The following is a 61,276-nucleotide window of genomic DNA, read 5'->3' on the forward strand; positions in this document are numbered from 1 at the left end:
TCACTACTCTGGCATCTTGCCCCTTCGAATGTCCTTAATTTTGTTAAACAATTGGCATTAGATCCCAAGAAAGAAATTGGGTTGCCCTCTTCTTCTTCTTAATCGCCTGAAATCCAATCCTAGGGGACGGAAGTCAATTTGCCCTTAGTATGTTGGTTATTTACTTTACAAATTGGCACGCCCATCCGTTCAACACACATCACACACCAACTCACACATATCATTCACTTAATTACAGACCTGGTAATCAACACAAAACAGAACTAGTCAGATTAGTTGCATGGGACTTATGTGAGGGGGCCTTCCAAATAGGCTATAGTTAGAGGAAAATGATATATTCACCCCTTTTTCTTAATCGGGACAGCCTCCTCTAATGTAAAAATGGTAGTTGTAAATACACCTAAGGGCTGTCCCAAGTAAGAAAAGGGTCGAATATATCACCTACCTAGTTAAATATGTCGATTGTTTCAATAAGATGTGTTGATTATAAGTTAGCACTATGTGATTGGTACATTTATGATTATAAGTTAGCTCCTGCTCTTGACACGTCTGTGCTCATCTATCATGGCCCACCGAGAGATGTAAAGTGACTTTGTTCATTGTCACTATCTTCATTGTTACATTACCTAACCTTTTCAAACCTTGCTTAGTTGCTTTTATGCAAAGGAAAAAAATAAAGGTTGCATATACCCAAAACCGAACCGAACTGAACCGATCAAGTTCGGTTTGGTACCAAAGTATTTGGTTTGGTTTTGGTTCCAAATTCTGAAAACCGATTGCACATGGTTCGGTTATGAGTATACCCCGGAATCGAACCGAACCATGTCCACCCTTACATCCATTTGTGTGCATCACAAAATGTACATATCTTCTAAACCGTTCATTTGTTGGGCCCAATGTAGATATGCATTGCTCCAAAATCATCTTCATCTTACTATTCTAACCCTCTAATATGTAGATAAACTACACCCATTAGAAAAGTAAAATAAATCTTTGCCAATAAAAATAAACAAACTACACCGTATAGAAAACTCTACCGAATGATAGGAAGGTTAGGATCATCCTACATAGAAAAGTTTTGGGGTACGTGCTACTTAGGTTGGGCTGTATTTTGATGAGGGCACTCCTCACTTTATTAAAAGTGCGGCATGCCCGGACCATAGGATGATCTAGACCATCCATTAGATGCGCCACAGCCTAAATAGGTTGTGCCTGAAAAATCATTTCCATAGGTTGACCCTAACCCTCCGATCTGATTGTTAGATGGTTGATCCTAACCCTCTATAGTTTTCACACTTAAAATCACTTTAGCGCAACAGCTCATCCACAACACTTAAAATAAGTTCTTACATTACCACACGGTCACAACACATTTACACGTGCATTATCAAGAAAAAGTCCGGTGGGCAGCCTCCATCATATCGGACATCCGCCAGGCTATATGCTGAAAGAGCGGGCCATGTAACAAAGGAGGGACTGAGGTGGACCCTCCCTCCTCTAGCAAGGGCTTAATTTTGGAGTTTTAATGGGATCCAGTGCATTTGTGCGGGTGTGATTGCACCTACTTCTTCCTTGGGTTTAAACCATAGGAGATGGAACACTCACAGCCGAACGAATCACCCAAGCAAGAATCACCCAAGCAAGAGAACAAACCCCCTCCTCCCTCCATGTTCCTCCGCCCGTGCCGATTCGCCAACTGGAAACTCCCGAACCCCTCATCATTTATCGGCCCATCATTCATCGGCGGAAGGTCAATCTGCCACCTCTCAAGATTCGTTTTCAGATCCTCCGTCGCAATTCTCCGCTCCTCCAAAACCGAACCATCCTCCTCTGTCGCTAAATCCAACTCATCCACACCCTTCTTCCCAGATCCCACCATTGGTGGAGGACCCACGCCGACGGAGTCGGACCACACCGACCTAACTTTCGCCATGACTTCCGACCTGTCCCCTGTGGGCCCAACAATGAGGAGAGAGGAAGAGAACGGAGAGAGAGGTGGAGGGAGTAAAGGTGGTTTTAGTGGAGGGGGGTTATGGTTTTAACCGTGGTTAGGTTTTGAATGACAGGTGGGGTTTGTCTAATTTGGTGGCTGTATTACAGCTAGCTTTGTAAGAACATTAAACTAACTAGCCGTTAATAAATTACAAGAAAACATAAAAAAATACGTGCTAAATAGCCTTCCAACTGTGACATTGGCTCAAGCTTAAGACTCTAATTATCTGTTTCTCATCAAGTTCAATACTTTTTTATTTACATTGAAAGAAAACTAGTCTTTATGGGTAAAAAGTAATAGAGCCCACATGTATACTAATCTCTAATCAAATAGTTGGGATAAGATGAATGGTCCAATAACCAAAAACCAATTGAGCCCATCTATAGTAACAAGTCGAGTGCTACTATTGGCTCCACATAAAGTGCATAACGACCACTAAATAATTGCTCCACATACATACTAATCAATAATCTACTAGTAGTAATTAGAATGGCATAACAAAATCAACCCTAATATACTGGTTTCATGTGACTTGTGAACTGCGAACCTGAACCGGGTCTTAGCAAACTGATCAACCAGGTAGCATAGTTCCTTTTTTTTGGTTAAGATACATTTTGTTTCTGAGACAAACCTCACATTTTTTATTCCATACAAGAACAGAAAATCTAAGGACCAAAAGCACTCTTATGGTGATATACTTCTGTTCATTACCAAGAACGAAGTCAAAAACTTCCTTGGCACCAAGACTATATGCAAGGACACTAATAAACAACAAAATAGATGAGAAAAAATAAGAATAAAAAACCAAAAACAAGGATTCACATCCCAAAAAACAGGGGTGCTACCTGTCTAAACCAGCTTGTTAGGAATTAACAACGCAGTAGAATGAATAACGATGCAAAACAAACGAAAGATTCATACACAGAACACACAGATTTACGTGGTTCACCCAACCTGTTTGGTTTGGGCTACGTCCACGGCAGAGCGACAAGCCAACGAATCCACTATTCTGAAGAAGAGATTACAAACCCTCACACCTCTGTAGGGCGTCTCCTGATATCACATCCTTTTTATATGGCGTTCTGAGACGCGTTACAATAAAGAGAAAAAATCGTAATTCATGAAAGTACGAAACTACCCCTAGTATAAAATATCCTAAAAATTTGAGTCGGGGGCTACCACCCCCGAACCCCCGCCTTCAAGCAGGGGGCTCCCAGCCCCTTGCAACCCCTTGGCCCGCTCAACGCCGAACGAGACCGCCGCAGTCGGGGGTAGAGTGTACAATACTTTCCAGATTAGACTGGGATCAGGCTTCACCAATAACAATCTCCCACTTGAAGACTGATATCTGCACTTCCACTGAATCGCTTCACTCCTCATGACTTATCACTCTGACATTCATCAATTATACATGAAGATCAATCAAAGTTGAGCAAAGGCCCAACTTTTCCCTGTCAATCTCTTTTGTCAACATATCTGCAGGATTTTTGCTGCCATCAATCTTGTCAAGCTTCAGCTGTTCATCCTCCAAAACTGACCGAATGAAGTGGTACCTCAACTGAATATGCTTAGTCCTCTAATGAAATGCTGAGTTCGTCGCTAGTTGAATAGCACTTTGACTGTCACTCCACAGTATGTTGTTCTCTTGCTTTCTACCCTACTCTTTCATAAATCTCTGAAGCCAAATCATCTCTTTGCTAGCCTCAGTAATAGCAACATATTCAGCTTCTGTTGATGAGAAAGCAACCTCTGCAGTCGGGGTAGAGTGTACAGTACTTTCCAGATTAGACTAAGATCAGGCTTCACCAATAAAACAGCTAATCAGCCAAATGAGACTCCGCAAAATTATGAATAAATATTTCCTGAAAACAATAAAAATGTACTAAATGAGAAAGTACTGCACCTCAAAACTAGAGCTCTCCCTCAAGATATCAACTAAGAATCTAAGGCTTCGGATGGGTTCAGACCATTCCATGAAAATTGGTTCCCCAAGACACACCTCTCTTGACGCAGACCCCACTGGTGGAAACCATTTCCCCTTGGCTTGTTACTGTAGTCCCTGTCGTTGCCGTCTTGTCCGCTTCCCCGTTCAAAAGTTCGGGCACCAAAGCGGCCCCTAGGAGCCTCTGTCTGATAACCACCCCTGCCTCGGGCCCTTCCTCCTGTCCAAACATTTTGAGTGCGGCAGATTTATGGAATCAGAGATGGGCAATGTGTCTCAAATAGTACATTTGTGAAAAATAAAGAGCACTTTTAGTAATTTCCCAGTGGCCAGAGGAACAAAAACAGACCATGTTAGAAAAAACTAGTGCTACTCCAATCATGTTAAACCATGAAAATTGATTGCTAAGTATTTTGCCATTTTGTCGACATTTCCAGAGCGCATCAGTAATGACAAAAAAACAAACCAAGTGCCCAGCTAGCTAGGAAATTGCTCATTCCATGTGCCCAGCAATGTATATTATAATACATTCCAAAAAGGACTTTTTAAATGCCCAAGCCCAGGAAGGTATATAATAAATTCCAGAAAGGAGTTGGTATTACCTTGAACTAATTATCTAGCACATGTGGAGTGTCGCATAAATTTCATAGGTCATGCACATACTTGAGAATGATTTTCATGTGGGAAAAAAATAACAAATCTATTGCCCGACCTAGGAAGATGCCCTCATTTCAAATATCCGCCCATGTAAGATTTGTTGTATGACTATAAGCTCCTAAAATAGTCCGTAATCAGCTAGATGAGAAAATGACTTCAAAGAGTGCTACGGTTAGCTGATACAGGATTAGTACGAATACAGAAAAACTACTTGCACAGTTGAAATTTGACATGGGTTTGTGTTGTATTTTTGAAATAGAAAGAACAAAACTTGGAAAATCCATGGCTAAGCTAAGAAAAGTTACCTGAACCAAGGTAAAATGTATCAAGAAAAGTATCCATTCAGGACGATTAAACCAAAAAAGCTTATTTCTAGGTTCTACAGCTGGAACCTCTGTAATTACAGTGCACGTACTTGAGAATGATTTTCACAAGACATATGTCGTGTTATTTTCCACAAGTTTGTTGTTGGATATACAGTATGCATCACTAGAAAGATCTAATTCAGTATGTGGTCAACGATGGGAATAACATAATTAATTACAGAAGTAAAAAAAGGGAATGAACAGTTTCAAGACCAGGTATGAAAACTTTCTACGTACCTGGTATAGCTTAGGCATATATTGAAGTTTTGGACAAATCTCATATTTTGAAACAAGTGGACCACGAATTATATTTTCTAACAAAAAGGGGATCTAAAACATGTTGGAAATTTGTTTCCATTTAGGTGGCCCATAATTGATGCACCTAAGATTTGGGAAATCTTAGACTTTTGTAAAGTGGGTTTTTGGCTACTAAAGATAACTCTCATTAAGAATCCTAAATTAGAAAGCGTGTTAGTGTACTTGGGAAACCAAATCATTCCCTCAAGCATATATACGTGTGTGTAGACACCCCATTTTGACCGAACCCTAAAAAAAAAAATCCTTTAAATAGGTGAATTTCATGTCCCAAAATCAGTCTTAACATAGGTCAAGGTCCCATTTAGGTTCCTCTAAAATTTCAGAAAAATCCGTCGCGGTTTGCATAGCAAATGAGAGGGGTAGGTAGTGTTGTGTGAATTTAGAGTTGCAGAAGGGGTGTGCATTATCCTGACCAGGAGGTGGCCTTGTGGGAATAAAGCGTGTGTATTTTGCAGTAGATGGGTGTCCCAGGGCAATTAAAAGAGCACGAATTTATTCTCTTAATTTTTATTTAACTCTTTTCCACGGGCCACCCAACCCATTTAAAACCAGGTTAAAATGTATTTAGAGGAGGGTTGTCCAGGACAACTTAAAGGGGCGCGAATTTATCTTTATTTTTACTAAGATTTTTCTTGTGGACCGCCTTTATCCATTCTAAATTAAGTTGAAATACTCATGAGAAGGGTGTACCCAGGATGAAAAGGGGGCAAAAATTATGGAAAAGTCTATAAATAGCAAGCAAGGCCTCTCATTTGGGATTTTTTAAGGGCACCCTAGCAGAGAGGAGAGGAAAGAAAATCGTGTGAAACCCTAACCCTCGATCCGTACTTCTTCTTCTCCGATCCATTCTTTCCGATGAATCTACCGGACTCCGGCTAGTTTTCCGCTGGATTTTTCTTCCTTACTTTGTTGCTTCAGTTCTCCTCTTCCTATTATCAATGTGAAGCTTTAGAATCTCATATCTGTTTCCATCTCAAACCTAAGCTTCTTCCTTTTCTTCTCCGATCATGTTTTTCCGATTAGAATTGGAGCATATGTTCCTTTATTGAAAGAGTTCTGCGTCAACATCTCGAAGCTCAGTCGCTTACAAGAGAACAAGAGAAGCTCAAAGGAGATTAGGCAAGCATCTTTAAAATTTTGATCAAAATCAAGAGCTCAATCCGCTTTTTCATTAGGTATTTTGATATTTCTGCTTCAAGATCTGTTTGCTTACATGAAAATTACATAGAAATATTTTGATCTAATTGTTTTGAAATTGAAAAGAATATTAGCTTATAGTGATATAGAACCCTGCTATGTGAGTTATTATTTAAGTCTATGATTTTATTTTATAATATTTAGGGAATAATAGTTGTATTTCTTTAAATCATTAGATAAAAGATGAGTCAAATGAAGAATGTTTCAAGAACTCCCTCAGTTTTTAGAGCAAGAAAGTTTGTGATTTTTGTGCTACTCTGATTTGAAAAGAATTCATGATAAAGTTCAGCTCATATATGTACAAGTCAGCCCTAGCTTCATCACAATTCTGTCCATCGTTTGGCCCCTGTTTGAGGCGCAAATCTGTCCCAAAGTTTAGCCCCGGTTTTATGCACATTACCCCATAACAGCCCCTGTTTTACCCCATAACAGCCCCTGTTATTACCCCAATTCAGTCCCATTTTTAAGCCACGAATCGGCCCCCGTTTTGTGCAGATTCTATCCACCAAATTTGTCCCATTTTCTGCATAAGTTTAACCCGCAACTTTGCCCTATTTTTGGCACAGTTCAGCTCAATGATTCAGCTTTGTTTTGGCATGATTTAGTTCATTAATGCATCCCTTGTCTTACATAGTTTAGTCCACAGCGTAGCTTTGTTTTGGCATAGTTCAGCTCAATGATTCTGTTTTTTTTTTTTTTTAGCACATTTTTGTTCATCAGTTCAGTTCTTACCTTGCTTTGTTATGTGCAGCCCCCGCTTCATTTGATAGTAGCAGCCCTTCATCTCATTTGATAGCAACAGCCCTTATACCCTTGATTTTGAAAGTCTAAACCTTGATAATGGCGATGCCCATAGCAGCCCCACCCTGTTTTCTTTCAATTCTTGCTTATGAGTTGGTGATGTTTCTATTAATTCTAGATGAATTTTGTGAGAATCTTTTTTTAGGAGTGGTAAGGACCTTTGATTATTAATGTTGGCAGTGTTTCTTATAATGGCACAAGCTTAGCTTATCTAATCGTTTGTCCCTAACAATTTTTAACCAAACTTCGTTTGAACATTGGGTTAAAATGCATGCCTCAACATGTGGCTATGATATTAGCATCATCCATGTTTCCATGTTTGCTTGAGTGTCATTTTGTTCATACAATGAAAGTGAATGTTTCTTTTATTTTACACTTTGTATGCTTAGAAAATATCCTTAAATGCTTGCTGTCCAGCCCGTTGTTTTTTTATTTTTAGATTTCTTAAGCTCAAAATTATCAAAAATAAAAACATCAAGATTGTATATCTAGTCGAGCCGGTCAGTTCGACATATGGCGGCCCAAATTTGGCCAACAGACGAGAGAGTTATGCCCGTTTAAAATTTTCAGTCCACAATGCTGTTTTTGTTCAAGTTTTTTTTAGAAATTATCGTGTCGAATAACTTTTGGGCTGCTTTTGATCGGAATTGTTCGAAACTGTCAACTGGAAAAATGTTTGTTATAATATCTCCTAAAACTGTCTTATTGAGCAAATTTTTCCATAAATGCTTTTTAATATGTCAAAAATGACTTGCAAGCTTCAGTTTTTCTGAAAAAACTGTCATTTCTGCAACAGCAGCTTGTTGGCCATTTTTAGGCCATTCCAGGTCTGTTTCGTCCGAAGGCATACAAAGAAAAAATGTTCTTCACAAGATTTTCTAATACTTTGTCCTTGAGTGAATTTTTCCAGAAGCGATGTTTTAAGTATCAAAACTGAGCCCGAACTTTCAGTTAAAACACTAATATGTCTTTTAATGGCGATGGATCGGAATAGGCTATTTTTCGGCTACTTCTGGCCAGATCCAAACGAACTGGTCAACTGAGAGAATGTCATTCATGCTGAGATCTACAATTTTGATTAGTAGAGTTTTTGATGGTTTTGATGTTTGAGGGGTCTAAAAGTCAGTGCAAAGTTACATTTTTCACATTATATGACATAACTGTTCCATTTCTTGAAAATCATGGACAATATGAGCTCTATTCAATTTTAATGATTGTTTGGGATGTTTTGAGCTTGGTAGCAAGTTTTAAATCATATATTGAATCATTCTCATGATTTATTTGGCATTTTTTACCATTTTTGGTGAAAATTACATGTTGGGTGGAAATTTCACCTTTTTTTTTTATAGATTGTTTCTAGCCTATATTGATTCTAATGCTTGTACTGGGATATGATGAGCATGCTAGCAAGTCACAAATCATATATTGATCAATTTTCAAGATTTACTTTATATTTTATAGCCTTATTAGCGAAAATTGCATGTTGTGCAGAGTGCTTTCAATGTTTTTTTTTTATCCTAAATGAGTGGAACCCGTGCTATATGTCAACCTAGACATCTAAACTTCTAGGATCGCTTCCAAATCATGTCTAGACCTTCCAAGTTCCATGAATCCCCTGCTACGAGACATGCTTAGTCTCATTAAGGTGTTTCTCCCTTGGAGACAAGCCTTGTCTCATTTAGAGAGTTTTCCCTTTATGAGGCTTACCTAGCCACATGTTAGAGTGGCCCCATCTTCTAGCGAGTCTTTGAGTCGTTTTTGCCCCTATTTCGGTAGTGTTAATAGCAAGTCTTTGGCTTATTTGCCTTCGTTGGTTCATTGGAACCATATAAACCCATACCTGGAACTCCCATTAAGAGAAAAATGGAACCCCCCGCAGTGTACAAAATGAACTTTCTCTTTTGGTAGTGCTATTAGAGAGTCCCTAACTCATTTGCACCCCTTCCTTTAGTGTTTTAGTTAGAAGTTTATCCTTTAGAGTTGTTATCATTCATCTTGGTTAGAGTCTAACTCAGTCTTATTAGAGCTTTGCTTATTTGGGATCTTAGATCATTTTCAGTGTTCTTGAGACGTTTGTTTACTTGTTTGTGGATTGTTACATCTTGTTTTGAGATGCTAGTTTGTTGGTTTGGGGTTTCCCCTTTACCCTAAGGGTTTTACCCTAGGGTGTTGCATTGTGTGTTCCCTTTGGCCTTTGACCAAAAGGGTGAAAACATTTAAAATTTTAAAATCCATAAACCATTGAAATCTTAAAATCACAAGAACATTGAAATTATTTAAAATCACAAAAACATTAGAAATTTGAAACCCAAAAACAATTGAATATTTTAAAATTCAAAAACATTGAAATATCTTAAAATTAAAAAACAGTTGAAAAATATAAAAAATCTTAAGTCATTTTGAAATGCTTTTGAGCTTTAGGAGCGTAGTAGGAGAGTTCGTTTCGAACTACGTTGGCTTGATCCTCTTCCACGAGGTACGTAGCGCAACTCGGGATCCATGTCCCAAGTCCAGCCAAACTTTGTAAATAAATATACTTTAACCCTTTTTCTTTAAAACCGTGTTTTCAAAAAGCTCTTCCTTTAGAGTTAGGAGTTTCTCCTAGATAGAGAGTTTCTTTTAGAGTTAGGGGATTTGTCCTTGATTTGTTGTGATTATTGTGTGCTTGTTTTAGAGTTAGGGGTTTGTCGTAGAGTTATAGGAGCGCCTCCGTCCAGTCAGTTGGCGATTAACATCGCCAATTGATGACTAGAATATGATACGTTAGTCAACCCTTTGTTTTCCTTAAGAAATACAGCCTAGTTACACATAGGTTGTAAGAACCACCTGCATTAGCTTAGGGCTAATCTGCATTTAGTTAGGGCATATAGGGTGTCTTTAAATCTACAATTCACTGGAATTTAAATAATCGTTCAAGTAGCTTTAATAACTAGTCCGGTCTTTTAGATCGAGTCTAAGATAGAGGTCTAGGTGTCTTAGGCATCATAGCTTAGAATAGGCGCGAAGAACTACGTTGCTCTGATTCTCGTGGAGGCGGGGATACGTAGGCTTCTTTGGGTGAACATCAGATCATCTAAAGACTCAGGCTTAAACATTAGAGTCTTAGGGTCTGTTGTTAGTACTTAGGGCTTGTGTTTGTATATCGATTTTTACATAGGATCATGATAGCGTGTGTTCATTTCCTTACTTACCTACTTGCTTAGTTGTAGCTCTTACCTGCTTAGCTGTAGTTCTCACATGCTTAGCTGTAATTCTCTATCTTTATTAGGTTACTGATTATTACCCTTTATTATCATCAACTGATGTTTGCTCATTGCGCAGGTTTACCTTCTTAACTATAGCGTTTTACTGCTTTTACTGCAATTGTTATCTGTCATTTACTGCTTTCTAGATGAGATGTGTTAGGATTTTATATTAGGCGCTATGTATTCGCCCCATTGTAGATAGGCGCTATGTGCACGCCGTAGGTTTTTATTACTGCAATTGTTATCTATCATTTACTGCTTTCTAGATGAGATGTGTTAGGATTTTATATTAGGCGCTATGTATTCGCCCCATTGTAGATAGGCGCTATGTGCACGCCATAGGTTTTTATTATTGCAATTGCTATCTATCATTTACTGCTTTCTAGATGAGATGTGTTAGGATTTTATATTAAGCGCTATGTATTCGCCCCAATGTAGATAGGCGCTATGTGTACGCCATAGGTTTTATTTCATTCTTCTATTATTTGCCTGGCATTTTTATTTGTTCCTTATTTCATTTACTATTCATGATCAACTGCTAATTTTAGATTTCCCTTCCTGTACAGACTTATACTTTAGCGGTAGCATGCATGTGTTCGTCCACCAGAACTTAGACATTTATTAGGCATGTCACTCATAACCTAGCTGTGCTTAGGCGACATATCTTTCATTTATTTTGTGCGTGATTACTATTTCATCCCCGAGTCATGCATGATTAGGTAGACGTTCACTCGGGAATATTTGTTCCCATTTCATATGATTTTCGCCCGAAACTCTTCGAGGTTACTAATAAATGGCATAAGAGACCAAGTGCTTGCACTCGGACGAATTGGGGGTGCTCTTCGGACCTTCTCCATTTGTAATCAGGCACGGACCTTTTGTATCTCTGGTTATCCGTTGCAGACAGAGCATTTATTTTAGCTCCATGGCGTATCCATGGATGGCGACTCTGAGTTATTTTTAGGTATATCTTGGTTTGGAGCCCTGGATCCCGATCAGGATGTATCTCATTCGTTTTGTATTGCCACTCATGCTATGCTGTGAGAGTGGCACCTGTTTCGAGAGTTCTTTGGTAGAGCGCTCTTTCATGTGGAGATCCAGAGGATGTAGGGACTCGTTTCCTCATCGTTCTCAGGATCGGGGTCCACAGTGTGTTGCTTAATGGGAGCAACCATTCTATTCATTCAAAAATTTGGGTTTAAGGTTTTCTCTGTCTGGTCCCGGATCTACCAAGGAACGGCCCATGATTCCATTGATCTGAGCATAAGGCTTGGATAGATCTGAAGACTACGTCAGAACCGAGTCTGTCGTGTTCGTTGTAGAGCGTCTTCAACCGTTAGATCTCGTGCATCATCAATCGCTTCTATCTGATCATCATGGCCGGAGGTAATGATCCTTTTCCACATAAGGTTAATTAAATTTCTAACAAAACCAGCTCATACAATGCATTATTTTTCTTAAAAATTGAAGTCACCTATGCTCCATATGTAGGTTATACAGAAATGTAGAATGATCTACTATAAGAGATTGAGAAGAAACACAATTCCAACCCCACCAAAGTGCAGCTTTCCTGTATTCCGTGACATATAAGAAAGCTAATGAGTTTCAAATTAAAATTATCAAATCATACTTTTTACTCAAAGTATGCCGAAAATCAATAAACATAAAAGTAGGTGATTTGCTAGGGACCATTGCAGAAGGCATTTCACAGATGGTCTGTCGCATGTCAGACCAGCCACCTCGTGAATGATGACAAAATCTGCTGAAAAGTGAGCCTATGTGGCTAGTCTGACATGCGACAAACCTTCTGTGAAATGCCTTTTGCGATGGTCCCTGGCAAATCCCTAAAAGTAAACATAACAACATGGTCGAAATTTTCTGTATCGCTCTGTTTTTGGGACTGTTGGAATTTTTATCACAAGATTCATAGGCAAATCATTGATATGCCAATCAATATTGATATTTTCGACATTGGCTATTTCATGAGATTGTAAAAAACTCAATCGGACAAGAGGTTATTTAATATGACACAACAATGATTTGTGTAGATATCCCAAGAATGGTTGAAATCTACTTAGAAAATGACCGAACAACAAACAAAAAACCAAAATCAAATGGAGACTATCAAAAATTATAACAAGGATGCAACTCAGGAGAGGTTCAATCAGTGTGTAGAGGATGAAGATCAAGGTTTTCATAATCATGAGTACAATATGCCTCTCATAGTAGAGAAGGAATCAGAAGATCTAACTAATAGAGTGGAAGCATACGAAAGGGATAATATAGATGAAAATGAAGTCAACTAAGATCTTGTAGACATCTTTTTCTTGATGGTCAATCAAATTAATAAAATCTGGCTGAAGATTTAACAAGCACAATCATAATGATGACCTTAAAAGATCTAAAAATAAAAAGGAAGCTTGCTATGATGATCATGTAATAAAAGATAATGGATATAGGTTTTGAGTTGGATCTTACTGACATTTCTAAAATCTCTAGACATAGGAATCCAGGGTGCTTAAAAGTTAAAATAATAGGTACATCATAGGTTGTGAAAGCAATATTTTATGACAGCATAGGTTGTGACAGAACAAAGTCGAGATCAAGTTTCCTCCAAGCATGAGGGTTTGTTGCGGGAGAATCATCATCCATGTGCAATATTGAAAGTGTGCTTATAATTTTGACGAAGTGTATCTCAATTTTTAGGTAGGAGATTTTATAAATAGTTTTAAGCAAGTGTAATTTGGCTTTGTATTAAACTTCTCTTAAGTGAACGAAAGTGGGGGTCTATCGCTTTAGTTTTGTGAAGGGTTAAAAACTTAAAATAACTGAAAAACGGCAAGGCCTCTTTATTGATAACTGGTACAATATGAGTTAGTGAGTTGGGAGTAATTTATTCATTTTTCTAATAGGGTAAAGAAGATTATAAGAATCTCACGAATTTTACAAGGACTTTGGGTTGGTTATACATGAAAGTTCAAAATATAGTCATTTAAAAAGAAATCAAAAGAGGGTTGCTAGCAAGACGGGATTCCGTGCTGAAAAAAAGCACAAGATCTTCTATCGTGACACCTGTGCATAAAACTAAAAAAGTGGGGCGCGTATCTTGACTCCACACTTGGCCATATTTACCCCGTTTCTGTTTTCGGGAAGGGATCCCGTTTTTAAAGTGTTTTCCAATTCAAAATATAGGCTCTACATTTGTTTCAAGCCTCTTAATACTTGACAATATCAAGGGCTAGGGTTGGTTTCAGGATCAAAATAGTCTCCTCTTGTTCTCTCTCTTTTATTTTTCGTCAAACCCATTTTTGGGTCTGGATTTTCAGAAATCTCTCTTTCTTTTTCTGTAAAACTCTATTTTGGGTTTGTCACAACCCAAAATCCTAAAATCTCTCTCATACTCTCTGTCTCCAATCTCTCTCTTTATTCCTGATTTGCGTTTTGGGCAAATATGCCGTAAATCTCCTCATTTCTAACACCTCTCTTGAAAATCCCTCTCTTGTCCCTCAAATCCCTCTCATTTCTCCCTCCTCACTTGCGCACATCTTGCGCAACTTTTCTTTGTCAAAATCAAACAAAAGAAAAAGAAAAATCTATTCCATGCGCAAACCCTCTGTTTTGGGTTTGCCGTAAACCCATTTTTGCACCATCTATTCCTCCCTTTCTTTCTCTTTTAATCTTAAATCTCAACCCAACACTCTCACTCTTTCCTTTCTTTCCCTTTTGAATTCATTTGTTAAGAAATCTTCTTCCCAAATCCCTTTTTGTCTCTCCACTCAAAACTCCCAATCTCAACTCACAATCCCAAAACCCATGGACCATAATTTCTCACCACCATCCCGTTTGGGAAGGCCAAATGGATCCCAATACACCCAATCTCAACTCCAAATCTTTGTTTTTTTTCTCTCTTTTCTATATTGTTTGGCTTCTATGCCTTTGTAATTGTGTAGACCAAAAGAAAAAAAAAATTGTCTTATATTGTTCTCTTATTCTTGTCTTGATGTCTTCTCTTTGTTTTTCTCTTTTTCTTTCTTTGCTTTCATGGCCTTTGGGTTGTTCTTCAAGGTACACCCCAAGTCTTCGATGAAATGTCCAAGGGAGGTGTGGTACCTTGATTGTCTTTGTTTCTTTGTAAGTTGAAGGTATTCGAACTTCAACTTGAGGGGGAGTGTTCTCATGTAGTTCTTTGTTTCTTTTCTTTCGAGGGAGTATTGTTATTTCTCTTGATGTTGTTCTCTTTGTTGTCTTCTCTTGAGGAGAAGTGTTAGTGTTGTCTTCTCGAGGGAGTATTGTCTTGTTTACATGTCTAGTTTTCGTGTCTCTTCGGGTTGTCCGGCTTTATGCCATATCTCTTCGTTCTGCTTTGATATTGTCCTCCTTGTCTTTTCATCTCTGGGCGCATGTAGTTTCACCCGAGGAGGAGTGTTGTTGTGCTTCCTAATTAGTCTTTGTCTTCTCAGCTTTATGCTTTGTGCCCTCTTTTCCGAGCGATAGCTTCCATATCCATCGTTGGTCGGCTCTCTTATAGGCGACGATCTTTTCCTGCTGACCTCTTTTTCAGGGCGATGGTTTTCCCATCGTTGTCGGCTCTTTTCAGGCGACAATGTTCATACCGTCGACCAAGTCTACAGACGATGGTGTCCCCATCGTTGTTTGATTTATCTTCTCCCTTTTTTTCTCCTTGTCTTCAAGCAACGATGTTCATGCCGTCGACCTAGTCTTCAGACGATGGTTTTCCCATCATTGTTTGGTTTCTCTCTCTCTCTCTCTCTCTCTCTCTCTCTCTCTCTCTCTCTCTCCAGGTGATGATTTTTCCATTGACCTTGTCTCCGATGGTTTCCCCATTGGTTGTTATCCTCTTCACTTGGCGTTGTGCTGCTTCGTCGATGTTCGTTGTGCGTACCTTTAATGTGCCCCATTTTGCTTTGCTGGATCGTAGTTGTTCCTGCCATGGAGCCTCTATTGCTTATGATATGCTGATCTGTTCGCCGTGCTCTCATTCAAGGGGAGGCCATGTTTGATCACTCTCGTTGGTGTTCTACTTCAAAGGAGCGCTCTTTTTTATGGCCATTGATGTCGATGCTGTTTATTGTGGCCGCTGCTGTCTTTTTTACTATTATGCTCTCATTATGTATTCACCACACCAGCTTGAGGAGTCTTGTACCAAGCTGGATGTGTGTATGGGCTTATTGTACTTTTAGTTGTTGTTGTAGTTCTTTGTAGCAAGCTGTAGCTTTATAGTATACCCTACACTTCAAATCCGAGATTAACAAGACTTAACTAATCTTAGCTTCCCTAAGCTACCACTAACCCATATTAACAAATGTAAAATGACTAGCACAATTCCAAAAACAAAACACTAAGTCCCTAGGCCATTAACTCCCACAAACGAGATTTCCAATGTGGCCAAGTCTGCGTTCTAAGCTATCAATGTAGAAGTAAATTAGTTCTAAAAAAAAAAATCATGTGGATAGGTGGTCAAGTGGTAAGCAGTCAAGCCTAGATTTCCAACAATATTGCTAAGTTATATATATTTTAGTGGCTAAAAAATCTTCAATAATTAATTAATTGAGAAAACTTAGTAAAACAGGCTGATGCAAGAACACAAACAATTAAAAAAAATGTGGGTGGGAGATGGAAGAACTCTCCTTGTTTGGCAGAAAAAATGAAAAACGAATTGAATTGATAGGCCAAGGACAATAATACAGTGTGAAGAGACATGGGCAGGTAGGCCATAAGGATAACGTAGGAGAAGCTTATGAATGGGGCTCACACGTAGACCACCAAGAGTGTGAGGCACACTAATAACTCTGAAATATGTTACATGCTACCCGTAGGCATCTATAAATAGGCGAATCTTCAATGGGTTTGGGGCCATCTGAAATGTGTTACATGCTATTCGTCTTTACATTCAATGTATTTTTTTTATAATATTTGCACCTATATGCAGACACATAAAAAACCTATATAATCTAGAGAAACTTACATGTATAGGGAGCGTCCATCTGAGATTGGATCGAATAGGTCTTGACCTCCTCTCTCAGTTTCGAATGACATCATGCAAGCCTATATTGACTCCAGCTGAAATGATTCGGAAGCAGAGTGCAAATGAAGGAGACAAAATAATATAAAGAATTTACATTTATATATAAGGTATTCAATAACTAAAGGTGGCAGTTCTCTCCCGAAATGGATTTTTGTGAAATTGGCTAGACATTCATACAAAAAGAAAAAAATAAAGTATGTATCTATCAATTCCTTTTTCATGCAAAAAATAGGGCTGGCTATCCCTTATCCAAAGATAAGCAAAAGTTTTAAAATTTATATTTTGAGGCCATATTTCCCACACTCTGCCCTTTAACATTCAACTATCTAAGGAAGAATTTCAATGTAGGATGAGAATGCATACTTATAAATAGCACCCTCAACTTCATTAAAACTAATTAAAATAGCTTACATCTTTCCAAAATTGATTTCTTCTTCTGTTTTCATAGGAAAGGAAAAAAAAAGCAAACAAACAAACAAATTAAAAGAACTAAAATGCATGCCAATCAATAACACCCTCAATTTCATTAAACTATAAAAATGCCTTGCATCTTTTCATTATGGATTTCCTTTATTTTAATAGGAGAAAAGAAATTCCAAGAAAGAAACAAACACATTAAAATATTAATTTCTCTATCTAATTTTGTAACAAACATTACTACTATGTTATAACCATAGTTAGCAAAACGTGATAGGTCAAAAATACGGTACGGGAAAAATACTTACAACCAATTTGGAATAAACAGTATACTCTCTCTCTCTCTCTCTCTCTCTCTCTCTTCATCAAGAGTCATCTCCTTCCTTTTCGCTCTTATTAGAAATTAAGGTTTCTTGTTCATACTTTGCTTGATTTTCTCCCTCGGATTTCCAAAAAAAAAAAAAAACGAAGAAAAAAAGAAGGAGGAGGTTCTTTTGCCCCTGAACCTCTTCTTTGTATTTTAGTCTTGTGTAGTCATCACACAAGTGGCTCCTTTGAAATCCCGTTCTCCCTTTCTCTGCAGATGGCATTTGGGGTGGAGGAGAAAACAAGAACAGCAGAAAAATAGTTCGAGAAGCAGACAGAGTTGACTAGAGAGATTTTATTACTTAACAGAAATCCGTCACCGAAATGTTGTCAAGCTTTACGGGTTTTGTTCCAGACCATGCATGTTTCTCATCTATGAGTATATGGAAAGAGGAAATTTGGCTAATATACTAAGCAGTGAGGAAGGGGCAATAGAGTTCTATTGGGTGAAGAGGGTTAATATTATTAAAGCTGTGGCAAATTCTGTATCATACATGCACCATGATTGCGACCCGCCAATGGTTCATCTTGATATCTCTTGCAAAAATGTTTTATTGGATTCAGAATTTGAGGCTCATGTATCTGATTTTGGTACTGCTAGACTTCCGATGCCCAATTCATCCAATGGGAAAGAACTTGCAGGCACTTGTGGATATGTTGCTCCAGGTTAGTTCCTCATATATCGTGCCTACTTTATTGTTGCAGTATAATTGCTTTGAAAATTGCTCCTTATTTGGTTTTTATGTTACTACTAAAAAAGGCACGTGCATTTGCAGGTGCGACTAAGAGTTTTAGCAAACAAGATAATACTGCATATGAATTTTAATTCATACTATGCTAACATAACAATTGCTATGGAGCCCACTTGGAAACTTCTGAAAAGCAAGACAAAAAGAAGCCTAAGATGAAGATGCTCCGAGCATGAGGTACCACAAATGCGTAGTTGCATATCAATTGATTGATGAAGTGGTAGAAGAGCAATGACTAATAGCAAGGCTCCCTAAAATGGGTGTAAAAATAAAATGAGCATAAAAGTTGTTTTACAAACCTTAAAAATGGGCATAAAATTTGTTTTACGTACAATTTTGCGTGGAAAGAAAAGGTAAAAAGATAAAAGTCTCTTTATGATCAGTTTGGTTAAAAAAAGCACACGCATAAAAAAGGCAGTACCCACCAAAATGAATATAATGGAAATTCTAGAGATATACAACTCAAAATAGGAGCAAATTGAGAGTACTTTTTGTGCAAAAAGAATATCTTAGAAATATTTTGTTGATTATTTTTTTAATGGCAAATAAATTTTTGTTGATTATTTTCCACATGTTTTGATGCATAAAATGAATTATTTCATTTCCATCTACTTAAGATTTTCTGAAAAAAGGTACAAGCAACACTTATATGGGCGCACATTCACATGGAAAAGGAACTATTAAAAAAACGTAGACTTTAGGGATGATATCCAATAACTATTCATTTCAAAACACCAGGCACGAGAAAAAGAAAATTCTGAGAAATAGGACATGATAAAAAGAATATTCCCAGAAACATGATAAGAGAATTGTAGAAAAACATAAGGAGGTAATCTCAGCATCATTTAGCAAATCAGTGTCATGTTGCCAAAAACAAAGGTACGCCAACTTGAAATTGTTAATTGTTAAGATGACCGCATCCATCACCTAGCAGTATCTTTTGACAGCGTGTGAACCTGATTGTTTTAGATGACTGTAAGAAAAATCTGACTTAGCAATCAATCAATCGCAAATTTTCACTGTTTTGGGGTCATGATTTGATTAGGACTATGTCGAAGTATTCTGAGAAATCAGCCACATTGTGCGTGAGAGAGAGAGAGAGAGAGAGAGAGAGGAAACGATGGAGATGGAGTAAGAAAGAGTTTGAGAGAGTGCCTGAGAAAATAAAAGACCATACACCTTAGCTTGACATCACTATGGATATGCCCATGTCAATGGAAGTATATGCTATCTTCATAAGATGGCAAGCAAGAACCCTCAGCCATGAATGGCATGAGCACCAATAGACAACAAATGAGCAATGTGCCCTGATCACACCATCCAACAGAAATTGTCAAATGCTGACTCAATTTTCTCCTATGTTGTCAGTTGGACTCTGATGTATTGTAGGCATAATTGATTCCCTTGAATATATTCTTGCACATCAATGAAACCCAACATTAAACTAAACAATGAAAAATCACTCAAATAACACGGCAAGCAAATGTAATATTCATTTAGACAATAACAAGGGAAGTCGAAATCCATTAGAATATTATATGAATGCCTATCGCATATCTCCTAAGCCTAGAACATGGCCTACCATGTTTATACACAGTCAGAAAACTTGCAAGAGGAACACCATGTAGATAAAATATTTTAACAATCTTCAGTTGCTTCATTAGTACCTCTCAAGTGAGAAACATAAGGCATTAACCATTGCTTGTTGCTTAACTAACGTAAAATCTGCATTAGTAGATTGCAACATGTGAATCTACTAACTTATTCAATCAGGAATATGCTTGACAACATGTTTGACAACAGAATACCAATAGCTTATCAAAAAAGCAACATGAAAGACTTGTCAAAAACTATTTGGTCATCCATTTCATCAAAATCCAAGTCAATTCTGCCCCACAGTTCGACACTATCATTAATTGCATACAATAAAATCCACTTTCTTCGTCTAAACCACCCAATGAATAATCATCACATTCCAAGAAATCATCACAACCTTTGCTTAAAATCCATTTCCTCTCTCTAAACCACCGCATTCCACATTTTCATCAATTGCATACAATAAAATCAATTTACTCTCTCCAAACCACAGTTCCACACTTTCATCAAATGCATACAATAAAATCCATTTTCTTTGTCTAAACCACACCAAAAATAATCTATCACATTCCAAGAAATCATCGCAATCACTGCATTCCAAGAGACAGCGTCTCTCGGGAATTGCATCAAACTGTTTCCGAGCACTCTAGCCCCAGTGCTCTGTATCTCGCCCCACTTTGCATAAACACTAATCATAACATTCCAAGAAATAAATTCTTTTTGCGGCATTCTGTCAAACAGCCAATATGCAGTTCCCAATCCAAATCTAATATGCTTTACCTACAATGATTTAAAAGAAATTTAAATAGATGAGTACTTTCTCCCTGACCATGCCCCTGATATGGGCTCAAATTCCACATTAATCACGATCTTCAGCAATGTGAACGACAGGAATGTAAATTCATCAGAAAAAGACAACAATGCATGAAGGCGAATTCTCTGCATGCTATCTCCAACGTAGATAAAACAGAACGAAAAAGGCAATACCTCTCTAACAAACTGGAATCCTAAGTTCCCAACAAAACCATCAATACAAGATATGAAACCAAGAGATCCATCAATCTAAAACAAAGGAAGATAAACAAAAAGGAAAAACGGAAAAGCTTACCGGAGAGGAAGCTTAAATCAGAAGTGGGCATCGTCCGATAAATGCAGATGAGCCCCAAAACGAACCCAGGAAGGACAGTGGAGGAAAAGAACAAACTTCAACCGACACGAAGCATCGTTTCGATGGGAGGTGTTGCTTGACGACAAGAGAGCAACAGGTGCAAAGAGGCTACAGTGATTTTTGGACGGATCTTCAGGGGTAAGGAATGAGATGAAAAGACAAAAATACCACAGGTAGCTGGGATGGTCTTTATGGAATAAACGATCTTTATGAAATAATAGAGAATCTAAGGGCCAGTGGAAGTAACACCTGGCGGATACAATAGGCATTTTTAAGGAAGACGCAGACGAAATTTCACTGGTTTTTGCTTTTAGAATAGTAAAGGATTTGGTTCACTCACCTAAGGTCAAAATGTTTTAGACCATTGTTGTGCTTGGCCCTACCTTAGCCAAGCACACCAATGGTGAGTCCTAAGACCTTGTTTGTTTTGGATTTTGAGAGCCGATTCTTGGACTCACAATTAAACGTATATCTGAGTCCAATATTCCGTTTTGGGCTCACAATCTGTTCCAAAAATCCAAAACAAACCGGGTCTAATTCTTGCACAACCAAAACAAAACAAAACAAAAAAAATCCATTTGGTTGCCGGAATTTTTTCGGTTCTTGGGATTTTGTGGAACAAAACACTTCTTGGGATATCGGGAAAAAAACTCCCTGGAAGTATCCCAGTAAAATAAAAATCCCATGTTTGGTTGACCGGACTATGGTGGGAAAAAATTGTTTGGTTGCTTAAACTGTTGGGAAGAAAAAAAATTCTTCCCAAAACTTATTTTTGGTTTCTAAGATTTTTTATTTTTTTTTTTTCAGGGTAGCGTTTCGTGCGGGGTTATTTTGGTTCCTGGGATTATTTTGGGCCCAGCAACCAAACGTGGGTTTCCTGCAGAAATTCCACAAAAGTCCCAAGAATAAAAAACATTCCGGCAACCAAACGGAGTTGGTGGAAATTTTTCTCTATGTCATTTTAAGCAAGAGAATGAGTTGCTAGCCTCTCTTGTCATGGTCTGCTCATGTACTACTTTCATTGCACCTTAAGCAGGGATGCATTTGTTAATGTGAGAAAAGTTAAGGGGCTGTTCGGATCTAGGATAAACACTGTGGAAAAAACTTCCCTAAAATTTGACCTTTCCAATGCTCGGATACCTCATTTACCATACAACCTTTTTTCCATAGGCTGCATTTGTTTTGAAGTAACATGGGTGTGAAACGAATTTTAAGCCCATTTTTCCACATTAAAATGGGCATAAATTATGTTTTACACTCATCTACATAGAAATAAACAGAGCCATATTAAAAAAATCACCATTTTCTTGGAAAAAATCATTCTTGCTACAACATAGAAGTCTTTTTTCGATGGAATACTATTTTCATTAAATAATTTTTCCGTATAAACTTTTACCTAGGTCCAAATGGCCGGTAGGAGTATTTTCACCCATGTACATGAAGAAAAAGAACTACCTAACGCACTCACTGCTTGTTTGGGGCACTTTGTAATGTCAAATGTCGTATTACCTATTAGGGCAAACCAGTGGTTCTTCCTTATATAGCCTATTTTAAGACTTCCTCACTACATAAGTTAATTACGTGCATATATTAATACCATCAGATTGGTCCCAAGTGTATTAACTTAAACAGGTTTTACTGTAGATGCATATATTTTTTGGAAGTATTCAAAGAGGCCATAAGTTTATATACAATTAGGAGCAATGTTTTACTAAGAAATTTTATGTTATTTGATTTTTTTTTCTTTTGTTTTTCTTTCATTTTTCTTTGGTCTATAAAATGTGCAGAATTCGGTCATTTCATAACAGAAACGAATTAGCAATTCTGACAGACTTTAAACTCTCTTCTACACTCCTATCTGATCCCCAAGTATTTCTACATACTATTTTTCCCTTTATTTACTGTTCTAGATACTGATCTTCTGCAGAAACAGTATCTAGAAATTTCTCTAAGGCTTGAAATTTCGGAAGGGCATTTGGGGTTTGATTCCGCTAGTGCAAGGCCTCATCAAACATTAGTATGGCTTCCCTACTAGGCTTCATTGTATTTTGGAGGCAATTCGTGGATCCCCTTTGCACACTACTGGTGGGGGCAAATCTTGTCTTAAGGAAAGTGATATCACGCCTTGAAGCAACAGAATCTGTTTTCTATCACAAACATTACCCTCAAATTCTTCAACATAAAGAAACTTCAAAAATTGGAAGATGGTGACCAAATTGATCAGAAAAGTTTCATGAATGAGGTACGCGCGTTAGCAGAAATCCGTCATCGTAACATTGTCAAGCTTCACGGGTTTTGTTCCCATCGTCGATGTATGTTTCTAGTTTATGAGTATATGGAAAGAGGAAATTTGGCTAATATCCTAAGCAGCGAGGAAGGGGCAATGAAGTTGGATTGGGTGAAGAGGGCAAACATTATTAAAGCTGTGGCACATTCTTTATCATACATGCACCATGATTGTGACCCGCCAATAGTTCATCCAGATATCTCTAGCAAAAATGTTTTATTGGATTCAGAATTTGAGGCTCATGTATCTCTGATTTTGGTACTGCAAGACTTCTTATTTGTTAGAAGATCAAAACCATTCATTTGTTGGGCCCCAATGTAAATATGCATTGCTCCAAAATCATCTCCATCTTACTATTCTGATGAGGAATTATCAAGTAGGTCCCATCTATGATCATTTAAGTCGTCAACCTTGGGGCCATGCCCTTTATCTCCGTAGAAACAAAACAGCATAGAGGGAAGAAAAAAAATATCTTCTTATCTCCTCACTCCCACGACAAAGGCAATAATATGCCCAGTCACTCTGTGGCCCATCGGATCACTAAACAACAGTTTGACCTCAAATCTTTAAGTAATCCCACTTCTTTCCTCTTTCAATTGTCACTTTTCTGCAAAGAAAAAACACCTGTCAACTAGCTAGCTTTTTGTCCATTTTCTCCATTGGGCCTTACAAAAGTCATGTGGTTTGGAAATAAATGAAACAAGAGCCATTCGTTTGTAAGATATGAGTCCTCGATCACTCTTCCTTGTAGACCACGGCAGAAAGAAAGTAATCATCCATAGGAAAGGTATGAGTGAGGTGGCCTCACAAATTAGACTAATAGTATGATTCCAAATCCTCACCCAAGTAAATACAAATTAGACTAATAGTATAGACTATCCGAATTCGGATTCGGTTTCGAATTTGACGGATATTTAGTATCTATTACCGAATTCGATTCCGGCGGATATTGTTCGAATTCGGATATTATCCTTGATTGTTGTAGTGTCGATTACTGTTGGGGCCCACCATCTGCTTGTTGGTATCCGCCATCTGATTATAACATCGTAATGTTTAGAAGATCAGGTTTTTTCTTTTCTCCGTTGAAAACTATTTTAAATAAGGGATTCTGCCGATTAGTCCCTGCTTTGTAAAAATTTTGCTGGAGTCCTTGCATATTTTATAGTTGCCAAACATTCATATGCTTATGTTAAGTATAAATGATTAAATAACACCAACTCTAACGGCTTAAGCTTTCTGAGTAATTGGTTATTTTACATCGTATGTTTCCGAGCAACAAAGCCCACATGTAAGGCAAACCTAGAAGAGGGGCCACATGTGCAAGGTGTAAGGCCAACCCAAAAAAAGAGGGGCCACACGTGAAGGGGAGTGTTGAAGTATAAAAATGATCAAATAATATCAACTCAAACTGCTTAAGCTTTTAGAAATTTTGGTTAGGGCAGAAACCGAAACTGAAACGTTCCAAAACCGAAATTTACCAAATTTCCGTCGAAATTTCGGTAATTTTGGCAAAAATTTTGATAAAATATTAATTTTTCATTTCTTTAGGGGAGGCCATGTTTGATCACTCTCGCTGGTGTGTTACTTCAAGGGAGCTGCTTTTTTTTATGTACATTGATGTCGATGATGTTTATTGTGGCAGCTGCTGCCCTTAATTTTTAGTATTATGCTCTCATTATGTATTCATCACACCAGCTTGAGGAGTGTTATACCAAGCTGGATGTGTGTATGGGCTTATTGTACTTTTAGTTGTTGTTGTAGTTCTTTGTAGCAAGCTGTAGCTTTATAGTATATACACTAAAGCTTGAGGGGGATTGTTCAATTACATGTATTAGGGGTAGTTTTGTCATTACTTATAGTGTAGAGGGTATTGTAGTCATTGTACATAGTTGCCCTGGTTTGGGCCTATATATTCATCATTTACATGAGGAGCTCCCTAGTGGAGAGACTCTCCATCCTTCACTCCTATTCTTCTTCCTCTCTTCTAAACTCTAATCTCATTTCTAACAGGTCCAATGTTGAAGATGTGTAGCACGACATGCTAAAATATTTGGCTCTTCCAATTCCTTCGTGATATTACTGATCAATATTATCCAAAAGCCAAAACCCATGAAATCCCTTTGCCATATATTTGTTGGAATGAAACCAACTAGGTTGGAGGGAGAAGATGTGATTCAAGAGAAGAAAATTGTTCTCTTGATGCCAAACACACAAAGAAAGTAGCCCAACCTGTTATGGACTTCAAATTTTACTAAAATGGCTTGCAAATGAAGAAGATACATGATCCAAAAATATATACCCTACACTTTAAATCCGAGACTAACAAGACTTAACTAATCTTAGCTTCCTTAAGCTACCACTAACCAAATAACAAATGTAAAATGACCAGCACAATTCCAAAACAAAACACTAAGTCCCTAGGTCATTAACTCCCACAAAAGAGATTTCCAATGTGGTCAAGTCTATATTCCAAGCTCCCAATCTAGAAGTAAATTAGTTCCAAAAACAAAATCATGTGGATAGGTGGTCAAGCGGTCAAGCCTAGATTTCCAACAATATTGCTAAGTTATATATCGAAAACGAATTTAATTATAGGTCAAGGCCAATACAGTGTGAAGAGACAAGGGCAGGTAGGCCATAAGGATAACGTAGGAGAAGCTTCTGAATGGGGGCTCACACTTAGACCACCAAGAGTGTGAGGACCAAACTCACCAAAAAAAAAAAGAGTGTTAAACTCTGAAATATGTTACATGCTCATCTATAAATAGGCGAATCTTCAATGGGTTTGGGGCCCTCTGAAATGTGTTACATTCTCCCCGTAGACATCTATAAATAGGGAAATGATTTCAACACAAACATTTTTGATACAAGACGCTCATGTTTCTTGTCTTTTAGTATTTAAAGAGCACTTTGATGGCAATTATATACTAAAAGACAAGAAACATGAGCGTCTTGTATCAAAAATGGTTGTGCTGAAATCCCTCTGAAATGTGTTACATGGACCTCGTCTTTATATTTATTGTCGCATTCATCACAGAAAGCAGAAAGCAGAAAGCAGAAAGCAGAAAGCAGAAATCTGTAAATCATCACACACTACTTTCTTCTTTCAAATCTCACTTTTACACGTAGAAAACAACATATGGTTTGGAAATAAATAAAACAAGGGCCATCGTATGTAAGATATGAGTCCTCAATCCCTCTTCCTTGTAGACCACGGCAGTGACTAACAGACATGTTTATGGCGTCAATCATGTAGAAGAAAAGTAATCTGGTAGAAGGGGCACTCCAAATTAGTGTTGCAACTTGGGTTGGGTTTTACCCGCGTCAACCCGATCCGACCCGAGATTTCTTCTAGTTTAGGGTTCTAGAAAACAACTCTAATTTTTGAGCCTTTGATGATGATCATTTAAATTAACCATCACTAGTCAATGCAACAACACCAATTTCCTAGGTCCAAGCGATTCTTAACACAAGTAGATTTAATACCAAAGATTAAACATTTTTTTAATGTGGGTATCGTGCATGTTCCCTCTACGAGCTACTTGTTGATTTTTTTTTTAATCATATTTGGGAGGTCTTTGGAGAAAAAACCGCTTACCACGATGTGTTCTAATTTTATAAGTTCAACCATTGGATTGGAGTAGAACAGGCACCATAAATTCCACCATTGGAACATAAATTATGGTGCATGTATCGAGAATGTAGAAAAACCCGACCTGAGAAACTATCTTGGGTAGAGTCGGGTTTAGGAATCTTAGGTTTTCTTTTAAAACAACCTACCCAACCCTACCCAAGATAGTTTCTAGGTTGGGTAGGGTTCGGGAAAACCAGACCCACCCGACCCGAGTTGCAACCCTACTCCAAATAGACTAATAGTTAGAGGGAATGATATATATTTGCCCCTTTTTCTTACTTGTAACAATCCCCTCTAGTGTAAAAGGGTACTCATAAATACACCAGAGATAAGCTACATCCATTAGAAAAGTAATATAATTCTTTGCCATATTTCAACACTGCAAAGTTGCACGAAAGCATCTTGTTGCGTGAAATGTGTTACATGTTTGTTGAAATCATTTCCCGGAAAATACATCTACAATATCATGCTCATCACAACTCCCATTTCTGCTTTGTGACGCTTTCTTGACATCCTAACAATGGCAAATTTGGTTAGGATCAACCTATGGAAATAAAACACTGCGAACGGTTTGGATTAGTCCTATGAAGTGGGTTTCACTGTACTTTTTGACAAATATGGGACGTTGAGGGGCACTCTGAGTATAAATAATAGAAAATTTCTATTATTTGTCTTCACAAAATAATAGAAAGGGATTTGCTAGGGTCCATTGCATGAAGGCATTTTGTGGCTGGTTGTTGCATGTGAGAGCAGCCACGTAGGCTCACTGGCTCACTTTTCACTAGATTTTATCTTATTAAATTCATATGAGGTGGAAAATTTTCTATTATAACTAGTCTTTTTAGCATTTGTCTTCATTAAAAAAAGGAGAAATAGAAAATTTCTATAGTTGGCTATTTTGGTCATTTAAATTATTTTTCACATGGGAAAAATAATAGAAAAGAGGAGAAAAAGATTGAAAGGAGAGCAAAAAAAAAAGGAGTTTAGTAATAAAACTCCACCTCGTTGGTCATTTAAATTATTTTCCAAAGTTTATGTGGTGAATGATCAAGAAGAAGAAAAGACTACGGTTCTTACACGCTTAGAAAAATACGAGTGGGGCCACATTAATTGTCTGCTACAAGAATAGATGTGCTACACGATTATTCCCCTCAACGCACCGCATAGAAGGACACACGACTTTTTCACTATAAATCTACATCCAACATGACCGAAAAAACTCAAACACCACCAACAACCATGGCCTTGAAGAAATCTCTTGCCCTCTTCTCTTTACTTTTCTGCTTTCTAATGCTTTCTTGCCGTTCAACAACGGCAAATTTAGTAGAAGCAGATGCTCTCCTCGGCTGGAAAGCTAGCCTCCTTAACCAAGCTCCTCTCAATTCATGGTCGCTTCACAATGCCACCAATAAAAGCCCATGCAATTGGAGGGGAATAGCATGTAACCACGAAGGAAGTGTCACTCAAATAAACCTAACAGGTGTAGGTTTGCAAGGTAAGCTCTATAACTTCAAATTCTATTCCTTTCCAAAACTCGCCAATCTTGATCTTAGCAACAATGCACTCTTCGGAACCATTCCTTCCACATTAGGAAACTTGACCAACCTTGTCACGTTGTACCTCTACAACAATAATCTCTCTGGCCCCATCCCAAAAGAAATAGGAAATTTGAAAACTATGTGATGCTTTCTTGACATCTCTTTACGTTTCTGCTTTGTGATGCTTTCTTGACATCCTAACAATGGAAATAAAACACTGCGAACGGTTTGGATTAGTCCTATGAAGTGGGTTTCACTGTACTTTTTGACAAATATGGGACGTTGAGGGGCACTCTGAGTATAAATAATAGAAAGGGATTTGCTAGGGTCCATTGCATGAGAGCATTTTGTGGCTGGTTGTTGCATGTGAGAGCAGCCACGTAGGCTCACTGGCTCACTTTTCACTAGATTTTATCTTATTAAATTCATATGAGGTGGAAAATTTTCTATTATAACTAGTCTTTTCAGCATTTGTCTTCATTAAAAAAAGGAGAAATAGAAAATTTCTATAGTTGGCTATTTTGGTCATTTAAATTATTTTTCACATGGGAAAAATAATAGAAAAGAGGAGAAAAAGATTGAAAGGAGAGCCACAAAAAAGGAGGTTAGTAATAAAACTCCACCTCGTTGGTCATTTAAATTATTTTCCAAAGTTTATGTGGTGAATGATCAAGAAGAAGAAAAGACTACGGTTCTTACACGCTTAGAAAAATACGAGTGGGGCCACATTAATTGTCTGCTACAAGAATAGATGTGCTACACGATTATTCCCCTCAACGCACCGCATAGAAGGACACACGACTTTTTCACTATAAATCTACATCCAACATGACCGAAAAAACTCAAACACCACCAACAACCATGGCCTTGAAGAAATCTCTTGCCCTCTTCTCTTTACTTTTCTGCTTTCTAATGCTTTCTTGCCGTTCAACAACGGCAAATTTAGTAGAAGCAGATGCTCTCCTCGGCTGGAAAGCTAGCCTCCTTACCCAAGCTCCTCTCAATTCATGGTCACTTCACAATGCCACCAATAAAAGCCCATGCAATTGGAGGGGAATATCATGTAACCACGAAGGAAGTGTCACTCAAATAAACCTAACAAGTGTAGGTTTGCAAGGTAAGCTCTATAACTTTAAATTCTCTTCCTTTCCAAAACTCGCCAATCTTGATCTTAGCAACAACGCACTCTTCGGAACAATTCCTTCTGCAATAGGAAACTTGACCAACCTTGTCACGTTGTACCTCTACAGGAATAATCTCTCTGGTCCCATCCCTGAAGAAATAGGAAATTTGAAAAATATGGCTGATCTGAGAATCTCCTATAACATTCTAATAGGTTCCATTCCTTCAACAATAGGAAACTTGACCAACGTTACTCATCTGTACCTCGGTAAAAATAGCCTCTCAAGCCCCATCCCTAAAGAAATAGGATATTTGAAAAATATGGTTGATATGGAAATGTCCTATAACATTCTAATAGGTTCCATTCCTTCCGCAATAGGAAACTTGACCAACCTTGTCACGCTGTACCTCAACAACAATAATCTCTCTGGCCCCATCCCTGAAGAAATAGGATATTTGAAAAATATGGCTGATATGGAAATGTCCAGTAACATTCTAACAGGTTCCATTCCTTCTGCAATAGGGAACTTGACCAACCTTGTCACGTTGTACCTCGACAACAATACGCTCTCTGGCCCCATCCCTGAAGAATTAGGATATTTGAAAAATATGGTTGATCTGAGGATGTCCTTTAACATTCTAACAGGTTCCATTCCTTCCACAATAGGAAACTTGACCGACCTTGTCACGTTGTACCTCTACAACAATAAGCTCTCTGGCCCCATCCCTGAAGAAATAGGATATTTGAAAAATATGGCTGGTCTGAGTATGTCCTTTAACATTCTAACGGGTTCCATTCCTTCCGCAATAGGGAACTTGACCAACCTTGTCACGTTGTGCCTCAGCAACAATAAGCTCGCTGGCCCCATCCCTGAAGAAATAGGATATTTGAAAAACATGGCTGATATGGAAATGTCCAGTAACATTCTAACAGGTTCCATTCCTTCTGCAATAGGGAACTTGACCAACCTTGCCACGTTGTACCTCGACAACAATACGCTCTCTGACCCCATCCCTGAAGAATTAGGATATTTGAAAAATATGGTTGATCTGGGGATGTCCTTTAACATTCTAACAGGTTCCATTCCTTCCACAATAGGGAACTTGACCAACCTTATCAAGTTGTACCTCCACAGTAATAATCTCTCTGGCCCCATCCTTGGAGAAATAGGGAATTTGAAAAATATTGCTCTCATGACATTGTCCGATAACCTTCTTAATGGTGCAATTCCGACCTCTTTGGGTGATCTTAAAAACCTAGCCATTCTAGCTCTATCTTACAATCAACTTTCGGGTCCTATCCTAAGCTGGAGAAACTGCACATCCTTAAGAAGATTTTCTATCAAAGGAAACCAGCTCACCGGAAATATGTCCGAAGACTTTGGAGTTTGTCCAAATCTAACATACATTGACTTGAGCTGCAACCATTTGTCTGGTGAACTCTCTCCAAGTTGGGGCAAGTGTAAAAATTTGACATCTTTAAAGCTCTCGGGGAACTTGATAACTGGTAAAATACCACTAGAGTTTGGACAGTTGATTCAACTAGAACTACTAGACCTTTCTTCAAACCTTTTGATTGGAGAGATTCCAAAGGATTTGGGGAGCTTGACAGCTTTATATAACATGAGTTTAAATGGTAACCAACTTTCTGGTCGGATACCATCAGAAATGGGAAAGCTATCCAATTTGGAGATCCTGGACCTATCAGCAAACAAACTTAGTGGATCGATACCAGAACAACTAGAAGATTGCTCGAAATTGCATTCTTTGAACTTAAGCAGAAATCATTTGAATGGAAGCATTCCATTTCAAGTTGGCAATCTAGCAGAGCTGCAAATTATGCTAGATCTTAGTTGTAACATGCTTACAGGAGAAATATCGCCCCAACTGCAAAAATTACACATGCTGGAAATCTTAAATCTCTCCCACAACAAGCTTTTTGGGTCAATTCCCTCTTCTCTAGAAAATATGCTCAGCTTGACATCGATTGATTTATCATACAATAATTTGGTAGGTAGCCTTCCTAACAACAAAGCCTTCCAACAAGGGACATTTGTTGGCAACAAAGGTTTATGCGGCAAAGCGCAAGGTTTGCAACCATGCAATTCCATACCAGTAAACAATGGAGAACCAAAAAAGAGACACAACGTTATCAAATTGATCCTTCTTCCTCTTTTCAGTGCAATATTCCTTCTACTTCTAGTTTTTGGCATTTCTTTCATTTTTCTCCACAGAAGAAGAAATGCAGAGGAAGAGAGAAATGACAGGAATAAAGATCTATTTTCAATATGGAATTGGGATGAGTGTATTTCTTATAAAGATATCATCGATGCGACAAAGGATTTTGACGACAAATACTGCATTGGGGAAGGCAGATATGGGAGAGTTTACAAAGCATCTGTACCAACAGGGCAAGTAGTAGCTGTAAAAAAACTTCACAAATTGGAAGATGGCGGCCAAATTGATCGGAGAAGTTTCAAAAATGAGGTACAAGCATTAACAGAAATCCGTCACCGCAACATTGTTAAGCTTTATCGGTTTTGCTCTCATCGTCGATGTATGTTTCTTGATTATGAGTTTATGGAAAGGGGAAATTTGGCTAATATACTAAGCAGTGAGGAAGGGGCAATGGAGTTGGATTGGGTGAAGAGGGTGAATATTATTAAAGCTGTGGCACATTCTTTATCATACATGCACCATGATTGCATCCCGCCAATAGTTCATCGAGATATCTCCAGCAACAATGTTTTATTGGACTCAGAATTTGAGGCTCATGTCTCTGATTTTGGTACTGCCAGAATTCTAATGCCCGATTCATCCAATTGGACAGAAGTTGTAGGCACCAGCGGATATGTTGCTCCAGGTTAGTTTCTCCTGTATTGTGCATAATTGATTGTTGCAGTATAAATGTTTAGAAAGTTGGGTCTTATTTGATTGTTATGTCAATTGGCTCCACGGAAGGACAAATTGTTTTAGACAATTGATGTGATTGGCCCCGCCCTAGAGATACAATATCCTAAGGCCCTGTTTGTTTTGGATTTTGAAAATTGTGTGGTAGTCAAAAATTGATTGTTGGACTCAAAATTAAATGTACATTTAAGTCCAATAATCAGTTTTTGGTCTCACAATCGGTTCTCAAAATCCAAAATAAACAGGGCCTAATTCTTGCAGAACCAAAACAAAAACTACCTTAAAATTGGAGGAAATTTTTTTCAAGTTACTCTGAGCCTCTGAGGAATGGACTGGTGACTACTAATTTTCCAAAATTTTGGCTCCATTTCTTTTGACATAAATGTGTGTGAAACAAATTTTACCTCCTTTTCCCTACTTTAAAATGGGCATAAAATTCGTTTTACGCTCATTTTACATTGAAAGAAACAGACCCATTTAAAAAAATAAAAAAGTAAAAAAATAAAATTCCCAACCCTTTTTTTTTTTTTTGTATGAAATACTTGTTACATGAAATTATTTTTTACATAGAAATGTTTGCCAAGATCCAAATGGCCCCAAGTGTATTTTCGTCATTTGGATAAAGAAACAGAACTACGGAAAGCATCATTCTGGTTATTAAGGGAACGCTGTTATCTCACATGCCTAATTTAATTAAGACGGCTTTAAATTTTTGAAATTGTAAAAAGACTGGTTGTTGGGCCATTAGCCTAAGTTAATAATATCTATAACTATTAGTAATTAATATTTTCCACATATTTGTCCTACCCCAAGGTATTTATATATTAATAAAAAAATTACATAAAACAGGTAGGATTACTACTTAAGGAACCTGTTTTGAACGAATACAAACAGTTTGTAGGCCTTCTTTTTTATTTTCCCAAAAAATAAAATACTTTGAATGCATAGATCAAAAGTGTTTTAGGTACGTACCTATTGATAACATGCGTGTCTACATTAATACAATCACATTGGTCCCAACAGTATAACTTAAATGGATTTTACTGTAGTGCATATATACAATTAAGAGAATTTTCTCTCTTTTTTTGAATGGTAAGAGCATTGTTTAACCTAGAAATTTTATGTCATTTGACTTCTTTTTCTTTTCTTTTTTTTTTTTTTGGCAGAGCTTGCTTACACAATGAGAGTGACGGAGAAATGCGATGTATATAGCTTTGGGGTTTTAGCACTTGAAGTGATAATGGGAAGGCACCCTGGAGATATCATCTCTTCCTTGTTAACATCATCATCTGAAGTTGGCCAAAATCTACGGCTAAAGGATGTGTTAGACCCACGGCTCCCAAATCCCGAAGACCAAGTTGGAAATGAAGTTTTTCTGTCAGTGTCAATGGCACTCGCATGCGTAAATGCAAATCCACAAACTCGGCCACCCATGCAACACATCTCTGGAAAGTTCTCTGCTCGAACTCCATCTTTTCCAAAGCCATTCCACACAATCGAAATGTCTCAACTGATGAAATTTCAAGTGTAAATGGGTTGGGTCTCTTCACCTACTCAGTTATATTGTATAGGTCAGTATTTCATATAGTTGATCAAAATAAGGGACGGACTAGGCTGATTGTCACCGTCGAGATCAAGTCTTGGGTCCCACTTGGATACATGTATGTTTCATTTAGACCATTGATCTTTGTAGACCATCATGAGGCAACCCACATGGTTTTGTACAGGTCTCGTTGCTCTGTGTAAGATAACATGCTACAATATTTTCTCAAGAGTTTCTTTCTCTAATTAAGAAAAATTGATGGAATTCAATTTCTCGGTCTTGTTATTAAGGGCATGTTTGGCTACCATGAATTTTTTTTCATGATAAACTAGCATCTCCAAGTGATGATGTACAAGGTATGTAGAGGATGATATCTAGAGTACATTCTATGTGCACGTGTGAGGGGAGAGATCTTGGCGGAGATGATGTTGATTTCGAGGAGTTGGAAGGAAATGAGTGGTTCGGACATGGTGAGGCCGCGTGGGTTGGGGTGGGGTCCCTCCCCTGTGGGCCCAACAGTCACTATGAGGCCCTTCCGATGGATGCTACTGATCACAAAAATTTTGACCTCATATCAGTGAATCATCACACTATTTCTCCTCTCTATCTCTCTCCCTCTTCCTTTCTTTCTCTCTCTTCTCTCTCTTTTTCTCTTTACCTTGGATAGCCTACACACCCAAGCCTCTTGTCTTGCGTCTCACACCCCTCTCACGTTAGAGAGAGTGAGCCTACTTCTTTCGGTTTTCCAAAAAAAAAAACCAATACAAAGCTAATTGCCTTCTTTTTTAGCTAGGTTTTCTAAAACACCTAAATATAGGCTTTCCTATTTTTCACTTTGCCTTCCCACCGAGTGGTGGGAAATAAGGCAACTTTCCCAACAGTTTGGATAACCCATTTTCCAATTTCCCAATTTCTTGTTTTTTTTGTTTGGCAGAGCTTGCTTATACAATGAGAGTGACCGAGAAATGCGATGTTTATAGTTTGGAGTTTAGTACTTGAAGTGATAATGGGAAAGCAACCCGGAGATATCATCTCCTCCTTGTCATCATCATCTGAAATTGGCCAAAATCTACGGCTAAAGGATTTGTTGGACCTACGGCTCCCAAATCCTGAAGACCAAGTTGGAAATGAAGTTGTTCTGGCAGTGATAGTGGCACTCGCGTGCATAAATGCAAACCCACAAACTAGGCCAACCATGCAGCACATCTCTGGAAAGTTCTCTGCTCGAATGCCACCTTTTCCAAAGCCATTCCAACAATTGAACTGTCTCAACTGATGGAATTTCCAGTATAAAAGGGATGAGTCTCTTTGCCTACTGAGTTATATTGTATATGTACATGTTTGTATTTCATATAGTTTGTAGAAATAAGAGACGGACTAGGTATCAAGTCACCGTGGAGATGAAGTCCCACATGGGGACATGTATGTTTAATTTAGACGTGATCTTTTTAGACCAGCCTGAACCAACTCACATGGGTTTTTTGGACCTTCTGTTCCCATTGATCCTTTAACCAATGTGTAAAGTGACATGCTACAATATTATAAAAACATCATCTGCATAGGTGATAGTAATTTGACAGTACAGAATATGTTGTTCTATAATCCAAACCATTCATTTTTAGACCCCGAAATGGATAGGACATGCCCCAAAAATCATCTAATCTATAGAGTGACAGTATAAAAACCTCAATTGATCCAAGAGTTAAGTTCATCTTATGGATATGATTATTGAAGCATGCCCTATCCATGTCAAGGCGAAACAAATGAACGGTTTAGGTCATGGAGCCATGCTAGCTCCAATGTATTTTTTTTTAAAATATTATAGGGAGTGTCCATCTGAGATTTCAAATTATCTGTAAAGGCCAGGAAATTCTGTCTGTCCAATGAAAGGAGGGGATCTCTCCCCAAAAGGTATGGCATGTGATCGAATAGGTCTTGACTGTTAGGATTAAATCCCAACCATGGGTGGCCTTGGTGGAAATCAACGGCAAGGATCTAAGGCTACCTTGGTATTCTAATGTAACTCAAAGACTTACTTGTTGTAAGAGATTAAAACACTCTTATGGCTTATCAAGATAAGGTATGAAATGAAAAAGGAGGGGATTTTGTGTTTTCGGAAGGAAGCTTGATGGAGAGCAAATTCCTTTCCAAGATATCTATAAATATAGCCTCCTAGGTCTCTGCTCGCACACGGTTATTATTGTGTTTCTCTTTTCTTAGTGATCCACAACAAAAGGGAAGGAGAACACGGATAGACTGTGAAGCAAGGTGAATCAAAGGGGTTTTAATTGTTTCTATCCTAACACATTGTAGAGCGTCTAGTAAGTTTCTTTAACTCTTTATTTATTGAAAATTAAAGAAACCAAGAAAGGTTATTTTTCTCTAAGGTTTAATCGCCCAAGATCAAAGAGAAAGTCTCTCTATTTGGAATAACCGATTGACCCAAACTTCATTAAAAGTTTGTTAGCCACTCCGATTGTGAGGATTGCTGTAATTCATGGTTTTCCTTGCTTATGACATAATATTTGTTTGTTTCGACTTTGTTGTCCTGGCTAATTAAGATCACAATAAAATTGTCACCTTCTATGATAATGGAAAACTCATGATTCTATTTTGGGAAGAATGGAATCACTTGATGTTAAGTGGTTTAAATTGTACCATGTCTGTGATGTTGTTGAACATTAAAGAAACCACTCTAAGGTTGCATCCATTTGTACAGGACACCACTTGCGCAACGGATGACAGGTGTTTTATGGAAATTGGTGGAATGAGAAGGTTAGGATTGGGCAATCCAAATCAGGGCCACTTCTGCCCAAAGGTGATGTTCGCCCTGAACTTGTGTTGTTTGACGCTAATTGGTCTCACCAACTGTGTACCATGGCCTGGCCCAAAGGACAGCCCATGGTGGCACACCTGGTTTCTCGCCAGAACCATGGTGATGTGATTATTGGAGAATAAACCAACTGTGCGCCGTGGCCTGGCCCAATGGACGGCCCATGACAGCACACTTGGTGACTCATCCAGTTCACACTCGTGTTCTCTATGGTTCTGGGCAATCTGACTGATTTCCCTAAATGTTAGATTGATTTATTGTGTGGATTAAACTGATAAACACTTTATGGACTTGTATAGTGTTAAAGAATTTGAGCTTAATTGCGAACCCATATTTGTTTCTACGACGTTGAACCCTAGTTTTATCTAAAGATACATGTCTGATATAGAAAACCTAAGTGGACCAATTTTGTTAAGCGGGAGTATCATATCCACATTGTGTTAGGGTGTTTGGTTTTTTACTATGCTCTATGACAAGACGAGCCGCCAAAGCCTACGACTAAAAGTACACTCTCGGTCAAGGCCCTTTATAAAAAAAAATGGGAAAGATCCAACCGCATGTGCTTAATGATCATGAAGAGCACATTTTTTCCTCCATCCGTGGCCGGATTCCTGATTCCAAGAACGATAGGGAATTCACTACCAAGGAGTTTCTGCTAGTAGAGGAGGGACACTTTAGAGGATCATCTAAAGCACTGGCAAACACCCTAATGTTTAGGATGATCACCATGAAATGTGATCGCCTGAGTTATGGGAGCACATAATGAAAATGAACGACGCAGCCTTCTAATTGAAGAAAATGGATATGGAGATTTCATAAGGTTTCCTCATCCACTTTATGATGACATTGCTTCATGCTCAGGTTGGTCCGTTTAAGATCAACTACAACACACAAAGAAATTGGAGGTTTGAAAAATATGGTTGAGTTGGGCATGTACTCTAACATTCTAACAGGTTCCATTCCTTCCACATTAGGAAACTTGGCCAACCTTGTCATGTTGTACCTCTACAACAATAAGCTCTATAGCCCCATCCCTGAAGAAATTGGAGATTTGACAAATATGGTTGAGTTGGTCATGTCCTCTAACATTCTTACAGGTTCCATTCCTTCCACATTAGGAAACTTGACCATCCTTTCCCGCTTGTACCTCTACAACAATAGTCTCTCTGGCCCCATCCCTAAAGAAATTGGTGATTTGAAAAATATGGTTGAATTGGACATGTATTCTAACATTCTAACAGGTTTCATTCCTTCCACATTAGGAAACTTGAGGAGCCTTTCTCACTTGTCCCTCTATAACAGTAGTCTCTCTGGCCCCATCCCTAAAGAAATTGGTTATTTGAAAAAAATGGTTGAACTTGACATTTCCTCTAACATTCTAACAGGTTCCATTCCTTCCACATTAGGAAACTTGACCAGCCTTTCCCGCTTGTAGCTCTACAACAATAGACTCTCCGGCCCCATCCCTAGAGAAATTGGTGATTTGAAAAACATGGTTGAACTTGACATGTCCTCTAACATTCTAACAGGTTCCATTCCTTCCACATTAGGAAACTTGACTAAGCTCTCCAGCTTGCACCTCTTCAGTAATAAGCTCTCTGGCCGGTTGTCTGGTGAACTCTCTCCAAGTTGGGCCGAGTGTCAAATGTTGACAAGTTTAAAGATCTCAGGGAACTTGATTGCTTGTAAAATACCACCAAAATTTGGAAATTTGATTCAACTAAGAGTGCTCAACCTTTCCTCTAACCATTTGGTAGGAGAGATTCCGAAGGAATTTGGGAGCTTGAAATCTTTATTTGACCTGATTTTAAATGGTAACCAACTTTCTGGTCGAGTACCACTAGAAATTGGGAAGCTGTCCAATTTGGAGATACTTGACCGATCAGAAAACAATCTGAGTGGATCAATACTAGAACAACTAGGAGACTGCTCAAAATTGCAATATTTGAAATTGAATAGAAATCATTTGAATGGAAGCATTCCATTTCAAATCGGCAATCTAGTAGACCTACAAAATGTATTAGATCTTAGTTGTAACTTGCTTACAGGAGAAATATCGCCCCAACTAGGAAAATTACACATGTTGGAAATCTTAAATATTTCCCACAATAAGCTTACTGGCATCTTCTCTAACAGATATGGTCAGCTTGACATCCATTGATTTATCATACAATAATTTGGTCGGTAGTCTTCCTTACAACAAGCCTTTCCAACAAGGGACATTTGTTGGCAACAAGGGTTTATGCGGCAAAGCTCAAGGTTTGCAACCATTCAGTTCCACGTCAATAAATAATGGTGAACATAAAAAGAAAGACAAAGCTATCATATCGATCATTCTTCTTCTTTTGAACATAAAAAGAGAGACAAAGCTATCATATCGATCATTCTTCTTCTTTTGAGTGGACTGTTTATTCTATTTCTAGTTTTTTGCATTTCTGTCATTTTCCGCCAGAGAAGGGGAAATGCAAAGGAAGAGAGAAATGAAATGAATATAGATCTATTTTCAATATGGAATTGGGATGGGTGTATTTCTTATGTATGTAGATATCGTCGATGCAACAGAATACTTTGACGACAAATATTGTATTGGGAAGGGAGGATATGGTAAAGTTTAAAAAGCATCTCTTCCAACAGGTCAAGTAGTCGCTATAAAGAAACTTCACAAATTGGAAGATGGTGACCAAATTGATCAGAGAAGTTTCATAAATGAGGTACGCACATTAACAGAAATCCGTAATCGTAACATTGTCAAGCTTCACGGGTTTTGTTCCCATCGTCGATGTATGTTTCTGGTTTATGAGTATATAGAAAGAGGAAATTTGGCTAATATCCTAAGCAGTGAGGAAGGTCCAATGGAGTTGGATTGGGTGAAGAGGGTGAATATTATAAAAGTTGTGGCACATTCCTTATCATACATGCACCATGATTGCGCTCCACCAATAGTTCATCTAGATATCTCTAGCAAAAATGTTTTATTGGATTCAGAATTTGAGGCTCGTGTCTCTGATTTTGGTACTGCAAGACTTCTAATGCCCGATTCATCCAATTGGACAGAACTTGCGGGCACTCATGGATATGTTGCTCCAGGATAGTTCCTCATATATTGTTCCTGCTTTATTATTGAAACATAGTTGTTTAGAAAATTACTTCTTGTTTGGTTTTTATGTTATTGGGCTCACTCACCGAAGGATCTTCTGCCTCTTTCCTTCCCTTTCCAAAGCTCATCTTTTGCATTGTTCGTAGTTGCATGTTTAGTTAATTCTTCTTGCGTGATCTCGTATGTTTAGTTGTTTTATCATATGTTTAGTTACTTCATTTGTATATTTAGAATTTGCATCGTAGATTGTTTGTCTTGTTCTTTTGCATGTTTAGAGTAATTGTTCGCTTTCTTTGTATGCTTAGTTGCTTTGTTAAATTTGAAACTTAAAGGAATTGGAAAATCCTAAAAGTCTAAAGAACTTGAGCTATTCAAGTTGGAAAACTGACCATTGATGTGATTGGCGCCACATTAGAGATACAATATCCTAAGGCCCTATTTGTTGTGGATTTTGAGAGCCGATTGATTCCAGCTTTAAGGTCCAGTCCCCAGCCTTATTCCTTTAATTCTTTTTACCTACTAGGCAATTAATTCTTTTTTTTTTCTGTTTTTATGCTACCTAAACGAGTTGTTTCCTAATTTTCCCCCAGAATGGCTCAAACTGACTATCCATATGAATAACTAATCGGGAGTAGTGGATTTCTGACACTGCTATGCACTCTTTTGGGCAGAGTTTCTTCATTAGAACATAAGCGGATTTTTGGTATTGCCATGCACACTCTTATGTAAAAATTCTTCATTGGAACATACAACTTACACTGACTAGCACGAAAAACTCTCGAGAAAAATTTTGGGAAAAAAATATAATTACATAAAACTCTTGAGAAATTGAAAATGTTACATTTACATCCTTTCAAAATTGTCTCAAAATCCCATAAAAATAGTCTTTTTGCACCCGGAATTTCTTTCTAGATTTTTCCGAATGCCTTTTGAATTTTCTAATATTTATGGGAATTTTCTTGAATTTTCTGGATTTTACCCATTATTATTATTATTACTACTTCAGGGAGGAGGGAGGAGGGAGGAGGGAAGATCTCTGTCATAGAAGAGGGTAATAGAATCTTTTTATCCAATACCACAAACCTTTATCCTTGATAATTTAAAAAACGAACTTAGATTGATATTTTCAGGGACTTTCCAAATTTAAGTGGTAAAATCTTAAAAAACACGGACGAAAGGAAGGTAAGAAAAAAGGAGCACCGGATGGAAGAGGTAAAGGTAAGCAAAAGAAAACGAAAGGTGCCTCCATGTCTCACCCATTTGCTTTTGGGCAGTGGTAAATCGACCCCCTAATATCTTAAATCGATCCCCGTCTCTCTCCCCTCTTTCTCTATCTCTCTCTAAGCACTGCCTTATATGGGGTCGATTTTAGATATATGGGGTTCGATTTATCATTGTCATTTGCTTTTTTCTTTATCTTTTTTTTAAATGACCACTGAGAGCAATTTTCTCCATTTACACCACTTTCTTCAAACGCAATTTGTTTATGCGCTAATGTGCTCTTGGAATCTAATAATTCTAAGGCAAAATCAGTAGAAGCAGAGGCTCTCCTCATTTGGAAAGCCAGCCTCCTGAGCCAAGGTCCTCTCAATTCATGGTGGCTTCACAATGCAACCACTAAAAGCCCATGCTATTGGACGGGAATAGCATGCAACCTAGAAGGTAGTGTTTCTTTTACCAGGATACTTCTAGGACTTTTTTTTTTTCCCACCTATCTCCCAGGGTTTTTCTCCCACATAAAGAGTTTCTTTCTCTAATTAAGTAAATTTGATTGAATTCAATTTCTCAGTCTTGTTATTAAGGGCACCATGAATATTTTTTCATGATAAACTAGCATCTCCAAGTGGTAGATTCTTGGGTGGAGATGATGTTGATTTCTAGGAGTTGGAAGGAAATGAGTGGTTCGGAAATGGTGGGGCCGCGTGGGTTGGGGTGGGGTCTCTCCCCTGTGGGCCCAACAGTCACTATGAGGCCCTTCCGATGGATGCTACTGAGCACAAACATTTTTACCTCAAATCTGTAAATCATCACACTACTTTCTCCTTTCAAATCTCACTATTACAAGTAGAAAACAACATGTGGTATGGAAATAAATGAAACAAGAGCCGTTCGTATGTAAGATATGAGTCCTCAATCCCTCTTCCTTGTAGACCACGGCAGTGACGAAACCATGTAGAAGAAAAGTAATGATCTAGATGAAAAGTAATGAGGGGGCACTCCAAATAGACTAATGGTTAGAAGTAAATAATATATTTGCCCCTTTTCGTACTTGGGACATTCCCCTCTAGTGTAAAAGGGTACTCATAATTACACCAGAGACGGCTGTCCTAAGTAAGAAAAGGGGGTGAATATATCACTTCCCTAGCTAGATATGTCGATTGTTTAAGCTCAGATATGTAAGGGTTATAATTGAAATCTACAGAGATGGGAAGTTTAGATCATCCAATGGAGATGAATTTTAGGACAAGTTATAATAATAGGATGGCTAGGATATCACTGGGATGTGAGGAAATGGTCTGTCCTTGTGGTAGCCCAATAAATAAACGATCGGGATTTCATTATTAAATGTTTGCGAACTCACCTGAGTGTATGTTTAGATGTTTCCAAAACGAGGAATGAGGATCCAATGTACAACAGCATATAAACATTGGTTGTTTCCAAGGTTTTAAATTTCGGCCGAAATTTCAGATTCTAGTTAGGACCGAAACTGAAACATTTCAAAACTGAAATTTACTAAATTTCGGTCGAAATTTCGGCGAAATTGCTGATAAAATTATTAAAATATTAATTTTGCATTTCTTTTAACAATTTCAGCCGATATTACCGGAATTTCGGTAATTTGGGCCCAAAATACCAACATTTGCGCTTCTACCGAATTTCTTAAAATAACAAAATTAGTTTGCTCCTTTTCATCATTAAAGTTTTTAAAATAATAAAATTACTCCCTCTCTCTCTCTCTCTCTCTCTCTCTCTCTCTCACACACACACACACACACACACACACACACAATGTGATCCCGCTTAACAACTAAATTGTTTAGGTGAAATGGTATATTCAACCCCTTTTCTTCCTCGAGCCACCCCACTCTAGTGTACTTATGACTACTCTTTTTACACTAAAAGGGGGTGGCTCTGGAAAGAAAAGAGAGGAATATATCATTTCACTTATTTAGATCTTTGAAAAGGTAGGCCCATCTAATTTTTTTTTAAATGTACATCCATTTGTGCGCATCGTAAAATGTACATATCTGATGAGGAATTATCAAGTAGGTCCCATCTATGATCATTTAAGTCGTCAACCTTGGGGCCATGTCCTTTATCTAACATGACAGTATTCAATAGGGTCAGGTAGTCAAAGTCAAAACTAAGTTCAAAGATCTTAGCTGATTCATTAGGCAGAAACAGTTATAAGTGCATATCAAATATGGTTCTGAATTAAAGGTTCAATAAAACAAATTCAAAGTCTAAGTTCAGATCAAAGTCGGAGATTTCAGAGTTCATATACAGATGGCTAAGATATCACTGGGATGTGAGTAATCACACTTCTTTCCTCTTTCAATTGTCACTTTTCAGCAAAGAAAAAACACCTGTCAACTAGCTAGTTTTTTGTCCATTTTCTCCATTGGGCCTTAGAAAAGTCATGTGGTTTGGAAATAAATGAAACAAGAGCCATTCGTTTGTAAGATATGAGTCCTCGATCACTCTTCCTTGTAGACCACGGCAGAAAGAAAGTAATCATGCATAGGAAAAGTATGAGTGAGGTGGCCCCACTAATTAGACCGATAGAATGATTCCAAATCCTCACCCAAGCAAATACAAACAGGGCTCCTACTGTTCACTCCTTGGATCTCTGCTCATCTATCAAGGCCCCACCGACAGAGCTCACGTCATTCTCTTCATTGTTACATTACATTATAGAAATCTACAGAGACATAGCCTAGGCCAAAAAATTAAACGGCTAGGATCATGCAACAGGGCTTGTGCCTGAAAAATCATATCCATAGGTTGATCCTAACCCTCTGATCTATAGAGGGATTGATCGGATGGTTAGAATCATCCTATGGAGACGATCTATGGGATATAGCCTATTTACATTGTGGCCCAACAAATGAATGGTTTGGATTAGTCCTATGAAGTGGGTTTCACTGTACTTTTTTACAAATATGGGACGTTGAGGGGCACTCTGAGTATAAATAATAGAAAATTTCTATTATTTGTCATCACAAAATAATAGAAAGGGATTTGCTAGGGTCCATTGCATGAAGGCATTTTGTGGGTGGTTGTTGCATGTGAGAGCAGCCACGTAGGCAGCTTGTGAGTGATGAGGAATTATCAAGTAAGTAGGTCCCATCTATGATCATTTAAGTCGTCAACTTTGGGGCCATGCCCTTGATGTCCACAGCTTAGTCGTTTCTTCTTATATCCTCACACCCACGCCAAAGGCAATAATATTCCCGTACTTGAATACTATTGAGCACTAAACAACATTTTGACCTCAAATCTCTAACTAATCACACTTCTTTCCTCTTTCAATTGCATCTCACTTTCCTCTTCCTTGTAGACCACGGCAGAAGAAAAGTAATAATGCAGAGGAAAAGTATGAGTGAGGTGGCCCTACAAATTAGACTAATACTATGATTCCAATCCTCACCCAAGTAAATACAAACAGGCTGGATTATGAGATATTTCTGGGAAGGAAGAACAGGGCTCCTACTCTTCACTCCTTGGGTCTCTGCTCATCTATCAAGGCCCCACCGAGAGAGATCTTGGGTGGAGATGATGTTGATTTCTAGGAGTTGGAAGGAAATGAGTGGTTCGGAAATGGTGGGGCCGCGTGGGTTGGGGTGGGGTCTCTCCCCTGTGGGCCCAACAGTCACTATAAGGCCCTTCCGATGGATGCTACTGATTACAAACATTTTGACATCAAATCTGTGAATCATCACACTACTTTCTTCTTTCAAATCTCATTACTACACGTAGAAAACAACTTGTGGTATGGAAGTAAATGAAACAAGGGCCATTCGTATGTAAGATATGAGTCCTCAATTCCTCTTCCTTGTAGATCATCCAATGGAGATGAATTTTAGGACAAGTTATAATAATAGGATGGCTAGGATATCACTGGGATGTGAGGAAATGGTCTGTCCACTAAAATCATGTATCTTCTAAAAAAATCACTGGAGTCCTATTTGTCGAAGATCAAAACCGTTCATTTGTTGGGCCCCAATGTAAATATGCATTGCTCCAAAATCATCTCCATCTTACTATTCTGATGAGGAATTTATCAAGTAGGTCCCATCTATGATCATTTAAGTCGTCAACCTTGGGGCCATGCCCTTTATCTCCGCGGAAACAAAACAGCATAGAGCGAAGAAAAAAAATATCTTCTTATCTCCTCACTCCCAAGTCACTCTGTGGCCCATCGGATGGATGCTACTGATCACTAAACAACAGTTTGACCTCAAATCTTTAAGTAATCACCTGTCAACTAAGAATCTGAGGCTTCGGATGGGTTCACACCATTCCATGAAAATTAGTTCACCAGGACACCCCTCTCTTGACGCAGACCCCGCTGGTGGAAACCATTTCCCCTTGGCTTGTTACTGTAGCCCCTGTCGCTGCCGTCTTGTCCGCTTCCCTGTCCAAAAGTTCGGGCACCAAAACGGCCCCTAGGAGCCTCTGTCTGATAACCACCCCTGCCTCGGCCCCTTCCTCCTGTCCAAACATTTTGAGTGCCGCAGATTTATGGAATCAGAGATGGGCAATGTGTCTCAAACAGTACATTTGTGAAAAATAAAAAGCACATTTAGTAATTTCCCAAAGGCCAGAGGAATAAAAGCAGACCATGTTAGAAAAATTAGTGCTACTCCAATCATGTTAAACCATGGAAATTGATTGCTAAGTATTTTGCCATTTTGTCGACATTTCCAAAGTGCATCAGTAATGACAAAAAACAAACCAAGTGCCCAGCTAACTAGGAAATTGCTCATTTCAAGTGCCCAGCAATGTATATTATAATACATTCCAAAAAGGACTTTTTAAGTGTCCAAACCCAGGAAGGTATATAATAAATTCCAGAAAGGGTATTACCTTGAATTAATTATCTAGCACATGTGGAGTGTCGCCTAAATTTCATAGGTCATGCACAAACATAGGAATGATTTTCATGTGGGAAAAAAAGGACAAATCTATTGCCCAACCCCAGGAATAGGGGTGTAAACGGATCGGATTCGAAGCGGATATGGCTATATCCGAATTCGATTATAGTATAGACTATCCGAATTCGGATTCGGTTTCGAATTTGACGGATATTTAATATCTATTACCGAATTCGATTCCGGCGGATATTGTTCGAATTCGGATATTATCCTTGATTGTTGTAGTGTTGATTACTGTTGGGGCCCACCATCTGCTTGTTGGTATCCGCCATCTGATTATAACATCTTAATGTTTAGAAGATCAGTTTTTTCTTTTCTCCGTTGAAAACTATTTTAAATAAGGGATTCTGCCAATTAGTCCCTGCTTTGTAAAAATTTTGCTAGAGTCCTTGCATATTTTATAGTTGCCAAACATTCATATGCTTATGTTAAGTATAAATGATTAAATAACACCAACTCTAACGGCTTAAACTTTCTGAGTAATTGGTTATTTTACATCGTATGTTTCCAACCAACAAAGTCCACATGTAAGCCAAACTAGGTGTGTAAACGGATCGAATTCGGAGCGGATATGGCTATATCGGAATTCGATTACAGTATACACTATCCGAATTCGAAGTCGGATTCGGATTCGACGGATATTTAATATCTATTACCGAATTCGTATCCGTCGGATATTGTTCGAATTCGGATATTATCCGTATCCGTTTATCCGGTAAATTCGAACATTTTATTGCAGCACTTTATCTTTTTTCTCCTACTTACTCGAATGAATTTTCCAAACCTTAAAACTAGACCTCTACATTCTCTTCATAAAATTAACTCTCAAACCCTAAAATATATAAGATCCTCTTCTTCCTTTTAAAACAAAGGAAGAGAGAGAGGGAGGCGATGGGGATGGATGATAGTGTTGGTAGTGGTCTTTGGGTTTTTTCCCTTTTTTTTTTTTTTTTTTTTTTTTTTTTTTTTTGTATACGATGGAATGAGTTTGAGCTATTTTGATGGAATGGGTTTGGGCTATTTTTATTTTTATATTTTTTTTCTAAAAAGAATATTCACTTTTCTTATAGAAACAAAAGATAGTGTGTCATTACTAAAAATAAATATTATTAATATTATTAATAATAAATAAAAAGGATTTACTTCTCGAATTCGGATGTTAAACGGATCGGATATACCATTTACCAGATTCGCATCCGCTAAGAGCCGGATATCTCATAAACGGATTCGGATAATATCCGCTTGAAACGGATTCGGATAATATTCGCTTTAAACGGATTCGGATGCGGACGGTAATCGAATTTCCGAATATCCATTTACACCCCTGAGCCAAACCTAGAAGAGGGGCCACATGTGCAAGGTGCAAGGCCAACCCAAAAAAAGAGGGGCCACAAGTGAAGGGGAGTGTTGAAGTATAAAAATGATCAAATAATAGCAACTCAAACTGCTTAAGCTTTTAGAAATTTTGGACAGAAATTTCGGATTTTGGTTAGGACAGAAACCAAAACTGAAACGTTCCAAAACCGAAATTTACCAAATTTCCGTCGAAATTTCGGAAATTTTGGCAAAATTTTTGATAAAATATTAATTTTTCATTTCTTTTAAGAATTTCAGCCGAAATTACCAAAATTTCAGAAATTTGGGCCCAAAAAACCAACATTTGGAGCACTTCTACCGAATTTCAGCCGAAATTTCAGTTTTAGTGAGGACCGAAATTACCCCCGAAACCAAAATTTAAAACCTTGGTTGTTTCACAGTTTAGAATATAAATACACAACATCCCCAAAACAAAGTTCGGTTCCTTTTCTTCAATAAAGTTTTTAAAATAACGAAATTATGCTCCTTTTCTTCATTGAAGTACTTAAAATAACAAAATTACTCTCTCTCTCTCTCTCTCTCTCTCTCTCAACGTGATCCGCTTAGCAATTAAATTGTTTAGGTGACTACTCAAATCCCTTTCTTCCTCGGGCCACCCTTCTCTAGTGTACTTATGACTACTCTTTTTACAGTAAAAGGAGGTGGCTGTGGAAAGAAAATAGAGGAATACATTTCATTTCACTCATTTAGATCTTTGAATAAGGTAGGCCCATCTTTAAAAAAAAAAAAAAAAATTGTACATCCATTTGTGCGCATCATAAAATGTACATATCTTCTAAAAAAATCACTTGAGTCCTATTTGTTCGAAGATCAAAACCGTTCATTTGTTGGGCTCCAATGTAAATATGCATTGCTCCAAAATCATATCCATCTTACTATTCTAACCCTCTAATATGTAGATAAACTACACCCATTAGAAAAGTAATGTAAATCTTTGCCAATAAAAATAAACAAACTACACCGTATAGAAAACTCTACCGAGTGATAGGAAGGTTAGGATCCTCCTATATAGAAAAAATTTGGGGTACGTGCTACTTGGGTTGGGCTGTTTGAGCTCAAAAACTGAATGGTTTAGTTATTTGAACAAGATAGGCTCCACTATTTTAAAACAAAATGTGTGCATCTACATATGGACACCATATAACACCCATAAATTAGAAAATACATTGGGCCCACCTTATTGGAAGATCCAAACTGATCGTTTGTTGCAGAAACGCCTTTGAACTAGCAAGTTTTTAGCTTTTTTTGTACACATGATTGGATTCTTACAATTGGAAATCCAATTAGCAAGTTTAGCAGCTTGTGACTGATGAGGAATTATCAAGTAAGTAGGTCCCATCTATGATCATTTAAGTCGTCAACTTTGGGGCCATGCCTTTCGATGGTTGAAGGGGGAGGTGGTTCCCCCATGGAGATTTTCCTCTATTTTTTTATGAAATAGAAAATCTAATCTCGGGCTCCACTATAGTGTTCAATTGTGTGCGGCGATCGGCTAATGGGGAGGCAGATGCTTTGGCTAGGGGAGGGTCAGATGTATGGGTTTGGAGTGGTTTGATTTCCTTCCTCTGTGAGAACTGTATTTCTTCTGTTCTTTTTTTGTTTTTGTGTTTCTTTTTCTCTTGTAGTGATCCTTCTCGGTCCACATCCACTTTTCTTTAATGAAATTTCTCCGCCATTTCAAAAAAAAATAAAAAATCGCTCGGCTATATTTACCCCTTTTAATTTTCGGGAAGGGATCCCGTTTTAAAAGTGTCTTCCAATTCAAAATATAGTCTCTAAATTTGTTTCAAGCCTCTTATGAGTATAGAATATCAAGGGCTATGGTTGGTTTCAGGATAAAAAGAAGTTCTATGTACTTTTCTAGTTGGAAATTGTGATGTTTTTCTATAACGAAATGAATTTTCTTCTTCCCTGGGGTGATGCTGGGGATTATTCTTGTGAAGTGATTCTGAAAGAGTTCACAACTTCATATGGTCAAATGCTACATGATACATGGAGTGGTGATTTTCATATAAAAGTATATGGAAATAAAAAATTTCAGATCATTGATAAAAAAAAATTACTCTCATTCTAATTTTGATTTTAATATTATATTAATTGCTAGAATATGTGAGTTTTTATATGATGCCTGATTGGGCATGCCCTTTGAAAAAGCGTCACCCTTGATATTTGATCGAACAACTCAGGAGTACAATAAACAAAAAACCAAAATCAAATGGAGACTATCGAAAATTATAACAAGGATGCAACTCAGGAGAGGTTCAATCAGTGTCTAGAGGATGAAGATCAAGGTTTTCATAATCAGGAGTACAATATGCATCTCAAAGTAGAGAAGGAATAAGAAGATCTAACTAATAGAGTGGAATCATACGAAGGAGATAATACTGAGGAAAATTAAGTCAACTAAGATCTTGTAGACATCTTTTTCTTGATGGTCAATCAAATTAATAAAATGCTGAAATTTTTAACAAGCACAATCATAATGATGACCTTAAAAGATCTGAAAAGAAAAGGGACGCTTGCTATGATGATCATGTAATAAAAGATAATGGATATAGGTTTTGAGTTGGATCTTACTGACATTTCTAAAATCTCCAGACATAGGAATACAGGGTGCTTAAAAGTTAAAATAATAGGTACATCATAGGTTGTGAAAGCAATATTTTATGACAGCATAGGTTGTGACAGAACAAAGTCTGAGATCAAGTTTCCTCCAAGCACGAGGGTTTGTTGCGGGAGAATCATCATCCACGTGCAATATTAAGGAAAAAAACAGAGAAAGTGTGCTTATAATTTGACGAAATATCTCAATTTTTAGGTAGGAGATTTCATAAATAGTTTTAAGCAGGTGTAATTTGGCTTTGTATTAAACTTCTCTTAAGTGAACGAAAGTGGGGGTCTATCGCTTTAGTTTTGTGAAGGGTTAAAAACTTAAAATAACTGAAAAACGGCAAGGCCTCTTTATTGATAACTGGTACAATATGAGTTAGTGAGTTGGGAGTAATTTATTCATATTTCTAAGAAAATCTGGTCAAACAGTACCTCAAAATATCTGAAATAGTGAGATGGACCCCTTGAATTTCAAACTTGTCAAAGGGTTCCATTTTGCTTTTCCTAACAAGGTTTTTGACCAAAATACCCTTCCACCCTCAAAACACACATTAAGCCATAAAAAAGGGATAAAAAAGTTATCCCTTCTTTTTCTACCAACCTTTTTACTTTCCCCAATCTCCATTAACGTCTGGAACAAAAAAAAAAAAAAGGAGAAAAATGTGAGTTTTATTTAAGTAGTCAACTTTGGGGCCATGCCCTTGATGTCCACAGCTTAATTAGTCATTTTTTTTTCTCTTTTTGCTTTTTCTTTTTCTTTTAAAGGCTTAGTCGTTTCTTCTTATATCCTCACACCCACGCCAAAGGCAATAATATTCCCATACTTGAATGCTATTGATCACTAAACAACATTTTGACCTCAAATCTCTAACTAATCACACTTCTTTCCTCTTTCAATTGCATCTCACTTTTGTGCAAAGAAAAAACACTTGTCAGACAGCTAATTTTTTGTCCATTTTCTCCATTGGGCCTTAGAAAAGTCAAAGTCATGTGGTTTGGAAATAAATGAGCTCCAATCCCTCTTCCTTGTAGACCACAGCAGAAGAAAAGTAATAATGCAGAGAAAAAGTATGAGTGAGGTGGCCCTACAAATTAGACTAATAGTATGATTCCAATCCTCACCCCTGCCCTTGTAAATCTCACGGTCAGCCACTATATAAATTCTTACCTTTTCAAATCTTGCTAAGTTGCTTTTATGCAAAGGAAAGAAAAATACTTTGCAAGTTACTCACTTTTGCTTATTTGGTCAGTGTATTTGATAGAAATAAGAGATAAACTAGGCTGATAGCCACCTCGAGGTCAAGTCTTGTGTCCCACACGGGGACATGTATGTTTACTGTTTTTTTTTTGGATGGCATGTATTTTTAATGTATACCGTTGATCTTTGTAGACCATCGTGAGGCAACCCACATGGTTTTGGAGCTTTTGTTCCCATTGCTCATTTGACAGATGTGTAAAGTAACATGCTACAATATTATATAAACATAATCTGCATTGGTTATTTACTTTACAAATTGGCACGCCCATCCGTTCAACACACATCACACACCAACTCACACATGTCATTCACTTAATTACAGACCTGGTAATCAACACAAAACAGAACTAGTCAGATTAGTTGCATGGGACTGATGAGGCATTATCATCCAAGTGGGTCCCATATATGTTCATTCAAGTAGTCAACTTTGGGACCATACCCTTAATCTCCATGGATTTAGTTGATATTTTGAACTAGATCAGATCCTTAGAATTTCCAAATCAGTTATGTAACTGCAAAAAATTCTGATTTTCAAATCTTTTCTGCGAGACATTATTTGGAAATCAACGTTTGTGGCAACTTCCGTCACCATCGTTGCTCCTTGACATTGCTCCTGCAGCAGCGAGGCATCCCTCCCTCCCTCACCCTCTCTTTCTCTCTCTCTTAAAACATGATCATGAAGATGATTGATGTGTTTTGTATCCAAAACTCAAATCCAAATCAAAATACAAATGCATGAGGTATCCAAACGGGCCCTTAGCAAATTTAGCAGGAACAATATTTTGGCTCCACACCGGTCGGGAGGAAGTTCTTCTAGCCCCTCTAATAGCAGGGGTGGTGGAAATATCAAATCCAAGCCTACTTTTTAGGAATTGATATTTCCACACCCCCACTATTAAGGGGTCGGGAGGGAAGTTCCTCCCGACCGGTCTGGAGCCAAATTTTATTAGCGTGTGACTGATAAGGAATTATCAAGTAAGTAGGTCCCATCTATGATCATTTAAGTCGTCCACTTTGGGGCCATGCCATGATCTCCGCGGAAACAAAGCAGCCATAGAGGGAAGAAAAAAAAACAACAACAACAACAAGGTGAGGAGACACACTCCACAGCATAATACATTTAGGACCCACACCCACATTAGTTAACGGGGTCATTGTACATAGTTGCCCCGGTTTGGGCCTATATATTCATCGTTTACATGAGGAGCTCCCTAGTGGAGAGACTCTCCATCCTTCACTCCTCTTCTTCTTCCTCTCTTCTAAACCCTAATCTCATTTCTAACAGGTCCAATGCTGAAGATGTGTGGCCCGGCATGCTAAAATATTTGGCTCTTCCAATTCCTTTGTGAATTTACTGATCAATATTATCCAAAAGGCAAAACCCATGAAATCTCTTTGCCATATATTTGTTGGAATAAAACCAAATAGGTTGGAGGGAGAAGATGTGATTCAAGAGAAGAAAATTGTTCTCTTGATACCAAACACACAAAGAAAGTAGCCCAAGTTGTTATGGACTTCAAATTTCACTAAAATGGCTTGCAAATGAAGAAAATACATGATCCAAAAATAAACCCTACACTTTAAATCCAAGACTAACAAGACTTAACTAATCTTAGCTTCCTTAAGCTACCACTAAGCCATTAACAAATGTAAAATGACCAACACAATTCCAAAACAAAACACCAAGTCCCTAGGCCATTAACTCCCACAAAAGAGAATTCCAATGTGGTCAAGCCCATATTCCAAGCTCCCAATTTAGAAGTAAATGAGTTCCAAAAAAATTCGGGGAGTGATAAATCGACCCCCATATATTTTAAACGACCCGTTATGTGTCTTTCTCTCTCCGCTCTCTCTCTAACCCAGAGGAGAGAGAAAGAGACACAGGGGTCAATTTAAGATATTAGGAGGTTGATTTAAGATATTTGGGGGTCGATTTATCACTGCCCAAAAAATCATGTGGAAAGGTGGTCAAGCGGTCAACCTTAGATTTCCAGCAATATTGCTAAGTTATATATATTTTAGTGACTAAATTAAAAATCTTCAATAATTAATTAATTGAGAAAAGTTAGTAAATAGGGATATGGAAGAACACAAACAACGAAATTAAAAAAAAAATGGGGTAGCAGATGGAAGAAGTCTCCTAGTTTGGGAGAAATAATCGAAAACGAATTGAATGATAGATCAAGGCCAATACAGTGTGAAGAGACAAGGGCAGGTAGGGGCCTTTGGATAGTATAGGAGAAGCTTCTGAATGGGGGCTCACACGTATGCTACCAAGAGTGTGAGACACGCGAATAACTCCGAAATATGTTACATGCTCCCCGTAGACATCTATAAATAGGCGAATCTTCAATGGGTTTGGGGCCCTTTGAAATGTGTTACAAGGTCCTCGTCTATACATTTGGGGCCCTTTGAAATGTGTTACATGGTCCTCGTCTTTATACTTATTGTCGCATTCATCACAGAAAGCAGAAAGCAGAAAGCAGATTATGTGTCACATGCAATCTACAATTATTGAAGGGAAATGATTTCAACACTGCAAAGTTGCACGAAAGCATCTTGTTGCGTGAAATGTGTTACATGTTTGTTGAAATCATTTCCCGGAAAATACATCTACAATATCATGCTCATCACAACACCCATTTCTGCTTTGTGACGCTTTCTTGACATCCTAACAATGGCAAATTTGGTTAGGATCAACCTATGGAAATAAAACACTGCGAACGGTTTGGATTAGTCCTATGAAGTGGGTTTCACTGTACTTTTTGACAAATATGGGACGTTGAGGGGCACTCTGACTATAAATAATAGAAAATTTCTATTATTTGTCTTCACAAAATAATAGAAAGGGATTTGCTAGGGTCCATTGCATGAAGGCATTTTGTGGCTGGTTGTTGCATGTGAGAGCAGCCACGTAGGCTCACTGGCTCACTTTTCACTAGATTTTATCTTATTAAATTCATATGAGGTGGAAAATTTTCTATTATAACTAGTCTTTTTAGCATTTGTCTTCATTAAAAAAAGGAGAAATAGAAAATTTCTATAGTTGGCTATTTTGGTCATTTAAATTATTTTTCACATGGGAAAAATAATAGAAAAGAGGAGAAAAAGATTGAAAGGAGAGCCAAAAAAAAATGAGGTTAGTAATAAAACTCCACCTCGTTGGTCATTTAAATTATTTTCCAAAGTTTATGTGGTGAATGATCAAGAAGAAGAAAAGACTACGGTTCTTACACGCTTAGAAAAATACGAGTGGGGCCACATTAATTGTCTGCTACAAGATTAGATGTGCTACACGATTATTCCCCTCAACGCACCGCATAGAAGGACACACGGCTTTTTCACTATAAATCTACATCCAACATGACCGAAAAAACTCAAACACCACCAACAACCATGGCCTTGAAGAAATCTCTCTCCCTCTTCTCTTTACTTTTCTGCTTTCTGATGCTTTCTTGCCGTTCAACAACGGCAAATTCAGTAGAAGCAGATGCTCTCCTCGGCTGGAAAGCTAGCCTCCTTAACCAAGCTCCTCTCAATTCATGGTCGCTTCACAATGCCACCAATAAAAGCCCATGCAATTGGAGGGGAATAGCATGTAACCACGAAGGAAGTGTCACTCAAATAAACCTAACAGGTGTAGGTTTGCAAGGTAAGCTCTATAACTTCAAATTCTATTCCTTTCCAAAACTTGCCTATCTTGATCTTAGCAATAATGCACTCTTCGGACCAATTCCTTCCACATTAGGAAACTTGTCCAACCTTGTCACGTTGTACCTCTACAACAATAAGCTCTCTGGCCCCATCCCTGAACAAATAGGATATTTGAAAAATATGGCTGATCTAGCAATGTCCGATAACATTCTAACAGGTTCCATTCCTTCCGCAACAGGAAACTTGACCAACCTTGTCACGTTGTACCTCTACAACAATAATCTCTTTGGCCCCATCCCAAAAGAAATAGGAAATTTGAAAAATATCGCTGATCTGAGAATCTCCTATAACATTCTAACAGATTCCATTCCTTCAACAATAGTAAACTTAACCAACCTTGTCACGTTGTACCTCAACAACAATAATCTCTCTGGCCCCATCCCTGAAGAAATTGGATATTTGAAAAATATGGCTGATCTAGAAATGTCCTATAACATTCTAACGGGTTCCATTCCTTCAACAATAGGAAACTTGACCAACGTTACTCATTTGTACCTCGATAAAAATAGCCTCTCAAGCCCCATCCCTAAAGAAATAGGATATTTGAAAAATATGGTTGATATGGAAATGTCCTATAACATTCTAACAGGTTCCATTCCTTCCGCAATAGGAAACTTGACCAACCTTGTCACGCTGTACCTCAACAACAATAATCTCTCTGGCCCCATCCCTGAAGAAATAGGATATTTGAAAAATATGGTTGATATGGAAATGTCCTATAACATTCTAACAGGTTCCATTCCTTCCGCAATAGGAAACTTGACCAACCTTGTCACGCTGTACCTCAACAACAATAATCTCTCTGGCCCCATCATTGAAGAAATAGGATATTTGAAAAATATGGCTAATATGGGAATGTCCGATAACATTCTAACAGGTTCCATTCCTTCCACAATAGGGAACTTAACCAACCTTGTCATGTTGTACCTCTACAACAATAAGCTCTCTGGCCCCATCCCTGAAGAAATAGGATATTTGAAAAATATGGCTGGTCTGAGGATGTCCTTTAACATTCTAACAGGTTCCATTCCTTCCACAATAGGAAACTTGACCAACCTTGTCACGTTGTACCTCTACAACAATAAGCTCTCTGGCCCCATCCCAGAAGAAATAGGATATTTGAAAAATATGGCTGATCTGAGGATGTCCTTTAACATTCTAACGGGTTCCATTCCTTCCACAATAGGGAACTTGACCAACCTTGTCACGTTGTACCTCAGCAACAATAAGCTCGCTGGCCCCATCCCTGAAGAAATAGGATATTTGAAAAATATGGCTGATATGGAAATGTCCAGTAACATTCTAACAGGTTCCATTCCTTCTGCAATAGGGAACTTGACCAACCTTGTCACGTTGTACCTCGACAACAATACTCTCTCTGGCCCCATCCCTGAAGAATTAGGATATTTGAAAAATATGGTTGATCTGGGGATGTCCTTTAACATTCTAACGGGTTCCATTCCTTCCACAATAGGGAACTTGACCAACCTTATCAAGTTGTACCTCCACAGTAATAATCTCTCTGGCCCCATCCTTGGAGAAATAGGGAATTTGAAAAATATTGCTCTCATAGCAATGTCTGATAACCTTCTTAATGGTGCAATTCCGACCTCTTTGGGTGATCTTAAAAACCTAGCCTTTCTAGCTCTATCTTACAATCAACTTTCGGGTCCCATCCTAAAAAGCTGGAGAAACTGCACATCCTTAAGAACATTTTCTATCAAAGGAAACCAGCTCACCGGAAATATGTCCGAAGACTTTGGCGTTTGTCCAAATCTAACATACATTGACTTGAGCTGCAACCATTTGTCTGGTGAACTCTCTCCAAGTTGGGGCAAGTGTAAAAATTTGACATCTTTAAAGCTCTCGGGGAACTTGATAACTGGTAAAATACCACTAGAGTTTGGACAGTTGATTCAACTAGAACTACTAGACCTTTCTTCAAACCTTTTGATTGGAGAGATTCCAAAGGATTTGGGGAGCTTGACAGCTTTATATAACATGAGTTTAAATGGTAACCAACTTTCTGGTCGGATACCATCAGAAATGGGAAAGCTGTCAAATTTGGAGATCCTGGACCTATCAGCAAACAAACTTAGTGGATCGATACCAGAACAACTAGAAGATTGCTCGAAATTGCATTCTTTGAACTTAAGCAGAAATCATTTGAATGGAAGCATTCCATTTCAAGTTGGCAATCTAGCAGAGCTGCAAATTATGCTAGATCTTAGTTGTAACATGCTTACAGGAGAAATATCGCCCCAACTGCAAAAATTACACATGCTGGAAATCTTAAATCTCTCCCACAACAAGCTTTTTGGGTCAATTCCCTCTTCTCTAGAAAATATGCTCAGCTTGACATCGATTGATTTATCATACAATAATTTGGTAGGTAGCCTTCCTAACAACAAAGCCTTCCAACAAGGGACATTTGTTGGCAACAAAGGTTTATGCGGCAAAGCGCAAGGTTTGCAACCATGCAATTCCATACCAGTAAACAATGGAGAACCAAAAAAGAGACACAACGTTATCAAATTGATCCTTCTTCCTCTTTTCAGTGCACTATTCCTTCTACTTCTAGTTTTTGGCATTTCTTTCATTTTTCTCCACAGAAGAAGAAATGCAGAGGAAGAGAGAAATGAAAGGAATAAAGATCTATTTTCAATATGGAATTGGGATGGGTGTATTTCTTATAAAGATATCATCGATGCGACAGAGGATTTTGACGACAAATACTGCATTGGGGAAGGCAAATATGGGAGAGTTTACAAAGCATCTGTACCAACAGGGCAAGTAGTAGCTGTAAAAAAACTTCACAAGTTGGAAGATGGCAGCCAAATTGATCAGAGAAGTTTCAAAAATGAGGTACAAGCATTAACAGAAATCCGTCACCGCAACATTGTTAAGCTTTATGGGTTTTGCTCTCATCGTCGATGTATGTTTCTTGTTTATGAGTTTATGGAAAGGGGAAATTTGGCTAATATACTAAGCAGTGAGGAAGGGGCAATGGAATTGGATTGGGTGAAGAGGGTGAATATTATTAAAGTTGTGGCACATTCTTTATCATACATGCACCATGATTGCATCCCGCCAGTAGTTCATCGAGATATCTCCAGCAACAATGTTTTATTGGACTCAGAATTTGAGGCTCATGTCTCTGATTTTGGTACTGCCAGAATTCTAATGCCCGATTCATCCAATTGGACAGAAGTTGCAGGCACCAACGGATATGTTGCTCCAGGTTAGTTTCTCCTGTATTGTGCATAATTTATTGTTGCAGTATAAATGTTTAGAAAATTGGGTCTTATTTGATAGTTATGTCAATGGGCTCGCCCACGGAAGGACAAATTGTTTTAGACAATTGATGTGATTGGCCCCGCCCTAGAGATACAATATCCTAAGGCCCTGTTTGTTTTGGATTTTGAAAATTGTGTGGTAGTCAAAAATTGATTGTTGGACTCAAAATTAAATGTACATTTAAGTCCAATAATCAGTTTTTGGTCTCACAATCGGTTCTCAAAATCCAAAATAAACAAGGCCTAATTCTTGCAGAACCAAAACAAAAACTACCTTAAAATTGGAGGAAATTTTTTTCAAGTCACTCTGAGCCTCTGAGGAATGGACTGGTGACTACTAATTATCCAAAATTTTGGCTCCATTTCTTTTGACATAAATGTGTGTGAAACAAATTTTACCTCCTTTTCCCTACTTTAAAATGGGCATAAAATTCGTTTTACGCTCATTTTACATTGAAAGAAACAGACCCATTTAAAAAAAAATAAAAAAATTCCCAACCCAAGTGTATTTTCGTCATTTGGATAAAGAAACAGAACTACGGAAAGCAATCATTCTGGTTATTAAGGGAACGCTGTTATCTCACATGCCTAATTTAATTAAGACGGCTTTAAAATTTTGAAATTGTAAAAAGACTGGTTGTTGGGCCATTAGCCTAAGTTAATAATCTCTATAACTATTAGTAATTAATATTTTCCACATATTTGTCCTGCCCCAAGGTATTTATATATTAATAAAAAAATTACATAAAACAGGTAGGATTACTACCTAATGAACCTGTTTTGAACGAATACAAACAGTTTGTAGGCCTTCTTTTTTATTTTCCCAAAAAATAAAATACTTTGAATGCATAGATCAAAAGTGTTTACATTAATACAATCACATTGGTCCCAACAGTATAACTTAAATGGATTTTACTGTAGTGCGTATATACAATTAAGAGAATTTTCTCTCTTATTTTGAATGGTAAGAGCATTGTTTAACCTAGAAATTTTATGTCATTTGACTTCTTTTTCTTTTCTTTTCTTTTTTTTTGGCAGAGCTCGCTTACACAATGAGAGTGACAGAGAAATGCGATGTATATAGCTTTGGAGTTTTAGCACTTGAAGTCATAATGGGAAGGCACCCTGGAGATATAATCTCCTCCTTGTTATCATCATCATCTGAAGTTGGCCAAAATCTAAGGCTAAAGGATGTGTTAGACCCACGGCTCCCAAATCCCGAAGACCAAGTTGGAAATGAAGTTGTTCTGGCAGTGTCAATGGCACTCGCGTGCATAAATGCAAATCCACAAACTCGGCCACCCATGCAACACATCTCTAGAAAGTTCTCTGCTCGAACTCCATCTTTATCAAAGCCATTCCACACAATCGAAATGTCTCAACTTATGAAATTTCAAGTGTAAATGGGTTGGGTCTCTTCACCTACTCAGTTATATTGTATAGGTCAGTATTTCATATAGTTGATCAAAATAAGGGACGGACTAGGCTGATTGTCACCGTCGAGATCAAGTCTTGGGTCCCACTTGGATACATGTATGTTTCATTTAGACCATTGATCTTTGTAGACCATCATGAGGCAACCCACATGGTTTTGTACAGGTCTCGTTGCTCTGTGTAAGATAACATGCTACAATATTTTCTCAAGAGTTTCTTTCTCTAATTAAGAAAAATTGATGGAATTCAATTTCTCGGTCTTGTTATTAAGGGCATGTTTGGCTACCATGAATTTTTTTTCATGATAAACTAGCATCTCCAAGTGATGATGTACAAGGTATGTAGAGGATGATATCTAGAGTACATTCTATGTGCACGTGTGAGGGGAGAGATCTTGGCGGAGATGATGTTGATTTCGAGGAGTTGGAAGGAAATGAGTGGTTCGGACATGGTGAGGCCGCGTGGGTTGGGGTGGGGTCCCTCCCCTGTGGGCCCAACAGTCACTATGAGGCCCTTCCGATGGATGCTACTGATCACAAAAATTTTGACCTCATATCAGTGAATCATCACACTATTTCTCCTCTCTATCTCTCTCCCTCTTCCTTTCTTTCTCTCTCTTCTCTCTCTCTTTTTCTCTTTACCTTGGATAGCCTACACACCCAAGCCTCTTGTCTTGCCTCTCACACCCCTCTCACGTTAGAGAGAGTGAGCCTACTTCTTTCGGGTTTCCAAAAAAAAAAACCAATACAAAGCTAATTGCCTTCTTTTTTAGCTAGGTTTTCTAAAACACCTAAATATAGGCTTTCCTATTTTTCACTTTGCCTTCCCACCGAGTGGTGGGAAATAAGGCAACTTTCCCAACAGTTTGGATAACCCATTTTCCAATTTCCCAATTTCTTGTTTTTTTTGTTTGGCAGAGCTTGCTTATACAATGAGAGTGACCGAGAAATGCGATGTATATAGTTTGGAGTTTAGTACTTGAAGTGATAATGGGAAAGCAACCCGGAGATATCATCTCCTCCTTGTCATCATCATCTGAAATTGGCCAAAATCTACGGCTAAAGGATTTGTTGGACCTACGGCTCCCAAATCCTGAAGACCAAGTTGGAAATGAAGTTGTTCTGGCAGTGATAGTGGCACTCGCGTGCATAAATGCAAACCCACAAACTAGGCCAACCATGCAGCACATCTCTGGAAAGTTCTCTGCTCGAATGCCACCTTTTCCAAAGCCATTCCACACAATTGAACTGTCTCAACTGATGGAATTTCCAGTATAAAAGGGATGAGTCTCTTTGCCTACTGAGTTATATTGTATATGTACATGTTTGTATTTCATATAGTTTGTAGAAATAAGAGACGGACTAGGTTGATAGTCACCGTGGAGATCAAGTCCCACATGGGGACATGTATGTTTAATTTAGACGTGATCTTTTTAGACCAGCCTGAACCAACTCACATGGGTTTTTTGGACCTTCTGTTCCCATTGATCCTTTAACCAATGTGTAAAGTGACATGCTACAATATTATAAAAACATCATCTGCATAGGTGATAGTAATTTGACAGTACAGAATATGTTGTTCTATAATCCAAACCACTCATCTAAT

General features: G+C 38.0%; 1 protein-coding gene, 2 long non-coding RNA genes and 1 pseudogene across 4 annotated transcripts; 2 read left to right on the forward strand and 2 right to left on the reverse strand.

Annotated features, from left to right (window-relative positions):
• Window positions 1-2,832: 2,832 nt before the first annotated feature.
• Window positions 2,833-20,966, reverse strand: LOC143889200 (uncharacterized). Its single transcript, XR_013254785.1, has 4 exons — window positions 20,801-20,966; window positions 16,505-16,599; window positions 3,897-4,155; window positions 2,833-3,793 (listed from the first exon to the last, which is right to left on the reverse strand). It is a non-coding gene; the product is annotated as an uncharacterized LOC143889200 (long non-coding RNA).
• On the reverse strand, window positions 19,565-20,673 carry LOC143889201 (uncharacterized). Its single transcript, XR_013254786.1, has 2 exons — window positions 19,905-20,673; window positions 19,565-19,763 (listed from the first exon to the last, which is right to left on the reverse strand). It is a non-coding gene; the product is annotated as an uncharacterized LOC143889201 (long non-coding RNA).
• Window positions 20,967-27,943: 6,977 nt separating the features above from the next.
• On the forward strand, window positions 27,944-34,101 carry LOC143890166 (uncharacterized). The gene is made up of 2 exons (XM_077394744.1): window positions 27,944-32,304; window positions 33,518-34,101. Exons 1-2 carry the CDS (start codon window positions 29,148-29,150, stop codon window positions 33,880-33,882), a joined length of 3,522 nt encoding a protein of 1,173 aa, XP_077250859.1. The 5' UTR covers window positions 27,944-29,147; the 3' UTR covers window positions 33,883-34,101.
• A 2,617-nt stretch (window positions 34,102-36,718) lies between these two features.
• On the forward strand, window positions 36,719-59,781 carry LOC143890168 (uncharacterized; annotated as a pseudogene). Its single transcript, XR_013255134.1, has 4 exons — window positions 36,719-38,340; window positions 38,563-38,631; window positions 54,958-58,182; window positions 59,276-59,781. The product of XR_013255134.1 is annotated as an uncharacterized LOC143890168 (transcript).
• Window positions 59,782-61,276: the final 1,495 nt, after the last annotated feature.

This window comes from Tasmannia lanceolata, unplaced genomic scaffold (assembly GCF_043159265.1).
Source record: "Tasmannia lanceolata isolate RefF3 unplaced genomic scaffold, GAP_Taslan_0.1 ptg000013l, whole genome shotgun sequence".
In the NCBI taxonomy this organism is placed as follows: Eukaryota; Viridiplantae; Streptophyta; class Magnoliopsida; order Canellales; family Winteraceae; genus Tasmannia; species Tasmannia lanceolata.

Bases quoted from the DNA above. Each gene is read 5' to 3' on its own strand.
- LOC143890166 (XM_077394744.1), top strand. From the start codon at position 29,148: ATGACCGAAAAAACTCAAACACCACCAACAACCATGGCCTTGAAGAAA. The intron at 32,305-33,517 runs GTTAGTTTCTCC...TTTTTTTGGCAG, and splicing joins CAGCGGATATGTTGCTCCAG to AGCTTGCTTACACAATGAGA.